The sequence below is a fragment of the Lissotriton vulgaris genome, chromosome 8 (genome assembly GCF_964263255.1).
Source record: "Lissotriton vulgaris chromosome 8, aLisVul1.2, whole genome shotgun sequence".
Classification (NCBI taxonomy): domain Eukaryota; kingdom Metazoa; phylum Chordata; class Amphibia; order Caudata; family Salamandridae; genus Lissotriton; species Lissotriton vulgaris.
The window spans coordinates 1,295,405,318-1,295,477,406 of record NC_141696.1 but is presented as its reverse complement, the minus strand read 5'-3'; positions in this window follow the sequence as shown (position 1 = coordinate 1,295,477,406).

Sequence of the window (72,089 nt, the reverse complement as noted above, 5' to 3'; positions counted from 1 at the left end):
GGCTTTACACACTGACGAAGGCAGCACGCCGAAACGCGTCTGTGTAGCTCCTGCACGAAAATAAAAATGTGGTTACCCGTACCCTCTTGAGTGCTGCGACTTTTTCCTGTGAAGTGGGAGGGAAATCCTGAGCGTAATATATATATATATATATATATATATATATATATATATATATATATATAGGTTTTTTTTAATGTCCCGGAATTCCACCTCACAGGTGGAAAATTACAAGCCAATCCGGCATTTATTTTATAAGTATTAGTTTAATCAAATAGGCAGAAATAACATGTTTCGACCACAAACTGGGCTTTGGTCACATGACCATTTCACTCAGTGGAGTTATTTTAAAGACATATGAGATTCACACACGACGCAACTTTAATAGACATGAAAGTAACATACAGATAATTATGGGTCGATCACAATTATAATTTCATTGTGTTTCAAGCAACATTATGTTTTATCTTTTTTCAATGTTCACAGAGTTGATCTGCCAGTATTACGGCAATTAGACATGATTACGAGAAATGTTGATCAGTGGCACAAGCATAAAATGGTCTGGATAACCAGATTCACATTACGTGATAACTTCACATTACAGCACATACCTAGTGCATGTCAAATTGTATTCCCACAATCCACCTGCAGATTCAAAGATAAATATTCACTGTATATTGCTGGCTCAATGTACTGGCCAATAGTAAGTATATGAATTCAGTTTTATCAATGACGGTATAGTACTTTTATAACAAACTTGGTGCAACCTTAGTCATGTTTATGATACCCACCTGGAACGTATTTACTAGTTGTATGCATGTTAACTTCAGGACTTATATATACATAAAAATACATATATACATACATACATATATATATATCACCACACACCCCTTCAGGACGAAGAAGTAGAGGCCATGCGAGGATTTCTTGGGGAGACACTTTAATGAATAGCAAATGTGGCATAATGCATTTTGGCATACATTCGCCTTTCTCAGATGCCGCTGCTCTTCGGATCTCACCTTAACACCGCCCTACAAATGTCCTCCACTCTTCGCATTGGTGGGATTGCTCACCTCCCCAAATCGTGTGTCCATCCACTAGATGCGGTATGGTGACAAACTACATCTCCCAGAGTTCATCTTAACTGGGATAGTGTTGCATGGGGAATTTCTTTCAAAATTGTGCCCGTTTCGGCTGGAGCTGTGCAGGACAAGGCTCGGTGATAGCAAGTCCCGGTATATGATGTCCCAGTGTCTCCTCGGGTCCCCGCATACGTTCGCGCCCCCAGATTAAGAGTCCACAATCCACTTGCAGATTCAGAGATAAATATTCACTGTATTTTGCTGGCTCAATGTACTGGTCGATAGTAAGTATGTGAACTCAATTTCCTCAAGGAAGGTATAGTACCTTTATAACAATCCTGGTGCAATCTTAGTCATTTTTATGATACCCATGTTTTTACTAGCTGTATGCATGTTAACGTCAGGTCTTATATACACACACACACACACACACATATATATATATATATATATATATATATATATATATATATATATGCTCACTGATAAAACCATCGGTTTCACACACGTTATAGTTAGGAATTCGCATTTTAAAAACCTTTGAAATTCACTGAAAAAACCATAGTCATCCATTTATACACTTACTTACCCATTTTTTCTTCCATCGACCTTTAGATATACATATATAAAAAATATTTATTTTTCAGAAAGACACACATCCACTGGATGATGTCATCAGTGATGTCTTTTGAGATGTCATCAGTGATGTCACTGACCATGTCATGAGTGATGTAATATGTGACGTCATCAGCAGTGCATTGCGGGCGCGCGAGTTTTAGTTAGCTCAACTAACTATAACGGGGGAATTTCAAAGGTTTTGTATGAGTAAAATGACCAGCTAACTTTAACGTGTGTGAAACCTATGTTTTTTTCAGTGAATTTGCAAGGTTTTTTAAATGCTAATTCCTAACTATTTTGTTGAATAGAAATAGGACAACCCAATAGTCCCCAAGGAACTGGGTGAATTAAATCAAATAGAAAAAGGCTCCTTGAGGAATTATTTGTTCAAATCTCATTTACTCACTATTAAGTCTTATATAAGTACTTTGTTCAAGAAGAGGACATGAGAAGCATGGTATCTTTCAAAAAACTTTTTTTATACTACTTAGAACATGATCTCTTTAGTTTTTTAAGGTTAACGAAGTACAAATGATGGGCAACATAAACAACACTACAAATTCAATCTGTTTCATGTAGTGTAACACACCGTTGGTACAATATGTGATATACAAATATATACATAGAGTGCTCCTGTACATGTAGTCGGCTAATCCATAGATTTACTATATACAAATCCTTGTTTGGACAGGTATAAACCAAACGGTGTATATGCGTCGACGTTTCGGTCTCTGTTGTATTTATTTCACCAAGACCATCCTCAGGACTAAGCGTTGCACACGAAATCTACAAAAACATATACAATATATACAGTCAATATAATAGAACCAGCTCCTAATGTCCAATATTTGATCGTCTGCTTACACTAAAAAACCATCACCACACCCATAGTGACCAAGAACCTTACAGGGTATATATACATATCTACAACCCTTCACTCCTTAGCACCTCATGTCAAAAAGCCTCTGTACTCACTAGACAGGAAGTCTTCCAAAGTCTTAATCCACTATTGCTTCTTTAGGTAAATGAAACCACTCCTGGATAAACAATGCATAAATTCCAAATGTAAAAGAATGCATAAATTCCAAATGTAAAAGAAGTCCTAGCCCTGACACCTTCAAATAACACAGTGTGCTCAGTAAAGACACTCTAATATAGCTTACCTCCACAATAATTCCCCTTGACAATCGGGAGTAAGTTTAAATGATCAGGTGTACCGGGACACACCTCGGTTTTCTGACCGTCTGCCAGACCATATAAACTATAAAAGATAAAAGCAAATAAACTCGAATCACTAAACCGTTCTACAACTTCTATAACTTCTGGTCCAATTCTCTAGTTTAGGACGGTGTCTAGAGCAGGGAACTTACTTAGTCGGCTTCCAAGACGCGACCGTAACAATCAGGTCTCCGTCGGTGTCAGGAGAACGGCTCGAGAGCGTCAATAATGAGCTCTCGCGTTTACGCGCATGCGCACAATATAACAACAACTACATTGAGCATGGCGGCCATCTTAACAGGGAGTCACAAGTATAATGCAACCCCGTTATAAAGGAATAGACTCATCCTAAATTGTGAAATATATAACGTTATGTGCAGGAAATATACAGCTCAAAGTCCGGGAACAATGTCAGAAAATCCTATGTACAACAGTTTAAAATTAACAAGGTGAATATCAAGACCAGGTCCGGTCTAAGAATACCCACTACTCGCTCAAATCTCAGTGTTACTTCAATTTACAACAGATATAATCAACTGAACAGACATCAAAACCTTAAAGGGTTGCCAAATTATGCCACTCTACACATTGGTTCAAACCAGATTCCACTGTCTTTCCAATCCAAATCCATTTGTTCTCTTTTAGTGTAAGTAGACGATCCACATTGGTCCTCCTTTTAGAACCTTTGACCACCTCAATTACAAACCATTGCATGTCTTTGGGGCCATGGGACTGTTGTATGTAATGTTCTACTAATGGGGCTGTTACTACTTTACACCTAATGCGGGATTGATGTTGGATTATCCTTTTCCTCACTTCTTGGGTAGTCTTGCCTATGTACAGCAGTTTGCATGGGCATTCTATACCGTAGATGACGTTTTTTGTGAGGCAATTGGAATGGTGTTTGAATACGATTTGTTTTCCATTTACTACACATAGTTTAGTAGGTGTGGTGGTATCACATGCGGCACATTGTCCGCATGGATAGTGTCCCACAACAGGTGGAAGCCCCCATTGATTATATAGAGTGACAGGTTTGGGCTCCCTGTAGGTCTTAACCAAATGGTCCCGGAGGTTTCTTGCTCGTTTAAACGCAAACCTAGGAGGATTTAATTGGGGCTCAACTTTTTGTATCAGATGCCAATTTTTCAAAATAATTCTCTTTATCTGATTAGATTCCGTGCCAAAAGTGGTGACACAAGCAATGGTGTTATCAGTTTCCTCCTTCCTCTTATTTTCCTCAAGTAATGCCGTACGGTCATAATACCACGCACGTTTAAGTGCTCGTTTGACTAGTCTATATGGATACTGTCTCGCACTCAATTTCTGTTGGAGAATCTTGGCTTCCCTGAAATAATCCTCCCTTCTGGTACAATTGCGTTTAATTCGCAAGAATTGTCCAAAAGGGAGGTTATCTCTCAGATTTCTCGGGTGGTGGCTTGAATATTTAAGCAAGGTGTTACGTGCTGTAGGCTTAGTGTATAGATCTACTATCAAGAAACCATTGTCATGTTTGATATTAAGATCCAAAAAGTTTATGGATTGATTATTGTATTCAATTGTGAAACGTAGGTTTGGATTCTGTTCATTGAGCCATGCATGAAAAGATAAGAGATGATCTTCTGGGCCTTCCCAGATTAAACAAACATCGTCTATATATCTTAGATATTTTTTAACTTGTTTGTCAAAAGGGTTGTTATTAAAAATTACTTTCTCTTCAAAATCTGCTACGTATAGATTTGCTATATCAGGGGCGAAAATCGCCCCCATAGCCACCCCTTTACGTTGACCATAGAAATCTTCATTGAATATGAAGTAATTCCTTTCTAATGCTATCTTAGCACACTTGGTCACAAATTCCACTGGTACCTGCATGGGACGGGCTTGATTCTGCAGTACTTTATCAATGATATGTAAGGCTTCGTTTTGTGGTATATTGGAGTATAAACTCTCAATATCCATTGTCACTAAGATGTTATTATCCGGGTCAAACGTTTCTCCTTCCAACGCATTAATCACACTAATGCTATCTTTAGTGTATGATTTGGTTTGTGCCACAAAGGGTTTTATGAAATAGTCTACATACTCCGCAAGGGGTTGCAATATAGATCCACAACCCGCCACAATAGGTCTCCCCGGGGGTTGTTCTGCACTCTTATGTATCTTTGGGAGTGTATAAAATGCTGGGATGGTATAGTCTTTTTTATTCAGGTAGTCGAATTCTTTTTGACTTAACCACATACCATCCAGACCCTCTTTGGTGGTAGTCAATATATCTGTTCTTATTCTTTCAGTGGGGTCACCCCTCAGTTTGGTGTAGTATAGGGTATTGTTCAGTTGTGACAAGGCTTCTCTGTCATAATCCAGTTTATCCTGCACTATTATACTCCCTCCCTTATCGGCAGGTTTGATGTAGATGTCGTCACGTTTGGCTAGGGTATCAAGTGTTAAATGTTGCTCTCTAGTGAAGTTATATTTTACGTATTTTCTTTTCCCTTTGAATAATTGATCCAATTCAATGAGCACTACATTTTCAAAGGTCAGTAGTTCTTTGGGCATAAGATTGTTACTTGGATAAAATGTAGAGGGACAACGAAGACCTGTGACATTATAGGGCAAAATTTGTGAGGGACTTTTGTTGAAATAGTGTCTAAGTCGGAGTGTTCTGAAAAATCTATGGATTTCCATTTGGGTGTTAAAATGGTCATTACGACTTGTAGGGACAAAGGACAGTCCATAGCTTAAGAGTTCTAGTTCTTGTCTGCTTAACTCATGTTTAGATAGATTAAAGATGGGAACTACTTCCAACGAGGGATTGTTAGTCATGGTATCAGGTAGAGTGTCTATTTCATTTACCATTCGTAATAATTGTTCCTCGTTTGACGAAATCCTGGGGTGTATTGATTCCTGTACCAACCCCTCCGGGCTGTGCGAGTTCGTCCCCGTGGTGGTGTTTGGCCTCTCGGTAAAAAATGACCCCGTCCCTGACCTCTTCCAAACCCCTGATTGTGGTTGTGTCCTCGATTGCTGCCCTCGTCAGAACTAGAAGATGTGGTATCAGAGAAAGTAATCTGTTTTTGTGCCCAGTTGGATTGTCCCTGGCCCTGTTGGAAGAAGTCTTTTTTCAAGTAAGGATAAGTACGTTCCTTAGAGTAATACTTCAAATCCTTCTGTAGTTTGTCAGTTTTCTTTAATATGTTGGTTTTAAGGAAATCGGCTATTTGTGTTTCTAGTTTTTTGAGATATTCTTCAGCATCAGTAGTAGTTTGATCTTCTCTGATCTGTTTCTCTAAGTCTGATATCTCTTGTTTCAATTTCTCAATATGTTTAAAAGCCGTTTCTATCCCTAGAACCATCCAACTACGCGAACACTTATTGGATACGAAACTAAATCCTATTTTGAAATCTTCATCGTCTATGAATATTGCAGGGATGTTTCGTACTTGTAGGCCAAAGGGAATAATATTATTGTTCAGACAATCTGTGAGGAATTTAGCATGTAGCTCTGTCCTAATTAGTTTTTTGCGCAACCTCTCCAAATTATTACGAGTTGTTGTTTGTTGTACACTGTGCGAGCTGTGATTGGTATTCTGAGGTCCTAGTAATGACGGCCCACTCGCTACTTTGGCTATATATTCATCACTATACGTGATTGTTTCTTGTTCTGACATTTATATTTCAATATTTTGTTTGCTAAGGATATTGTGGTATGAGACACCTAACCCTAAATTAGGAACACAATATTTTACAGCATGTTATACATACAATGAGTACAATACATACATACAAATATATATACAAAAAATTTTTATATGCAAAAAATTGTTAGTGCAAACAAATATCTATTTACATGGGCAGACAATCTAACTATATGAATAGAAACAACCACTTGCAAAAAGGGTCCTTGCAGACGCGTCTGCGCTAATACATTGAATAGAAATAGGACAACCCAATAGTCCCCAAGGAACTGGGTGAATTAAATCAAATAGAAAAAGGCTCCTTGAGGAATTATTTGTTCAAATCTCATTTACTCACTATTAAGTCTTATATAAGTACTTTGTTCAAGAAGAGGACATGAGAAGCATGGTATCTTTCAAAAAACTTTTTTTATACTACTTAGAACATGATCTCTTTAGTTTTTTAAGGTTAACGAAGTACAAATGATGGGCAACATAAACAACACTACAAATTCAATCTGTTTCATGTAGTGTAACACACCGTTGGTACAATATGTGATATACAAATATATACATAGAGTGCTCCTGTACATGTAGTCGGCTAATCCATAGATTTACTATATACAAATCCTTGTTTGGACAGGTATAAACCAAACGGTGTATATGCGTCGACGTTTCGGTCTCTGTTGTATTTATTTCACCAAGACCATCCTCAGGACTAAGCGTTGCACACGAAATCTACAAAAACATATACAATATATACAGTCAATATAATAGAACCAGCTCCTAATGTCCAATATTTGATCGTCTGCTTACACTAAAAAACCATCACCACACCCATAGTGACCAAGAACCTTACAGGGTATATATACATATCTACAACCCTTCACTCCTTAGCACCTCATGTCAAAAAGCCTCTGTACTCACTAGACAGGAAGTCTTCCAAAGTCTTAATCCACTATTGCTTCTTTAGGTAAATGAAACCACTCCTGGATAAACAATGCATAAATTCCAAATGTAAAAGAATGCATAAATTCCAAATGTAAAAGAAGTCCTAGCCCTGACACCTTCAAATAACACAGTGTGCTCAGTAAAGACACTCTAATATAGCTTACCTCCACAATAATTCCCCTTGACAATCGGGAGTAAGTTTAAATGATCAGGTGTACCGGGACACACCTCGGTTTTCTGACCGTCTGCCAGACCATATAAACTATAAAAGATAAAAGCAAATAAACTCGAATCACTAAACCGTTCTACAACTTCTATAACTTCTGGTCCAATTCTCTAGTTTAGGACGGTGTCTAGAGCAGGGAACTTACTTAGTCGGCTTCCAAGACGCGACCGTAACAATCAGGTCTCCGTCGGTGTCAGGAGAACGGCTCGAGAGCGTCAATAATGAGCTCTCGCGTTTACGCGCATGCGCACAATATAACAACAACTACATTGAGCATGGCGGCCATCTTAACAGGGAGTCACAAGTATAATGCAACCCCGTTATAAAGGAATAGACTCATCCTAAATTGTGAAATATATAACGTTATGTGCAGGAAATATACAGCTCAAAGTCCGGGAACAATGTCAGAAAATCCTATGTACAACAGTTTAAAATTAACAAGGTGAATATCAAGACCAGGTCCGGTCTAAGAATACCCACTACTCGCTCAAATATCAGTGTTACTTCAATTTACAACAGATATAATCAACTGAACAGACATCAAAACCTTAAAGGGTTGCCAAATTATGCCACTCTACACATTGGTTCAAACCAGATTCCACTGTCTTTCCAATCCAAATCCATTTGTTCTCTTTTAGTGTAAGTAGACGATCCACATTGGTCCTCCTTTTAGAACCTTTGACCACCTCAATTACAAACCATTGCATGTCTTTGGGGCCATGGGACTGTTGTATGTAATGTTCTACTAATGGGGCTGTTACTACTTTACACCTAATGCGGGATTGATGTTGGATTATCCTTTTCCTCACTTCTTGGGTAGTCTTGCCTATGTACAGCAGTTTGCATGGGCATTCTATACCGTAGATGACGTTTTTTGTGAGGCAATTGGAATGGTGTTTGAATACGATTTGTTTTCCAGAAATCTGAGAGATAACCTCCCTTTTGGACAATTCTTGCGAATTAAACGCAATTGTACCAGAAGGGAGGATTATTTCAGGGAAGCCAAGATTCTCCAACAGAAATTGAGTGCGAGACAGTATCCATATAGACTAGTCAAACGAGCACTTAAACGTGCGTGGTATTATGACCGTACGGCATTACTTGAGGAAAATAAGAGGAAGGAGGAAACTGATAACACCATTGCTTGTGTCACCACTTTTGGCACGGAATCTAATCAGATAAAGAGAATTATTTTGAAAAATTGGCATCTGATACAAAAAGTTGAGCCCCAATTAAATCCTCCTAGGTTTGCGTTTAAACGAGCAAGAAACCTCCGGGACCATTTGGTTAAGACCTACAGGGAGCCCAAACCTGTCACTCTATATAATCAATGGGGGCTTCCACCTGTTGTGGGACACTATCCATGCGGACAATGTGCCGCATGTGATACCACCACACCTACTAAACTATGTGTAGTAAATGGAAAACAAATCGTATTCAAACACCATTCCAATTGCCTCACAAAAAACGTCATCTACGGTATAGAATGCCCATGCAAACTGCTGTACATAGGCAAGACTACCCAAGAAGTGAGGAAAAGGATAATCCAACATCAATCCCGCATTAGGTGTAAAGTAGTAACAGCCCCATTAGTAGAACATTACATACAACAGTCCCATGGCCCCAAAGACATGCAATGGTTTGTAATTGAGGTGGTCAAAGGTTCTAAAAGGAGGACCAATGTGGATCGTCTACTTACACTAAAAGAGAACAAATGGATTTGGATTGGAAAGACAGTGGAATCTGGTTTGAACCAATGTGTAGAGTGGCATAATTTGGCAACCCTTTAAGGTTTTGATGTCTGTTCAGTTGATTATATCTGTTGTAAATTGAAGTAACACTGAGATTTGAGCGAGTAGTGGGTATTCTTAGACCGGACCTGGTCTTGATATTCACCTTGTTAATTTTAAACTGTTGTACATAGGATTTTCTGACATTGTTCCCGGACTTTGAGCTGTATATTTCCTGCACATAACGTTATATATTTCACAATTTAGGATGAGTCTATTCCTTTATAACGGGGTTGCATTATACTTGTGACTCCCTGTTAAGATGGCCGCCATGCTCAATGTAGTTGTTGTTATATTGTGCGCATGCGCGTAAACGCGAGAGCTCATTATTGACGCTCTCGAGCCGTTCTCCTGACACCGACGGAGACCTGATTGTTACGGTCGCGTCTTGGAAGCCGACTAAGTAAGTTCCCTGCTCTAGACACCGTCCTAAACTAGAGAATTGGACCAGAAGTTATAGAAGTTGTAGAACGGTTTAGTGATTCGAGTTTATTTGCTTTTATCTTTTATAGTTTATATGGTCTGGCAGACGGTCAGAAAACCGAGGTGTGTCCCGGTACACCTGATCATTTAAACTTACTCCCGATTGTCAAGGGGAATTATTGTGGAGGTAAGCTATATTAGAGTGTCTTTACCGAGCACACTGTGTTATTTGAAGGTGTCAGGGCTAGGACTTCTTTTACATTTGGAATTTATGCATTCTTTTACATTTGGAATTTATGCATTGTTTATCCAGGAGTGGTTTCATTTACCTAAAGAAGCAATAGTGGATTAAGACTTTGGAAGACTTCCTGTCTAGTGAGTACAGAGGCTTTTTGACATGAGGTGCTAAGGAGTGAAGGGTTGTAGATATGTATATATACCCTGTAAGGTTCTTGGTCACTATGGGTGTGGTGATGGTTTTTTAGTGTAAGCAGACGATCAAATATTGGACATTAGGAGCTGGTTCTATTATATTGACTGTATATATTGTATATGTTTTTGTAGATTTCGTGTGCAACGCTTAGTCCTGAGGATGGTTTGGTGAAATAAATACAACAGAGACCGAAACGTCGACGCATATACACCGTTTGGTTTATACCTGTCCAAACAAGGATTTGTATATAGTAAATCTATGGATTAGCCGACTACATGTACAGGAGCACTCTATGTATATATTTGTATATCACATATTGTACCAACGGTGTGTTACACTACATGAAACAGATTGAATTTGTAGTGTTGTTTATGTTGCCCATCATTTGTACTTCGTTAACCTTAAAAAACTAAAGAGATCATGTTCTAAGTAGTATAAAAAAAGTTTTTTGAAAGATACCATGCTTCTCATGTCCTCTTCTTGAACAAAGTACTTATATAAGACTTAATAGTGAGTAAATGAAATTCCTAACTATAACATGGCTAAAACCTATGGTTTTTTCAGTGAATTTCAAAGGTTTTTTAAATGGTAATTCCTAACTATAACGTGGCTGAAACCTATGTTTTTTTCAATGAATTTCAATGGTTTTGTAAATGATAATTTTTAAATGTAATAATTGTTATATTTTTTATACTGATTTACTACATTATTATAAATTATTTATTTTTAGATATAATACTTTTTAAATTACATTACATATTTTTAATAGAAATTGAAAAAAAAATGTTTGTACACCTCTCTGCAATGCAGCCCCCTGGTGTGTTTGCAGAGGAGGAACTAATTCCCCTTGCATACTGGGGTCCCTGGGGGCCAACTAGCCCACCTGGAACCTCCAGTATGCGCCAGGAGGCTGCATTGCAGAAAGGTGTAATGAGGCCACACCCTTTTTTACACCTCTCTGCAACGCAGCCCCCGGGCGTGTTTGCAGAGGGGGAACTAATTCCCCTTGCATACTAGGGGTCCTTGGGGCAAACTAGCCCACCTGGAACCTCCAGTATGCCCCAGGGGGTGCATTGCAGAGAGGTGTAACGAGGCCACACCTTTTTTATACCTCTCTGCAACGCAGCCCCCTGGCGAGTTCGCAGAGGGGGAACTAATTACCCTTGCATACTGGGGGTCCCTGTGGGCCAACTAGCCCACCTGGAACCTCCAGTATGTGCCAGTGGGCTGCATTGCATAGAGGTGTAATGAGGCCACACCCTTTTTTACACCTCTCTGCAACGCAGCCCCCGGGCGTGTTTGCAGAGGGGGAACTAATTACCCTTGCATACTGGGGGTCCGTGGGGGCCAACTAGCCCACCTGGAACCTCCAGTATGCGCCAGGGGGCTGCATTGGAGAGAGGTGTAATGAGGCCGCACCCTTTTTTACACCTCTCTGCAACGCAGCCCCCGGGCACGTTTGCAGAGGGGGAACTAATTCCCCTTGCATACTGGGGGTCCCTGGGGGCCAACTAGCCCACCTGGAACCTCCAGTATGCGCCAGGGGGCTGCATTGCAGAGAGGTGTAATGAGGCTATGCCTCTTTTTACACCTCTCTGCAACGCAGCCCCCTGGTGCGTTTGCAGAGGGGGAACTAATTCCCCTTGCATACTGGGGGTCCCTGGGGGACAACTAGCCCACCAGGAGCCTCCAGTATGCGCCAGGGGGCTGCGTTGTTTATCCCCGGGGGCGGTGGTCCAAGGGGCATTGTGGGGGGATTGGGCACACCCCACATTTCTTTATCACTATGCCCCCGCGATTTGGTAACCCGGGGGGTAATTTGAAACAAAACATACCGGGTTTTTAAAAAATATATTTTGGGCCTTGGGGGGTCCTTGTGGGACCACCTGGGCAGGCCTAGGGGGTCCGGGTATTTCTGCCCAGCCCCCTTTTTGTATTCTACACGTTTGTTTTTCTGCTTTCTTGTGCCTCAGTCTACTGAGCACAAGATGGCTGCCAACACTTCCTGGTTTGGAGTGTTGACAGCCAATGAGCATGCAGCTTTCTCGGAAAGGTACGTGCACGGTACGCGTACCGTACCCGTACGTACGCGGACCCGTGCACGCACTGTACGCGCACCCCACAATTTTCCCCAAAAAAAATATTTTTGGGGGTCTTGGGGGTCCTTGTGGGACCCCCAGAGAAGGCCTAGGGGGTCAGGGAGCTTCTACCCTGCCCCCTTTTTGAGTTCTACATGTTTGTTTTTCTGCTTTCTTGTGCCTCAGTCTACCGAGGCACAAGATGGCTGCCAACAATTTCTGTTTTGGAGTGTTGACAGACATTGGCAGCCAATCAGCATGCACCTCGCGCACGTGAAGGTCCGCGCACGTACGCGGACCCGTACGCGTACGGTGCACGTTTATAAATATATATATTTTGTTTCTTTTGATTTTCTCAGGAACTACTGGAGGGATTTACACCAATTAAGTAAAAGGGCGATCTGCGAACCGAACTCTACCTCTCTGCCAAATTTGGTGTAATTCCGTTCAGCCGTTCGGGCTGTAGCCGTGTCTAATCGTCCTATGGAAAATAACATGGGGAAAACACGTTTTGGGACCCCCCTTTTTTCTCAGCCCCCACTTGACGAATCCCCCCAAAACTTTCAGGGAAGGAGCGGGCCATCTTCTTTGAGAAATTCGCGAAGATATATCAACCAGCGCCAACGTTATTCCCAATAGAATGTTGCGGATTTCCTATGGAAACAAGGTCCTAACTATAACTACCTACTGGCGACCGCCAGTAGGTAATATATATATATATATATATACACATACTTTTATATATATATATATATATATATATATATATATATATATATATATATATATATATATATATATCAACTCACAGTACTGTTGCTTCAGCAGCAGTAAATACACGAACTTCTCAAATTGCAAAACAGGTAGCCTTTTAATTTCAGCAAAAATAAATCGGCAAACACTCCACTCTACGCATTTTGGGAAGGATTAAAAAAACATTCATATATGTCCGAACATTGATACCATTTCAGTAGCAAAATTGACATAAAAATACAATATTCACAGGAAGGGCATACCAGGACTGTAAATGCAGACAAAGTCTACCTGAGTTTTGACCCTTGGACTTAGAAGGTTCCAGCATAATCAAGCAAGCAGGCCAGCTAAAAAACTGAACGGCCCCTTGCTTGTTGGTTTGTTTTATATCAGGACTGGTGCCTCAAACATTGAGTGAAGATAGGCATCTTCTGTCTGTGTTTTTGTATATATGGTGTAAATGTAAATATGTCTCATTTATAGTGTTCGTAAAATTTGTGTTGTGAATATTGTATTTGTATGTGAATTTTGCTACTGAAATGGTATCAATGTTCGGACATATATGAATGTTTTTTGAAAATGAAGGATTAAGTAAAAATTACTAAATGAAAAGTGTGTCCGCTTAGATCTATTGGATAAGTGGTACTGGATTAGGTTCTTACAAACAACCTACCTGGCCATTTGTTTTGCTGTTTCAATTTAGAGTGGTCTAGGCCAGTTTGTATATAGACCCAATCCTTTTTTGTTTTCCCTGTTCACTTGACAGAGCAGGAAAATTCAGAAAGCTGCAAAACAAACAGGCATACTTTATTTACACGTTTTACACATTAGCTAAAGTAACCATGAGGAAGAAAATAAAGTGCCCTAGACAATCTATCTTTAGGCAGCCTTTTAGTTTTAAAGACACCTTTTGTTTTAAACTCTGCAAACAAGTGTATTTTATTAAAATGCATGACAGTTTTACCTTAGTAGATCAGATTGGCACTGCATTGAGAGGCGTTTATTAGCAGTGATAGTTTTCAAACGTGATCTTGGAAAGATTCAGCCGCCCCCATTCTGAAAACAATGCCATCAGTGAACCAAGAAGGAAGTCATTTGTCAGGTGCACCCTGTGTGTAGCCTTAGTTGTTATATAATTGGAACATCTTTTAAGTTTAATAAAACACAAGAAGGTTTTGTACCGTATATATCCTATTCCTGAACTCATGTATTTTAAGGAGCTCTCATAATTGTTAATAAAGAAACAGGAGGCAAAGTGAAATTACTAAATTGCCTTGGATCACACAATTTTGTCAAGTGGGGAAGCCAGGACTGATACCAGGTTGTCTGGTTTCACATTTTGCAATTCAGTCACCAGATGAGTAACTCTTTCCCTCTCATGTTTTACATTATAAGTTAAAACTTTAACTTAATTCTTGATGCATCAGCATAGAGCATAGGTGGCAGACAGAAGTTTCAGGAAGGCACGGTTTGTTGTCCACACCATGCATCTGCTATGTTTCCCCTTACAGTCACCTTTCATTACCCCAACCCTCCCATTGTTGGCATTGGTGCGGCCCTCTGGCATGCCACAGACAGTACTTTGTGGCCCCTGGGGAAATGTTTGTGAGTACTGATGCTCTAGAAATATGCAGTCTAAACTAGTAGACAGAAGCCAGCATTAGGTATGGCTTGCTGCTCACACCCATAGAAGACCATCCAGCATGCCTAGACCCCACTCTCAGACACTTGGGAGTCGATGGACAACCCCATGTAGCCGTATGGCCCATCCATGCCACTTCATGGCCCTCCCCAACCCCAAATCCTCAAACAGGGCCTGTTGGTAGAAATGGCTCATTTGCCATAGCATTCTTCTCTCAGTAATGACACTGAGTGGGGGTAAACATTGTTTTCCCCAAATACTTTTCCCCGCGGGGAATTACAACGCGGCTGTTAGAACAACCGTGTTGTAACCACGCATAAGATTACTCCGCAAGTCGGAACAACGATTTACGGAGGGGGCGGAAGATGTTGGATTTAAAATCCAGCACCTTTCCCACTGTTGCACATACTGAAGTTGGAATAGTAAATTATACTATTCCAACATCCAGCGCCCACCCTCCGCAAGTCATGGTGACAACTTGCAGGGTAATGGTATGCGTGGTTACAACGCAGCCGTTGTAACAACCGCGTTGTAAATCCCAGCGGGGAAAATATTCCTGAGTAGGTAGGTTTGAAACAGCATGCTGCTTGCCATAAAGCGCTTGAGCGCTTCGTCGGGGATAGTATGCGGCGCCATATAAATGGAAATAATACATGTAACGTTAGTGTAGTGGTGAGAGGAGGTGGGGCATGGGCAACTAATGTGAAGGGTAACTCTAAACGTTTCAGAGGGCCGCCGTCTCAGCAAGTTAAAAGTGTGCCCTGTGACCTTGGTGAATATAGCACGCTCTTGTTAGGGCTCGTGCAGTGTGCCTGGGCAATGACAGTGTCCGGTTTGCTTCTGTTCGCTCGACAGAGCCCACTTGTCGTCGCCCTTTGCCGGACTGAAAATTCAAAGCCTGACATTCATGATAAATTGTTCCACTTACCTGTAATGGCTCAATACTACCTCTGCGCATGCGCAGCGATGCGGCGCAACGTGCGTGAAAGGGCAATCAATTCACTGGCGCAAAGGGACACATTTATACCCTTGTATAAACCCTACCGCGTGCAAGTCTGTTCACCAAGCAGTTTAAATTTAGAACTATAGCTTCTCGCTTGGGAAGCTGCCGCGCATCTTTTAGGACGAGCAGCCGCAGCAGACAGAAAGTACTCGGTGACTTTGTCATAAACTTTCCTACCACGGAGAACTTTAATGAATTAATAAAGAGGGCTTGTGGTTTGGGAGGCCATGGAGGACAAGGCTGCAAAAACCACAGCAAATAAATCAATTGGCAGACTCTGTAGAATTGTAAACAACAAGATGAGCAGCCATTGCTTGACGTTTCAATGTCATGATCTAATCGGACCCTTACGCTGCACGCTGCAGCAATTTCCACAAAGGAGGATTTTGAGCCTTCCAGACAGACAGAGGTTTTTGGGTGTGGCGAAGAGGCCCTGATTTCAACTAAGGCGAATCCCGTTACATGTGAAATTGGGATTGTAAATTAGGAGCATGCACCTATGCACTCATTGCACGCATCGCATGCTATTTGCCCATGCACACATTGCATACCACATGCTGGTTGCCCACACGTTGCGAGCACATGATACTTGAGGTGTAGGAAATGTGGAACATAGTGCTTCAAGAAACTGTAAAATGATAGAAATGGTCGACGTCATCCAGCATATTAATCTGTTAGCTGCAACTTTTACTGATGCAAATCTCATTACAAACATGTGAATCTACTTTCATTCATTAATGTAAGGCCAGTGCTTTAAGTGGACTGAAAACGTTGCTGGTTCTTTAAAGAGGGTATAGCCAAGACGTATAACTAAGAAACATTTATGAGAGGCATGGCTTTCCATACCTAAGTGTGTGTCCTAATATACCTGGCCTAGAATCACATCTTGTGCTCTTTAGGAACCCCCCACCCCCCTGTAAGCCTTGGTTCTCTAGCCTCTTAAAAACGCAGAAACAGAAATGTAAAAGGCTAGAACGGAAATGGAGACATGATTAGTGCCCCATGGCTAGAATCATTGTTAAAAAGGCACAAAAGATTTATTATGCCGCCATTGCTCAAGCTAAAAGCCTCTACTATGCTGCGGTTATAGCCCAATCTTGCAATAACTGCAAAGAAATCTTTAATATTGTTCAAAGCTTTCTATCTCCTAAAGCAGAGATCAGCAGCCACACGCCTTTTCTTTCTAGGTGTGAGGAACTCTCTAGTTTCTTTATTAATAAGGTTTGGGCTCGTCAATCCAACTTTGGCGACGGGGATAGCCATATAGTAGCTATGGTTGCTTCCCGACTGTCGTCTCCTTCCACCCTTGTTAAATTTACAGCCATTGAACCTATTTTGGTGGGGGCTCTTTTGCTGTTCTTAATACCCTCAAATTTGGTTAGCCCTCTGATCCGTGCCCTGCTAAACTGCTTGCCGGCTCCTCTGTAGTGATTAATCTGGTGATGAACTCGCTGATTAACACATTGTGAGCATCAGCCACACTCCCCCCCTCTTGGAAGCAGGCAATTATTGTCCCTTTACTTACAAAACGTCACTGGATCCCAATCTTCGCTCCAACTATCGCCCTATTTCAGTTCTTCCGGCTGTGGCTAAGCTTTGTAAAAAATTGATCAGCAAACAGCTCTCTGACTTTGTGGAACAACATGATCTTCTACACCCGGCACAATCAAGTTTCAGAGCCTCTTAAAGCATCTGCGTTGGTGGAAATTTAGATGCAGGGGGCAGGACGGTTCTGGTCCTCCTGGACCTCTCGGCAGCGTTTGATACTCTGCTGCTCACCCTGCTCCTGTTCCGTCTTCAGGATATTGGCATTACAGTTCTGCATGGAAGTGGCTGAAATCCTTCCTTGAGGGAAGAACTCAGCAAGTCTGAATCCCTCCTTTCACGGCCAACACCCAGAACCTGACGACCAGGGTTCCGCAAGGGTCAGTCTTGAGTCCTCTGTTGTTGAACATCTATGTGTCTCCCCTCATTTGGATGGCAGAAGACTTTGTTGCTTAAGTCATCGCATATGCTGATGACACTCAGCTTCTTTTTACTTGGAAGAAAAATGAGTCATCCTCTTATGTCAAAACATATCTGACAGCAGGGTTCTGTTGGCTGATTGCGGCCCAGCTAAAATGTAATGAGGATAAAACCATGATTCTTTTCTTTGAGAACGTTCACTCTCAGTTTTGGCACTCCTTCTGGCCAGATGAGTCTCCTCGGCCTACACCAAGGGGTCAACCTGCTTAGGGATCTGATTCGACTAAACGCTGAGCTTTTGCCCTTAGATCAACAAGTTGAATGGAATGTGCTTTGGCATCTTGAAAGCACAAAAACAAATTCTGCCAATACTTCCTCTTTCTGCAAGGGAAATGGTTACTCGAGCACTCATTACCTCACACATTGATTATTCTAATGTATAATATATTAGTCTGCCCGGCTATCTTCTGGATAAGTTTCAGGTAGTTCAACGCTGCGGCCAGAACCCTTCGTAACCTCCTTAAGAGGGTTAGAGTCAGACAGCACATACGTAGCCTGCACTTGTTACTATTACAAGTATGCGTGAAATTTAAGTCCCTGGTAATGGCACACGCTGCCCTCCATGGGCTCAGCCCAGTGTACCTGAGAAAGTGTTTTCATTTCTATGTTCCTTCTAGGCAGCTCCACTCTTCCACACTGCTGATGGCCAGCCTAAAAAGGGTAGGTGGCAGCTCCCTTTCATACACAGCTGCAGTGGCCTAGATCCAACTCCATCCTGACTTACGCCGCCTTCAGGACCCTAAGATCTTTAGGAAGAGACTTAAGACATTCCCTTTTAATTAAGTTGTTTTCCTATCTTTCTTTTCTTCATACTGGGCACTTGCCAGGACACTCTTCTGAGTAGCTGTGCACGTTACAAAAATGCTACAAAATAACGTAACAGGTCCTAGCCATAGTCATTCTCCTGGTCCTGATCTTGTCCTGTTAGTCCCTGTCTACATGGTCTACCTCTTGGTCCTCTCCTCCTTCTGCCTGACCCTCGATCTCCTGGTCCTTGTCACATTGGTGGTGGTTCTGGTCCTTGTCCTATTAGTCCTGGTTATCCCAATGATCTTCCTCCTCATCCTGGTTCTCCTCCTGGTCCCATCATCCTGTTCTTGGTCCTTCTGATCATCCTGGCAGTCCTTTCCTCCCTGTTAGGTTAATCCTGCTCAACTTCTAGTCATACATCTCCTGGTCCTATGATACTGGTCATAACAAAATGTTTTCCTTTCTGTGTTCTTTTATATATCTGCGACAACTGTCCTACGATTTACACTGAACCCCCATAGACTCCTGGGGGTTCAGTGTAAATCGTAAGACAGTTAGGAAAACATTTTGTTATTACTTTTTAGTCCCGGTCCTTTCTCAATCAATCAGGAGTTTGTTAAAGCGCGACTACTCACCCGTAAGGGTCTCAAGGCGCTAGGGTTGGGGGGGGGGGGTGGTGGTTTGCAGGTTCCATTCAATCAAGGAGGGGGTCTGTCGAAGAGCCCGGTTTGAGGTTTCTTGCGAAGATGGGGAGCGATGTTGTCTGTCTGAGGTGGAGCGGAAGGGCGTTCCATGCTTTGGCCGCGAGGAAGGAGAAGGAGCGGCCTCCAGATCTGGTTTTGCTGGTGCGGGGGACTGTGAGAAGTTGGCCTGATATGCAGTGCTCACTATTCTAGTGATCACTATGTATCAGTCCAAACAACCCTTATTGATGATTGGTTGTAAGTCAACCGTAGACCAGCTATCCTAGTAGCATGGACAAGAGCAGTCTTTAGGCTAGACTCTAGAGGGTGTGTTAAGCCAGCTGTTATACCATCACATATACCCCTTGAACACCAAGTGAAAGGACACCACACAAGTTGTTATGAAAATAAAAGTATATTTATTTAGAACACAACAGCCCTGGTCTCTTTATGAGGACAGGTAAGTACTACTCTAATAGGCTTTAGGATCGCTAGGACTGGACTACTGAACCTTCAGATTACTAGCAGGAGGCCTAGGGAGATCGGGTACAGAGTGTGCACTCTTACGCGGGATGCGGGACAAAGTCTATGGGTGCTAGATTTCGTAAAGTTAGTGTTATCGGACGAATCCGACTAGGTAGAGCTGAAACGAAAAAGGATCTGGACCCTTGAATAGTTAAGCTATGCTGGAGCACCGAAATGCTGAGATTACCTAGCCCAGGGGCTGCGGCTGCATAGGTCTGAAAAGACGTTGGGAATCCTTCTTGCAGTCTATGGAGCCTGAAAGAAGAAGTTGCTGGCAGGCGACCAGTGATGAAGTTCGATGGGATCCAAGCCTGGATCGATGATGGAGGATACCTGTAAGCAGAGGGGACCAAGTTCTGAATCACTAGCCAGTGATTAGATGGGCACCAGGATGGCACCGGATAAAGTCACCTCGACAACGGTGAGTGGGCGACACTGGGCTCTGCAGTCTCTCGGACCAGGAGGCGTTGTCGGCGACCAGGATGGAGGTGCGAGCTTTCCCACGAAGGTATCTGCTGTCGACGTCGCTGGACCCAGGATTGGGGCAACAAGTCTTGGCAAATGCAAGCCCACGCGGTGGACTTAAAATGGCGTCTGGAGTGGACCAGGAGGTTCCGGGGTGCTCCTCTGTTGGAGGGGAGCAAGGGCCAGTCTGGAGCAACCAGACCAGCGGTGTTGTCGTCGTGGTGCGTCGTCAAGAGGGCTACAAGCCAGCAGGCAAGTAGCCGGACAACGCGGTGAGCAGCAAAGAGCAGAAGGGACCCACGCAGATCTGGAGGATGCTGGGGGGGCTGGACTTCGGTGCTGGAGCTGCTCAGGGTTAGGGCTTCTCACACCCCAAAGCACTCACTCGAGGATCCCTCAGCGGTCGTGCTGGATAAGCGTCGTGCAGTTCTGAAGATGGCCGGTCCCTCGAGGTCTTGTCACACCCGCGGATCTCAGCTGGGCTGACGATGTAGGTAGAGGTCAGAGGTGCCAGGGAAGCCGGGTCTCGTCGAGCTGGGCAGTCTTGATCCGGAGGAGAGACTTACAGCAAACCGCGATGCGCTTGGATGGTGCCTGCTGTGCAGGGTGGCTACTCCTTAGCCACAAGGGAGAGTCTTCTGAAAGGTTCAAGAGTTCTTTTGTGGAAAGTCATCAAGATTCGGAATTATCTAATTTGGAAGGGGGCCCACTCCTATCTTTATACTAAGAAAAGGGGCTGGCACGCGACTAGGTCCTGCCCATGGGTGGGACCAGGAAGGGGGGTGGTTACACCCCTCTCCCATGCCAGACTTTCCCCAGCTCAGGGGCTGGTGTGCCCCTGGAACTGGTTCTAGCCGGCAGATGCGTAGTGAGAACCGGGGTGCCACTTGCAGTCACCTTCCTCTAAAGCCCTGCCTACCCAGGATACACAAAACCCTGTCTGGGATGGTGCTAGCACCGCTCCTGACAGGAAACCCTTTGTCCAAGCTCTCCTCGCTGGAAGGACTCCCAGCAGCAGGAGGTCAGACTTGTGTCTGTGGTGGCAGCATCCATTTTGTGATGCTGAGGCTCGAGTTAACTTTAACTGGGGTTCACAGTTACATACATGTCGTGTCCCTCTAGAAGGGTGGAATGCTAACCCCGTCGCCAGAATTGCCGAGGGGTTAGTATTCCAATTCGTATGACACCTTACTCGACATGTTTTGATAAAACGATACCAGAGTTGGCATATAACCGCGAGGATTATAATGCACTTAAGAGTATATGGTATGCGTTATCATGGAACAGCTATTAGGACTTGGTTCCGCAAGCTGCAAACGGGCTCAGCTCATGTCAGAGCACCATCTCACATGATTCCAAGCACTCTGCCTTCAGGATTGTTAAGGCCTGCCATAGGTGTGACTGATAGGAATCTATGTGTCCATTTTAGGGTTAGATATAGGTATACTATATCTAAAGCAAGGGGTGATTACACCACCTTGCCCCAGCTGTCGTGCAGCCAGTTGTGTCAGATTTAGATGGCCAGCCAGGGGTGGCATAATACATGCTGCAGCCCTTGGTAGGCCCTGGGTACACCTATGCCCTGAGTTACAGGGTCTGATAAGGTGGCCCAGTACCAATTGGTAAATGCATCAGGGGCTCTGCCAGGCTAGGCCTGACTACCTCTGGGGCAGTTCCTTCACGAGGGGTAGAGTCAGTTCCCTGAGGAGGCTGGCTCTCACCTAGTGTCTGGGAGGGGGAAGACTTTTCTCCCTCCTCAATGCTCTCAGTTTGGGTGGAGTGATCCATTGTTTCAGGCTTCACAACCCCACTATCTGTCTGAGTAGAGGCTGAGACCATTTCAACCTTGCCAACCTTTTCAGGAGGGCACTCAGTCTGTGTGTGGGCTGTGACTGTCACAGCCCTCCTATCCTGTTCTGGAAAGTCTATCTGAGCCTGGGCAGTTGCTACCACTGCCCTTCCAACCTTTTCAGGGAGGACTGGGACTTGGACTGGGGCTGTAGCTATTACTGCCCCACTAACCTTTCTGGGTAGGCCTATCATCCTGGAGTGGGTTTATTGCTCCACCTCAGCCCATGCTGAGAGTTCCAGGTCATTCCCCAGTAAGCACTCTACAGGTAGGTTGTCTGTCACTGCCACTCTCATGGGCCCTGTGACATTACCCCAACTGAGCTCGACTATTGCCATGGGATGCCTTCTTTTCACTCCATGAATATCTGTCACCTGATAACTAAAACCAGGGGTCAGTTGAGCAGAGGGGACCAGATGGTCAATCACCATGGTGATGCTGGCCCCTGTGTCTCTGAATGCCTCAACTTTCTGACCATTGATAAGGGGCTCTTGTCTATACTTTCCCAAAGTGTGGGAACCAGTAGTGAAGTTGGCAAACCCCATGCCAGTCTCACAGACAAGAGTTGTGTTAGGGGATCTGGCTAGGCCATGATCCACCTGGTTTCCCAAGGTAATGCCCACCACATTCTTGGGGGCACTCCCACCACCTGGGGGATTACCACTAGTGGTAACAGGAGGTCTGGGAGTAGTACCTGGGGGTATGTTTTCCTTATTGTTGTTGGCCTTTGGGCAACTGCTGTCACTTTTGTAATGGCCTACCTGTTTGCAGGTATGACAATAAGGTTTCTTTTGGGTGTTGGGAGACGTTTGGTACGCACCCTTTTCAGAGGATTTTTGGGGCCCTGTGGTTTGATCAGAAGATTTATTCCCACCCTTCTCTTGAGGCTTGGTTGATTCCTTCTTTTGGTCACCACCCTGGTTTTTAGGCCTAATCCTGGTTCTGACCCATTTGTCTTCCCTCTTACCCAATTCTTGTGGAGAGGTCAGATCAGAGTCTACCAGGTGCTGGTGTAATAACTGGTTCTGACAATTACTTAAGATTTGCTCTCTCATAATTAGATTGTACAATCCTTTAAAATCAGTAACCTTACTTCCCAGTAGCCAGCCTTCAAAAGCCTTAGTGGCACAATCAACAAAGTCAGCCCAATCCTGAGACTGAGTCTTCTGGGTGTCTCTAAACATCAACCTGTACTGTTCAGTTGTTAAGCCAAACCCATCAACCAGTGTATTCTTCAGGACTTGGTAATTGTTAGCATCCTCAGCTCTAGTAGTGAGGAGCTTATCTCTTCCTTTGCCTTCAAAGGAGAGCCACAAGACAGCTGCCCACTGACTCTGGGGGACGCACTGGACAGTGCAGGCCCTCTCCAAAGTAGTTATCCATTTGTGGATATCATCCCCTTGTTTAAAGGGGGGCACTATCTTACTCAGGTGTCTAGTGTCTAAACTCCTGTCCTTTTCTCTAGGTAAAATGCTGCCACCAGTGGGATCTAGCCCACACAATGTTTGCTCTCTAGCAAGGGCAAGTCTCTCTTTGGCCAGGGCAAGTTCTTCCCTTTCAATCCTCAGATTGCCTTCAAAGGAGAGCCACAAGACAGCTGCCCACTGACTCTGGGGGATGCACTGGACAGTGCAGGCCCTCCCCAAAGCAGTCATCCATTTGTGGATGTCATCCCATTGTTTAAAGGGGGGCACTATTTTACTCAGGTGTCTAGTATCAAAACTCCTGTCCTTATCTCTAGGGATAATGCTGCCACCAGTGGGGTCTGCCCCACTCAATTACTGCTCTCTGGCAAAGGCAAGTCTTTCTTTGGCAAGGGCAAGTTCTTCCCTCTCAATCCTGAGATTGACTTCCCTCATCTTAGCTTCATGCCCTCTTCTCTGAGGGGATGCCATCCCTCTGTGAGAAGAGGTCTGAGAGCCATTGGTTCGAATGGATCTGTTAGAGCCTCTGGATAGAGACCTAACTCGTCCACTCCCAATGTTAAGCCTGCCTGAGAGTGGGCCTGGGGGTCCCCTAAATCCATTCTCGTGCCTGCTTAAGTTGGTCCTGGTGAGTCTACTGACTTCTACCTGACCCTTGTCTGCCTCATCCCCTGACACTTCCTGATCCTCCTCCTCACTAACTATTCCATTGAGTTGGAGGTCAGGGTCCCCAAGGGTTCCCTCTAAGGGGGGCGTGCTCCCATCTGGATGAGAAGGGTCTGTGTTAGCAGTCCTTCTGGCATCATAAGTCTCTAGGAGACCAATCAGAAAGGGAATGGTAGGGTTAGAACCCTGTTTTAGCTTCCTGGATGTACAGATTTGTCTCATCTCCTGGAAGCTAAGAGCAGCATATTGTGAAGTGACCTGTGGAGGGTCCACTGACACAAGGGGGGCTTCTGAGTTCCCTCCTTTGTCCGACATGCTTCTAGTGGGGTGTAAGTGATGCACCTACCTACACTATGTGTTTGCCTACTGATCCCTTGCTAAGAGTTGTAGTCAGGGTGTGCTAGGCCCTGTTGAACTACAACAGCTGGTTCAGTAGAACTCAGAGTATTCTAAGCTAAGTTATATGTACCTTGGTACTTATGTGATCTTTCAAATGATATTCTTAGGATACGTGTGGAAAAACAACAGCAAGCTCAAATCCCAACCGCTGCTCACCAATGTGAGAATTTGGCCTGATATGCAGTGCTCACTATTCTAGTGATCACTATGTATCAGTCCAAACAACCCTTATTGATGATTGGTTGTAAGTCAACCGTAGACCAGCTATCCTAGTAGCATGGACAAGAGCAGTCTTTAGGCTAGACTCTAGAGGGCGTGTTAAGCCAGCTGTTATACCATCACATATACCCCTTGAACACCAAGTGAAAGGACACCACACAAGTTGTTATGAAAATAAAAGTATATTCATTTAGAACACAACAGCCCTGGTCTCTTTATGAGGACAGGGCGCTTAAGCACAATACAAAGCTCTTAGGAAAATACTGAAAGTCGCACAATTTACACAAATGCCCGAGGGGCACGAAAAACCATATACTCTAAAAGCGGAATGAGAAATTACTAGCAGGTAAGTACTACTCTAATAGGCTTTAGGATCGCTAGGACTGGACTACTGAACCTTCATATTACTAGCAGGAGGCCTAGGGAGATCGGGTGCAGAGTGTGCACTCTCACGCAGGATGCGGGACAAAGTCTATGGGTGCTAGATTTAGTAAAGTTAGTGTTATCGGACGAATCCGACTAGGTAGAGCTGAAACGAAAAAGGATCTGGACCCTTGGATAGTTAAGCTATGCTGGAGCACCGAAATGCTGAGATTACCTAGCCCAGGGGCTGCGGCTGCATAGGTCTGAAAAGACGTCGGGAATCCTCGTTGCAGTCTATGGAGCCTGAAAGAAGAAGTTGCTGGCAGGCGACCAGTGATGAAGTTCGATGGGATCCAAGCCTGGATCGATGATGAAGGATACCTGTAAGCAGAGGGGACCAAGTTCTGAATCACTAGCCAGTGATTAGATGGGCACCAGGATGGCACCGGACGAAGTCACCTCGACCAGGTGAGTGGGCGACGCTGGGCTCTGCAGTATCTCGGACCAGGAGGCGTTGTCGGCGACCAGGATGGAGGCGCGAGCTGTCCCACGAAGGTATCTGCTGTCGACGTCGCTGGACCCAGGATTGGGGCAACAAGTCTTGGCAAATGCAAGCCCACGCGGTGGACTTAAAATGGCGTCTGGAGTGGACTAGGAGGGTCCGGGGTGCTCCTCTGTTGGAGGGGAGCAAGGGCCAGTCTGGCGCAACCAGACCAGCGGTGTTGTCGTCGTGGTGCGTCGTCAAGAGGGCTATAAGCCAGCAGGCAAGTAGCCGGACAACGCGGTGAGCAGCAAAGAGCAGAAGGGCCCCACGCAGATCTGGAGGATGCTGGGGGGGCTGGACTTCAGTGCTGGAGCTGCTCAGGGTTAGGGCTTCTCAAACCCCAAAGCACTCACTCGAGCATCCCTCGGCGGTCGTGCTGGATAAGCGTCATGCAGTTCTGAAGATGGCCGGTCCCTCGAGGTCTCGTCACACCCACAGATCTCAGCTGGGCTGACGATGTAGGTAGAGGTCAGAGGTGCCAGGGAAGGCGGGTCTCGTCGAGCTGGGCAGTCTTGATCCGGAGGAGAGACTTACAGCAAACCGCGATGCGCTTGGATGGTGCCTGCTGTGCAGGGTGGCTACTCCTTAGCCACAAGGGAGAGTCTTCTGAAAGGTTCAAGAGTTCTTTCGTGGAAAGTCATCAAGATTCGGAATTATCTAATTTGGAAGGGGGCCCGCTCCTATCTTTATACTAAGAAAAGGGTCTGGCACGCGACTAGGTCCTGCCCATGGGTGGGACCAGGAAGGGGGTGGTTACACCCCTCTCCCATGACGGACTTTCCCCAGCTCAGTGGCTGGTGTGCCCCTGGAACTGGTTCTAGCCGGCAGATGCGTAGTGAGCACCGGGGTGCCACTTGCAGTCACCTTCCTCTAAAGCCCTGCCTACCCAGGATACACAAAACCCTGTCTGGGATGGTGCTAGCACCGCCCCTGACAGGAAACCCTTTGTCCAAGCTCTCCTCGCTGGAAGGACTCCCAGCAGCAGGAGGTCAGACTTGTGTCTGTGGTGGCAGCATCCATTTTGTGATGCTGAGGCTCGAATTAACTTTAACCGGGGTTCACAGTTACATACATGTCGTGTCCTTCTAGAAGGGTGGAATGCTAACCCCGTCGCCAGAATTGGTGAGGGGTTAGTATTCCAATTCGTATGACACCTTACTCGACATGTTTTGATAAAGCGACACCAGAGTTGGCATATAACCGCGAGGATTATAATGCACTTAAGAGTATATGGCATGCGTTATCATGGAACAGCTATTAGGACTTGGTTCCGCAAGCTGCAAACGGGCTCAGCTCATGCCAGAGCACCATCTCACATGATTCCAAGCACTCTGCCTTAAGGATTGTTAAGGCCTGCCATAGGAGTGACTGATAGGAATCTATGTGTCCATTTTAGGGTTAGGTATAGGTATACTATATCTAAAGCAAGGGGTGATTACACCACCTTGCCCCAGCTGTCGTGCAGCCAGTTGTGTCAGATTTAGATGGCCAGCCAGGGGTGGCATAATACATGCTGCAGCCCCTGGTAGGCCCTGGGTACACCTATGCCCTGAGTTACAGGGTCTGATAAGGTGGCCCAGTACCAATTGGTAAATGCACCTAAGGTACATGGAATCCATTTTACAGAGAGAGCAGTAGGCCTGGGGTCCTGATTCGCAGGGTCCCAGGCCAACTATGTCAAAAACCAGCTAAAACACAGGGCAAAAAGTTGGGGGCAACCATAGTCAGGATCTACCTTCCTACTGGGACCACGGCGTAGGAAAGCTGGGCTGATTGTAGGGTCCTTTGGGGTGTGTGGAATTTGAGTCGGCTGTTCAGGTATGCTGGTCCGGTGCCGTGGAGGGCCTTGTGTGCGTGGGTGAGCATCTTAAAGGTGATTCTCGCCTCGACGGGGAGCCAGTGGAGTGTGCGCAGGTGCTGGGAGATGTGGCAGTGTTTTGGAAGGTTGAGGACCAGTCTTGCGGCGGCGTTCTTGATGTTCTGTAGCTTGCGGATGAGGTTTTTGTTTATTCTGGTGTAGAGTGCGTTGCCGTAGTCGAGGCTGCTGGTGACCAGGGCGTGAGTGACTGTCTTTTGGTGTTCGAGGGGGATCCATTTGAAGGTCTTACGAAGGAGGCGGAGGGTGTGGAAGCAGGAAGATGAGACAGAGTTGATCTGGCGGTCCATTTTGAGCTCGAAGTCCAGGATGATTCCCAGGTTGCTTCGTGGTCTGTGGGGGTTGGCGGGTTTCCGAGGGCGGTGGGCCACCAGGTGTCGCTCCAGGCGTCGGGGTTTGGGCCCATGATGAGTACTTCTGTTTTGTTGGTGTTTAGTTGTAGGCGGCAGTTTTTCATCCATTTGGCGACGGCTTCCATGCCTTCTCGAAAGTTGCGTCTGGCGGTGTTGTACTCGTTGGATAGGGAGAGGATGAGCTGGGTGTCGTCTGCGTATGGCACGATGTTGAGTCCGTAGGTTCTGACGATGGGGGCAAGTGGAGCCATGTAGACGGTGAAGAGCGTCGGGCTGAGGGAGGAGCCCTGGGGGACTCCGCAGGTGGTAGGTGTGGGGTCCGAGAGGAAAGGGGGGAGTCTGATCCGCTGCATCCTGCCGGAGAGGAAGGAGCAGATCCAGTCGAGGGCCTTGTCGTGGATTCCAGCATCGTAGAGTCTGCGTATTAGGGTGCGGTGGGAGACTGTGTCGAACACCACTGATAGGTCAAGGAGGATGAGGGCTACTGTTTCTCCTTTGTCCAGTAAGGTGTGGATGTCGTCTGTTGCGGTGAGGAGGGCGGTTTCCGTACTGTGTTTTTTTCTGAAGCCGGATTGGGAGGCGTCGAGGATGTTGTGTTCTTCAATGAAAGTGGCGAGTTGGCTGTTGATGGCTTTCTTGATGACTTTCGCTGGGAACGGGAGCAGGGAGATGGGTCTGTAGTTTTTTAGGTCGGTGGGGTCCGCTGAGGGTTTCTTTAGGAGGGGGTTGACCTCGGCGTGTTTCCAGTCGTCGGGGAACGAGGCGGTCGCCAGGGAGCGGTTGATGGTTTGGCGGAGCATGGGTGCGATGGTATTGGCGGCTCAGTTGAAGATGTGGTGGGGGCAGGGGTCCGTGGGGGCCCCTGAGTGGATTGACTTCATTGTCTTCAGTGTGTCTTCGGTGGTGAGGGCTGTCCAGTCATCAATCGCTGGTTTCCGGGTGTCGGGGGTGGTTGGTGAGGGTTCAGTGTGTTGGTTGTCTTCGTCGAAGTTGTTGTAGATGCTCTTGATTTTGTGGTGGAAAAAGATGCTGAGTTTGTCGCAGAGGTCTTGTGAGGGAGGGATGTCGGTAGACTCGCTGGTGGGTTGGGCGAACTCCTTGATGATGCTGAAGAGTTCCTTGCTGTTGTGTGCGTGGGTGGAGATTCTGTCTTCAATCGCTTTTTTCCTCGTTTCTCTGATGAGTTGATGGTGGGCGTTGGTGGCGGCTCTGAAGTTGTTGTGGGCTTCTGTGGATTTGGTGGTTCTCCAGGCCTTTTCGAGGCGGCGGTGGTAAACCATCTGGCTTTCTTGTCACGGATATTGTTGTTTTTCTTGAGGGGGGCTATGGTGTTGGTGCTGTCCGAGATCCATCTATGCAGGGTTCGGGCTGCGGTGTTGGGGTCGTCGTTTTCCTCGATGGTTGGGGTGGAGTTGTTGAGTGAGGAGGTGAGCTGGTCATCGGTGATTTTGGTCCAGTTTCTTTGTGGAAGCAGGTGCTGGTGTCTGTGGACGGTGGGTGTTCTGAAGGTAAAGTGGACGCAACGATGGTCGGTCCGTGGGAGTTCAGTGGTGTGGCTGAAGGTGATGGAGTTTCCTGTAGTGAAGAGGGGGTCGAGGGTGTGTCCTGCTGAGTGCATGGGCTCGTTCACGATCTGGCGGAGTCCAATGTTGTGGAGGTTGTCCAGGAGGCATGTGGTGTTGGGGTCCAGTTGATTGTCGAGGTGGAAGTTGAGGTCTCCCAGCAGGGTGTAGTTGGTGGATGCGATGGCCTGCGGGGAGATAATGTCCGTGATGGAGTTGGCGAAGGGTCCGCAGGGTCCAGGGGGTTGGTAGATGAGGGTTCCTCGGAGGGCGGCGGTGGGGCTGGCCAGTATCTTGAAGTGAAGGTGTTCCATCAGTTCTGTGGACTCGCCAGGGAGTGTGCTGGATTTGTGGACGATGGCGATTCCTCCTCCTGGGTGGGTGGGCCGGTCCTTCCTGGAGATCTTGTATCCTTGGGGGATGGCGATGGCGATGTCCGGTCCCGAGGTGGTGTTGGTCCAGGTTTCGGTGAAGAATGCTACGTCTGGGGTGGTGCTGTCGAGGAGGTCCCAGATTTCTGTGGCGTGTTTGTGGAGGGATCGGACGTTGAGGAGGATGCATTGCAGGGTCTTTGGTTCGGTTGTGTTCTTGTGGGCGGGTTGTGCTGGATCCGTGTTCTTGGCGGTGCTGCAGGTGTGCCGGCAGCGGTGACAGCTGAAGGGTCCATGGGTGTCGGCTGGTGATGCTAGCTTGCTGTTGTTGTTGAAGCCTGGGTTGAGTGCGTGGAGTGCTGCTGGGTCTTAGCGTTGGCAGGGCGGAGGTCCAGGGTTCCTGGTGCTGGTCGCGGACGGGTCGCAGATGGGCACAGACGTGCTTGCATTTGACGCGCCTTCGGTGCACCAGCAGCGCGCCCGCAGCCAGTGGCCGCCATTAAGTAGGGGTCGGGGAGGGCTGGACAGCTGGGAGGCGGGAGCGGGGAGAGGAGCTGGATTGGGCCGGTCGCGCTGGGGGGGAAGGGGCCGCGGGGGCAGCAGCGGCGGGGAAAGGTAAAGGGAGGAAAGAAGGGATAAAGAAAAAAGGGAAAATAAGCTGAAATAAGGCACAAAAGAGCTGGTTTACCAGGGTAACTCTTTTGTTTTTAACCCTATGATACTGGTCTACATGATGTTGGGCCTCCTGGTTCAGGGCTTCTAGGATTTCTTGGTCCTCATACTCTGGTCCTGGTTCTCTTGATCTTAGGTTTCTGGGTGGTTCCAATTTTCACCCTCCAGGTTTTCCTGATCTTAATTCTTCTCCACTTTGCCTTTCTAGTCATACTCCTCCTTCTCGTTTATATTTCATTCCCCAGCACTTGGACGTCTAAGGGCAGCAGTCGCGCTTAATAAAACCCCTTATCATTTCATTTCATTTCATTTCGTTTGATCCTCTTCCTTCTCCTTTTTAGGTCTCGGCCATCTTGAAGATAGCCGTCGTCTCAGGCACTCCTGTGATGCGGACGTTATTACGTCTGGATCGAGCTTCCAGGTCATCGTTCTACACCCTGATCAAAGTCAATACCTTGTCCATTTGCAGCAGCTGCTCCTTTGCCTCAACCTGAAAGTCGTGTGCGTCAGAGGCGAGATTTTCGAGCTGATCCAGCCTGTTTTTATTCTTGTCCACGTGTGTTCGAACTTGGTCTAATTGTGAGGTGAGAACATCAAGCTTGGTACCTATGTTCTTTAAGCTAGACCTCATCTCCATCAAAAGGGCATGCATATCTTCTGCCTGGTCCTCTGCATTGGTTGCAGGCATTTTGTCTCCCTTACCCTCTGTGCCAGAATCTGTCTGCCTCTTAGTTTCAAAGGTCAGCTTAGATTTTTTGGTATTGTGCTCGTCCATGCAGATAGGCGACTGAGGTGCTGGACGCGATCAGGTGGAGAAACTGTCTTCTAAGTTTTACAAATTTAGTATGGTGGCAGACGCACCTAGTGTCCCCAGCCGCAGTTCACAGGCTGGCACCGACTGTGAGGCGGTGGGCCCAGTTGTAAAGGATCGCCCGCAGTGGCGCCAAACCTCAAGGATGCGTAGCTTCCTATATGACCACTATAGCTTGCCTGCATCCCCTCACCCAAGCCTCAGGAACAGTTAGCTAGTCTGCAGCAGAAAATTGCATGGGAGGTTTCCGTTTTGCAGAGAAGCTGTTATGTATTGCCACAAATCAGCCAGACTAAGGAACTCTAGGGTCTTCTGTGCTCCTCCTTTTCTCACCGCCTCCCCTGAGGCCTGTAGATAGTAGCATCTGTATCAAAGCCAATCTAGCTCACCTAGACACTGTTGGCCTTTTGCACTCTCCTCAGTGAAATTGTTTGGGCACCAGAAAATAATATTGCAGAACTACAGCGCTGAGACTGAATGTTCACCACCACACCACCAAACCCATGCCCAAAAAAGTCAATTTCCGGGCAGGAGGTCATTAAGTGGCTCACCTTCAACTATGTCCTTGTGGGGCAGTGCGCGGGTACCCTGACGTCGTAAGTAAGTGTCCGTAGCCACCCACCAAGCACTTTCAGCCCTGCACCATGATCAGCAGCACAAATCCCTCTTATGGCAGCGTCCCACTATGTATATACGGCTCCTCACACCTGTTCCATCCAGGCTGGGTCCCGCGATCGTCCACGCCGAAACCAGGGCCATAGAGCAGATGGCTGCGCTTCTCTCCATCCTCAAGATGGCGGCCGCCGTCGGCTTGGGCCCCCGAGCCCAGTGGTAGGTGCGACAGCCAGTGTTCCGCCTCCGGGCAGAGCAATTTGCCCAGTCGATTAAGGCAGCCACCAGCTTCGCTGACAAGCTGCAATCACTCTGGCCGCCAGTGTCCCGGGCCGGCATTGGCGTGTACAGGCCCTGTGTCTCAGCCGTCTCCGCAGCAGGCCCAGAACACGCCACCAGCGCCGGAGGATATCCAGAGCTTTCTCTGCACCGTAGATGGTATTACTGTGTGCCTTGTGCCTCAGGGTGCACCGATCTCTGGATAGTGTGCGTCTCTGGCCTACTAAAGGGCGGCTTTTAAGCAGATATCATCTTGGCCTGCAGAACACACTCAAAGAGCAGCCATCTTGCTGCTCGGTGAGACCTGCCCCCATTTTCCTTATCTAAGTCTATTTCTTAGTCCTCATCCTGATCCTCTTCTATGTTCTAGTCCTCTTTCATTTACAGTCCTATTCTTAATCTCTACTTAGTCCTACTCATTGCCCTCTTCATAGTACTAGTCAACAGCCATGTCGTATTCCCAGATCCCCTCCTAGTTCTTATGAATAGTTTCTTCCTTGTCCTCTCCATGGTCCTTTTCCTCATGCCAGTCTTTTTTCTATTGCTGATCTTTATCCTCTTCCTAGTCCTTGTCCGTAAATTGGTCTTCTTCCTGGTGCTTGTTTTCTTCCAGTCCTAGTCCTCTTCCTAAACCAAGTATTTATTCTAATACTGTACCTAGTCCTTTGTCTTGACCTAGTCATCTTTCTAATCTACTTATTAGTTCTAGCTCTCTTCCTTGCTCTAGTCCTTTTCTGTCAGTCAAAAACAATCAATCAAAACACTTGTATAGCGCGCTACTCACCCGGGAGGGTCTCAAGGCGCTTGGGGGAGGGGGTCCGCTACTGCTCGAACAGCCAGGTCTTGAGTTGTCTCCTGAAGGCGAGATGGTCCTGGGTCAGTCGGAGGTGGATGGGTTCCATGTCTTGGCCGCCAGGTAGGAGAAGGATCTGCCTCCGGCGGTGGCTCTTCGGATGCGTGGTACGGCGGCGAGGGCGAGGCTGGTGGATCGTAGCTGGCGGGTGGGCGTGTAGAAGGTCAGTCGGTCGTTGAGGTACTTGGGGCCCAGGTCGTGGAGAGACTTGTGTGCGTGGGTGAGTAGCCTGAACGGGATCCTCTTGTTGATGGGGAGCCAGTGCAGGTCCCTCAGGAGGCCGGAGATGTAGCTACGTCGGGGGATGTTCAGGATGAGTCGGGCGGAGGCGTTCTGGATGCGTTGGAGTCTCCTCTGTAGCTTGGCTGTGGTTCCGTTGTAGAGGGAGTTTCTGTAGTCCAGTCGGTTGGTGAAGAGTGCCTGGGTGACCGTCTTCCTGTTTTCGGTCGGGATCCAGCGGAAGATCTTGCGGAGCATGCGTAGAGAGTTGAAACACGATGAGGAGACGGCGTTGACTTGTCTGGTCATCGAGAAGGAAGAGTCCAGGATGAAGTCCAGGTTGCGTGCGTGGTCTGTTCGTTTGGGAGCGGTGCCCAGGGCGGGAGGCCACTAGGAGTCGTCCCAGGCGGAGGGCGATGGTCCCAGGATGAGGACTTCCGTCTTGTCCGAGTTCAGTTTCAGGCGGCTGTTCTTCATCCACTCGGCGACGCCTTTCATTCCTTCGTGTAGGCTGGTTCTGGCGGTGTCGGGGTCCCTGGTGAGGGAGAGGATCAGCTGGGTGTCGTCGGCGTAGGAGATGATGTTGAGGTTGTGTTGGCGTGCGATGGCTGCAAGTGGTTTCATGTAGACGTTGAAGAGGGTGGGGCTGAGTGATGATCCTTGTGGTACGCCACAGATGACTTCGGTGGCCTTGGATCGAAACGGGGGGAGGCGAACTCTCTGTTTTCTCCCGTCGAGGAACGAGATGATACACTCCAGTGCCTTCTCTTGGATGCCGATGTTGCTGAGGCGTTGAACTAGGGTGCGGTGGCAGACCGTGTCGAACGCTGCGGAGAGGTCCAGGAGGACGAGTACCGCTGTTTCCCCGTTGTCGAGCAGGGCTCGGATGTTGTTGGTGGCTGCGATCAGTGCGGTCTCGGTGCCGTGGTTGGCTCTGAAACCGGATTGCGAGGGGTCGAGGGATCCGTTCGTCTCGAGGAAGGCGGTCAGCTGTCTGTTGACGATCTTCTCGATGACTTTCGCAGGAAAAGGGAGGTGGAGATGGGGCGGAAGTTTTTGAGGTCGGTGGGGTCCGCTGTTGGTTTCTTCAGTAGGGCGCTGAGCTCGGCATGCTTCCAGCTCTCCGGGAAGGTGGCGGTGTTGAAGGAGGTGTTGATGATGTTCCGGAGTTGGGGTGCGATGGTGGAGCCGGCCTTGTTGAAGACGTGGTGGGGGCAGGGGTCGGTCGGAGAGCCGGAGTGGATGGTGTTCATCGTGCGGGCTGTGTCTTCGGTGGTCACCGTGGTCCAGGTGTGGAGGGTGGCGGTGGGGGGTGTTGGTTCGACGGTTGGGTGCGTGGATGGTGCGCCAAAGCTGTTGTGGATGTCGGCGATCTTGCGGTGGAAGAACGAGGCGAGAGAGTCGCAGAGATCTGTTGAAGGAGTGATGTCGTTGTTGCCGGTGCAGGGGTTGGAGAACTCCATGACGATGCTGAAGAGTTCCTTGCTGTCGTAGGCGTTGTTGTCCAGTCGTTCCTTCAGTGATTTCTTCTTGGTGGTGTGGATGAGCTGGTGGTGCTTGCGGGTGGCTTGTTTGAGGGCGGTCCTGTTGTCTGTGGTCTGGTCGAGGAGCCAGGCTTTCTCGAGGGTGCGGCAGTTCTTCTTGGAGTCCTTGAGTTCGCTGGTGAACCAGGAGGCCTTCTTGCTTCTGGGTCTGCTGGGAGGGTTCTTCATCGGTGCGAGGTCATCGGCGCAGGCGGTCAGCCACTGCGTGAAGTTGTGGGCTGCTTCGTTGGGGTCCGTTGTGCTGGCAGGTGGGTTCTGGCTGAGGGAGGTGGTGAGCTGGTCAGCGGTGATCTTGCTCCAGCTCCTGTGAGGAACCTGTTGCGGGTGGTGGTGGGCCGTGGTTCTTCTGAAGCTGAAGTGGACGCAGGTGTGGTAGGTCCAGTGGAGTCCGGTGGCGTGGCTGAAGGTGATGTGCTTGCTGGAAGAGGAGACGGGATCAAGCGTGTGGCCGGCGTAGTGGGTGGGGGTGTTGACCAGTTTCTTGAGTCCGAGGTTGGCGAGGTTTTCTAGCATGGCGGCGGTGTTGCGGTCCTTGTTGTTCTCCAGGTGGAAGTTGAGGTCCCCTAGGAGGATGTAGTCGGTGGAGGGGAGGGCGTGCAGGCTGATGAAGTCTGTGGTGTCTTCACTGAATTGGGTGCGTGGTCCCGGGGGTCTGTAGATGAGGGTGCCTCTGAGGGTTGTCTTTGGGTCGGTGTGTATCTGGAAGTGGAGGTGCTCTGCGGTGGCGAAGGTGTCGTTGGAATCGGTCGAGATGCGGATGGTGTTCTTGTGGACGATGGCGATGCCTCCTCCGGTCTGGTTGATGCGGTCCCTCCTGATGATCTTGTACTCGTCCGGGATGGCAATGGCGATGTCGGGGGCTGAGGAGGTGTTCATCCATGTTTCCGTGAGGAAGGCGATGTCTGGTGATGTTGTGTCGAGGAGATTCCAGAGTTCCACGGCGTGTCTGTGGACGGAGCGGGTGTTGAGCAGGATACACTTGAGGTGGTTGCTGCTGGTGTCTGGCTTGGCGGGTGCGGTGCAGGTTCGGAGGCAGGTGAACTTGCAGGTTCTGCAGGTGAAGGGTCCGTGGATGCGTTTTGGGGTGGCCCGGCAGCAGGCGGGGTTCCGGCCAGCATTGAGTGTGTTGAGGGCGGCGGCGTCGTAGGTCTGTCGGGTCGTCTTGCTTTGGCGAGGACCAGGGGTCTTGGCGCTGGGCCCGGTCCAGGCGCGGACAGGCGCAGACGGGCTTGCCTTTGGCACGCCTTCGGCGCACAATCGGCACGCCCGCTGTGCGTCAACGCTGCACGTGGGCGTGGGCGTCATAAGAAGGACGCCGGGAGGGCGGGTCAGCTGGGTGGCGGGAGCGGGGCGGCGAATGGGCTGTCGGGGGGCGGGGCGGCAGGGAGGCAGCGGCGGGAAAAGACTGTGTCAAGCGGGCAGCTCAGCGGCGGCTGGGTCGCTCGTGACAGGCTGCAAACAGGCAGAAAACAGGAGGAAGGCAGCGGCAGCAGTGGTGACGCGTGGGTGGTGACCTCGCATGAAGCAGGCTCAGCGGTCACTCTATCAGGCCCTACCTACATTTCCATAGGAACGACATGCAAGACGAGAGGTCCCAACTTCCCTTGTTACACACCGTACCCAACAGAGTCAAAGTAACAATAGTAAACTAGGGGGAGAAGGGAAAACAAGGAGGGAAGAAGAAAGGGTCCCACGACGGTTCCCACTCAAGGACAGTACCAGGAAGCCAGGAGAAACCCCTAACAAAATAGACCGAATATAGGAGTATGTGAAGAAATGCAGTATTGAAGCAACAGCATAGAGGTAATGTGTATCACTCTAAACTACCTGAGTCAGTCCCTTCTTCCACTATGTATTGACAGGCACTCTGGGTGGGATCTGTGGTTTTTGTCTACAGAGAATGAAAGGAAGGGCGTCAATCGCTCAGGAAAAGGCTCAGAGAAGCAGCGCGTTTCAGAGGCTTATTAGCGCGGTTCACTAGCGCATTGGTTAGCTTGTTCTACGAGGCATTTAATTTTATAATACTTTTTTCACTGGTGGGACTTAATTTCTCACTGCATATCTTTTTAACCTTCTATGGCCACTTACTTGCACTCTAATAGTATCCTCACCGCTCTTTAGCGGGTTGCTTGCCACAGCTACGTTTACTACCGCTATCTTGGGGATGGTTGGGACGTTTTGTGGGTGCCATCTTGGGGCTGCGTTCTAGCTGTCAGGCGGATCCCGACGATGCCTACTTAAGACGTTCGTTTCTTTCAGGCTGGTCCTGTACAAGGTAAAACTGCAATCGCTCAGGAAAAGGCTCAGAGAAGCAGCGCGTTTCAGAGGCTTATTAGCGCGGTTCACTAGCACGTTGGTTAGCTTGTTCTGCAAGGCATTTAATTTTATAATACTTTTTTAACTGGTGGGACTTAATTTCTCACTGCATATCTTTTTTCTATGGCCACTTACTTGCACTCTAATAGTATCCTCACCGCTCTTTAGCGGGTCGCTTGCCACAGCTACATTTACTACCGCCATCTTGGGGATAGTTGGGACGTTTTGTGGGCGCCATCTTGGGGCAGCGTTCTAGCTGTCAGGCGGATCCCGACGACGCCTACTTAAACCTGCCACAAGCTAGCAAGCAGCGGGTGCGCCGTGGGCGCGCCGGAGCCTCGCCAGAGGCGAGCCCATCTACACCCATCCACGACCAACCGGGACCAGGGGCCACAACCCCTGGCCAATCTATCAGGTACTGTAGAACCGCTTTATTGAAGTACAATCAGGCTGAACTACTTCCTACCCAGGGATGTATCGCCTTGTTACGCCAGGAAGGGCTACTTAAGTCCTCGTGGCCTAGGGAGGGAAGGGGAAATAAGACCTTAGATACTACCCTGAATTATGGCGTTTTAAATACTCGTTCTTTACAGAGGCATAATTGAGAAATTTTTTCGCTGCTGCAGGATGGTGGGATTGACATCCTTGGGATCACAGACACGTGGCTCGAGGATTCTTCTACCCCAGAGGTGGTGGCCTCTCTTCCACCGAATTACAATGCTATCTGGCTCAATCGCACGGGCACAAAGAGAGGAGGTGGGGTTGCGTTTCTTTACAATAGTTGCTGGAGGGCAGAAAGAGTATGTGCTGAAAGTTTTGGTGGAGCAGAGGTCCTAGGAGTGAAATTTGAGATGGGTACTATTTGTCTAGTCATCTTATTGTTGTACCGTCCTCCCTGGGCTAAACCTCATTCTTGGATCTCCTTCTTGAGGTTGTCCATTACCTCAGATCCCGTTATGAGAATCTGATGTTAATGGGAGATTTTAACTACCATTGGGAGAGCTCCCCTAAGGAAGGACAAGCAACCCATCTAGAAGAGGCTTTAATGGCCTTAGGCATGATCCAATTGGTGATCGGTCCTACCCATGATAAAGGCCATACCTTAGATCTGGTATGGACAACAGAGTCTGCCCCAGGATATGTTACTCCTATGCCATTTGTTTGGTCCGATCACTATTTGATTAGGGGCCAGAGGAAGGCCCACAGGGGCGGGGATAGACCTAGAGCGGCGTGGAAAATGGTAAGGAGATGGAAGAATATAGATGAGGAAAAGCTGGCTGGTCATCTATGTAATTCCACTGCTTTAGACATAGAAAATGAGACCATCGAGGTTGGTAGTCAAAAGCTATTTGACAAACGGAAGAAAGCTATTGACGCCGTTGCTCCGGCAAAAAAGGTGAAATGGGTTGATAAAGGGAGGGGGGCACCCTGATTTGACAACACCCTGAGAACTAAGAAACAGGCTCTCCGGAAAGTGGAGAGAGCCTGGAGGAGGGATTACAATACTAATGCTCAGAGCCTATACGTGCAGGAGCTTGCACTTTATAAAAAGGCTATTCTGGCTCGCAAAGCAGAATATTTTGAGACCTGAATTGCGACAGCTCGAGACCCGCAAAAAGAAATCTTTAAGGTACTATCAGAACTAAGGAACAATAAAGAGCAGAAGCCGGAGTTTTCTCAGGAAGACTGCCAGAACTTCCAGTTTTTTTTTACTAGGAAAACTGAAGATCTTCGGGGTGAAATATCCCGCACCCCAATTCTTGACTGTCCACTACAAATTATGCCAGACACCAATGAGGCTCACTCCTCCCTAAACACTTTACCCTTGATTACTAAGGAGCCGTTAGCTAGTTTGGTGGAGAGAGTGAAATCTGGCTCTCAGGTGGACCCTTGCCCTTCCAGCGTTTTTAAGCTTGCTATGTCGGGGATTGAGGAGGACGTCCTTACCCTTCTAAATAGGTCTTTGGAGACGGGGCAGGTTCCAACTTCCTTCAAAGAGGCCCGGCTGATCCCGCTTCTTAAGAAGCCAGGGGCCGATGTTAAAAATTTAAAGAACTATAGGCCCATCTCCCAACGACCCTTTCTGGCTAAGGTGGTTGAGCAGCATGTTCTGACGTATCTGTCCAAACATCTGGAGACTAACGACCTTTTAGAGCGAAATCAGGCTGGTTTTCGAAAACATCATAGCACGGAGCTGGTGATGTTTTCCATTTTGGATGAACTAAGATGCGGAGCTGACAAGAAGATCCCCGGGGCCCTGGTGCTCTTAGATCTCTCCGCCGCGTTTGACACGGTGTGTCATGATTTACTGTTGAAGCGTCTGAGAGATCTGGGCATCGGGGGGCCGCTCTAGGCTGGTTAACTTCATTCCTGCAGGGAAGATCGCAGAGGGTTCAGTTGTCAGACCTGGTATCTTCAGCAGCGGCCATAACCTGTAGAGTTCCGCAGGGCTCTGCTCTTTCACCGCTCCTTTTTAACATATACTTGCAGCCACTGATCTCAGCTCTTAATCAGATGGATTGTCAGATTTACAACTACGCTGATGACACACAGATTATCATTCAAATTGAGGACTCATCTGGAGCCCAAGCCAGGCTGCATAACATTCTAAAGTTCACGAGTAACTGGATGTCCACCAACTCCTTGAAGATCAATCCAGAGAAGACCGAAGTGTTGCCCATTACCGTCTCGGGCAACCCGTGGAATGATCGCTTCTGGCCCAGGGAGCTGGGTAGGACTCCAGTACCAGCAGGGGTGGTGAAAAGCGTGGGCATCCACATTGATGGTAACCTATCTATGAAGAATCAAGTGTCGTCTGTGGTGGGCACATGCGTTGGCCTCCTTAGGCAGCTGCGTAAAATTTCCCAACTGCTGTCCTTTTCTACTTTAAGGACTGTGGTGTCCGCTATGATTTTAGGACGTCTGGACTATGGGAATGCCCTCTATGTCGGGCTTCCCCAGCAACAACTCTCAAGACTGCAAATAGTCATGAATGATGCAGCCAGATTGATTTTTGAAAAACCAAGGAGCACGCATGCCTCTCCTCCCCTGTGTCAATTACATTGGTTCATGAAACACAGGAGTCCGCTGCACTCCAAAGGTGTATAAAGGTATTTTACTAGGTACTTCAAGGAAAGTTAAATCTTTTAGGGTGATCAGGATGCAGCCCACACTGTCCGGGAGGGGCAGAAGATATATAACACATATAGGACCTTGTAGGCACAAGGTGGATAGCCTGAGCACTCCTATGTGCTAAAAAAAAGCAAATGTATCCAAAGTTGTAGAACTGATCAAAGTTTTAATCACTTTGTGTCATCATGTAAACAGTTTGTCAATTCAAAAGGTCTCCATGTAGAGAAAACGAAAACAAAATTTTTTACACAACAATTTCCAAAAGTTCCAAAGATAGATTCATGGCGTCATATCAGTAATCCAAGTCCCCAATGCATTTCGAGCAGGGTGCTCTTCGTCAGGGGGTTAAAGTCGTACTGTGGAAAAGTGGGAAAAAAGGGGTAGGTAAGTCAGGAGTCGAGTGTTTTGGAAAAGATAAGATAATAGAATCCAAGGTTGAAACCGGTCCTAGATAAAGTTAAAATGACGGATTGAAGCACAGAGTCCAAGGTTTACAGATTTCCCATAGTGGAGAAGGTGAGAAAATATAGAACATTCACCCGACGTGCGTGGTGCGCAAATGGTTTAGAAATTAGTGAAGCCGGTCAATAGAGATAAAGTTCAAGTGAAAGTGTGAAACCAGATATGGAAGTCGTGACATGTTAAAAAACAAAGGAATAATGCACAAAGTGAAACTTAATGACATGTGTGAAATAGCGTTGTGCCATGCTGAAAAGGCGAAGTCATAATCACCGAAGAAGCTGTGTTATCAAAAAGCAACTGAAAAGTATTGGTGTGAATAGTAACTTACCAGATATGTGAGGTGAACGGAACGTTATGGATAGAAAACACCGTGAACCGCCATCGGAAAGATGCGGAAGTGTAACAAGTAGCACAGTGCATGCGTCTATTTCTTCTAGCGTGTGATAGTAAAAAACGGACTATCCCCATAGAGTAGGAGAAATGGAGGAAGAGGTAGAAAGGGTACGGAGGAAAAACTTGTTCATGATGTGTACAACGGAGTGGGGCGAAAAGAATAAATGGTGCAAATAGGGTGTCAAGAAAAGGTATGGAAATTATAAAGACGGATTTAAAAGAAAAGACAAAATAAAAGTGAAAAAAACGAGAATATGAGAAAAATGATATAAAGGTAATTTAAAAATAAGGAAAAGCCAAAAATGCAGAAGAAATATTGAGTAGGGAAGAAATATAGAGTGAAGGACAGGTAAAGAGAAAGATGTACAGGATGAATAAGTATATTCAAAATTCAATACAGAATTGGGTACATTCAGTATGCAGGCACAAAATACGGATAAACCAACAGTGAGTCAAATACACAATGCAAGTTAGAGGAAGCTGCTAAATTCCAAACGCTCATTGAGTCCTTTCGGTAAAGTAGTGCCAAGTTTGAAAATCCAAAACAGTTCTCGTTGAAGCAAGTATTTTTTGGGGTCAATTCCCTCAGGTTTCTGAACAACCTCTAAAATGAGGAAACGAATTTGACTGTTGTTGTGATTTTGCTGGGTAAAGTGAGCAGACACACAAGATTTTAAGTTTTTGTTTCTAATGTTGCTCCTGTGCTCGTTGAGTCTGGTTTTTATTTTGCGTTCAGTTTTCCCTACGTAGGGAAATCCGCAGGGACACTTCAAAAGATACACCACATTAGTTGTGTCACATGTCGCGTTTACTTTAAGGAAGATTTGCTTGCCAGAACTGGGATGGTTCATGCTGTTTCCTGGAATAATGTTATGACAGTTTTGGCAATTGTCACAAGGAATGGTTCCTTTGTAGATGGTAGATTCGATGGTTCGTGATTTTATCAGTGACCGTAAATTCCTAGAACGCTGGTAAGCAAAGATAGGCATTTCGTTGAACAGATTGTTGAAGCCAGGTTCCAATTGGAGTATTTGCCAGTGAGTTTTAATGCTTTTTTTGATTAGGTAACTTTTGGTTGAGAATTTGGAGACAAATACATTGGGTTGTATATCGGAACTTTTTTTGGGTTTGGGTTTCAATAATGTGGAACGGTCAATGGAGGTCACTCTTGTGTGAGCTGATGAAATGATTTGTTTCGGGTACCCTCTTTTCGAAAATTTGTCCATAATGATAGTACAGTCCTCTGCAAATGAATGATCGGTGGAGGCGATTCTTTTTGCTCGTAACAGTTGTGAGTAGGGCAGATGTTTTTTAAACTAGGTTGGTGGAAGCTTGAGTAGTGGAGGTAATTGTTCCGATCAGTGGGTTTGGTGTATATGGATGTTTCCAGTTTGTGGTCTTTGATGGTAATGTTTACATCCAAGAAAGCTATTTTGGTGCGGTTGAAATGGTGAGTGAATTGGATTCTTTCATTGAGGCTGTTAAGGTGGCTGATGGCAAATGTGAGTTGTTGTTCAGTACCAGTCCATATTAAAAAAATGTCGTCAATGTAACAGTAGTAGATTTTGAGGTGGTTTTTCCAATGTGGGACAGCCAGTATATGGTCAGTTTCGAAGTCCTGCATGAAGAGGTTTGCGTATGATGGGGCAGCACAATTGCCCATGGCTACCAGAAAGTTGAATGAAAAATTTGTTTTGATACTTGAAATAACTGTGTAACAGAGTAAATTCGATGAGTTCCATAAGAAAGACCTGTAATTCAGAAGATTTGTTGGTTTTGAGTAATGCCGCTTCTGCGGCCTGAATGCCAAGGTTGTCTGGAATCAGAAGCTAACATCTTAGAAGTTGCTCTAAACACTGATTTACTCTTTCAGTCTGATCATTGGTTTGAGGGCGAAGGCCAGATGAATATCTGACATCAATTTGCAATAACACACCCAGCCTCTTCCAAAAGTTAAAGATGAATTGAGATCCACTGGCCAACACCATAACAGAAGGAAGGCCGGACTACATGCTGTACAAACAAGGAAGCCAGTTGCTTGGAAGTATGGAGTGCCTTCAAGGGAATAAAATGGGCCATCTTGGTTAATAGATCCACAACTGCAAAGAAAGCTTTTTTTCCTTGTGAGGTTTTTGGCAGTTTACAGTCCTATTCTTAATCTCTACCTAGTCCTACTCATTGCCCTCTTCATAGTACTAGTCAACAGCCATGTCCTATTCCCAGATCCCCTCCTAGTTCTTATGAATAGTTTCTTCCTTGTCCTCTCCATGGTCCTGTTCCTCATGCCAGTCTTTTTTCTATTGCTGATCTTTATCCTCTTCCTAGTTCTTGTCCGTAAATTGGTCTTCTTCCTGGTGCTTGTTTTCTTCCAGTCCTAGTCCTCTTCCTAAACCAAGTATTTATTCTAATACTGTACCTAGTCCTTTGTCTTGACCTAGTCATCTTTCTAATCTACTTATTAGTTCTAGCTCTCTTCCTTGCTCTAGTCCTTTTCTGTCAGTCAAAAACAATCAATCAAAACACTTGTATAGCGCGCTACTCACCCGGGAGGGTCTCAAGGCGCTTGGGGGAGGGGGTCCGCTACTGCTCGAACAGCCAGGTCTTGAGTTGTCTCCTGAAGGCGAGATGGTCCTGGGTCAGTCGGAGGTGGATGGGTTCCATGTCTTGGCCGCCAGGTAGGAGAAGGATCTGCCTCCGGCGGTGGCTCTTCGGATGCGTGGTACGGCGGCGAGGGCGAGGCTGGTGGATCGTAGCTGGCGGGTGGGCGTGTAGAAGGTCAGTCGGTCGTTGAGGTACTTGGGGCCCAGGTCATGGAGAGACTTGTGTGCGTGGGTGAGGAGCCTGAACGTGATCCTCTTGTTGATGGGGAGCCAGTGCAGGTCCCTCAGGAGGCCGGAGATGTAGCTACGTCGGGGAATGTTCAGGATGAGTCGGGCGGAGGCGTTCTGGATGCGTTGGAGTCTCCTCTGTAGCTTGGCTGTGGTTCCGGTGTAGAGGGAGTTTCTGTAGTCCAGTCGGTTGGTGAAGAGTGCCTGGGTGACCGTCTTCCTGTTTTCGGTCGGGATCCAGCGGAAGATCTTGCGGAGCATGCGTAGGGAGTTGAAACACGATGAGGAGACGGCGTTGACTTGTCTGGTCATCGAGAAGGAAGAGTCCAGGATGAAGCCCAGGTTGCGTGCGTGGTCTGTTGGTTTGGGAGCGGTGCCCAGGGCGGGAGGCCACTAGGAGTCGTCCCAGGTGGAGGGCGATGGTCCCAGGATGAGGACTTCCGTCTTGTCCGAGTTCAGTTTCAGGCGGCTGTTCTTCATCCACTCGGCGACGCCTTTCATTCCTTCGTGTAGGCTGGTTCTGGCGGTGTCGGGGTCCCTGGTGAGGGAGAGGATCAGCTGGGTGTCGTCGGCGTAGGAGATGATGTTGAGGTTGTGTTGGCGTGCGATGGCTGCAAGTGGTTTCATGTAGACGTTAAAGAGGGTGGGGCTGAGTGATGATCCTTGTGGTACGCCACAGATGACTTCGGTGGCCTTGGATCAAAACGGGGGGAGGCGAACTCTCTGTTTTCTCCCGTCGAGGAACGAGATGATCCACTCCAGTGCCTTCTCTTGGATGCCGATGTTGCTGAGGCGTTGAACTAGGGTGCGGTGGCAGACTGTGTCGAACGCTGCGGAGAGGTCCAGGAGGACGAGTACCGCTGTTTCCCCGTTGTCGAGCAGGGCTCGGATGTTGTTGGTGGCTGCGATCAGTGCGGTCTCGGTGCTGTGGTTGGCTCTGAAACCGGATTGCGAGGGGTCGAGGGATCCGTTCGTCTCGAGGAAGGCGGTCAGCTGTCTGTTGACGATCTTCTCGATGACTTTCGCAGGAAAAGGGAGGAGCGAGATGGGGCGGAAGTTTTTGAGGTCGGTGGGGTCCGCTGTTGGTTTCTTCAGTAGGGCGCTGAGCTCGGTATGCTTCCAGCTCTCCGGGAAGGTGGCGGTGTTGAAGGAGGTGTTGATGATGTTCCGGAGTTGGGGTGCGATGGTGGAGTCGGCCTTGTTGAAGACGTGGTGGGGGCAGGGGTCGGTCGGAGAGCCGGAGTGGATGGTGTTCATCGTGCGGGCTGTGTCTTCGGTGGTCACCGTGGTCCAGGTGTGGAGGGTGGCGGTGGGGGGCGTTGGTTCGACGGTTGGGTGCGTGGATGGTGCGCCAAAGCTGTTGTGGATGTCGGCGATCTTGCGGTGGAAGAACGAGGCGAGAGAGTCGCAGAGATCTGTTGAAGGATTGATGTCGTTGTTGCCGGTGCAGGGGTTGGAGAACTCCATGACGATGCTGAAGAGTTCCTTGCTGTCGTAGGCGTTGTTGTCCAGTCGTTCCTTCAGTGATTTCTTCTTGGTGGTGTGGATGAGCTGGTGGTGCTTGCGGGTGGCTTGTTTGAGGGCGGTCCTGTTGTCTGGTCGAGGAGCCAGGCTTTCTCGAGGGTGCGGCAGTTCTTCTTGGAGCCCTTGAGTTCGCTGGTGAACCAGGAGGCCTTCTTGCTTCTGGGTCTGCTGGGAGGGTTCTTCATCGGTGCGAGGTCATCGGTGCAGGCGGTCAGCCACTGCGTGAAGTTGTGGGCTGCTTCGTTGGGGTCCGTTGTGCTGGCAGGTGGGTTCTGGCTGAGGGAGGTGGTGAGCTGGTCAGCGGTGATCTTGCTCCAGCTCCTGTGAGGAACCTGTTGCGGGTGGTGGTGGGCCGTGGTTCTTCTGAAGCTGAAGTGGACGCAGGTGTGGTCGGTCCAGTGGAGTCCGGTGGCGTGGCTGAAGGTGATGTGCTTGCTGGAAGAGGAGACGGGATCAAGCGTGTGGCCGGCGTAGTGGGTGGGGGTGTTGACCAGTTTCTTGAGTCCGAGGTTGGCGAGGTTTTCTAGCATGGCGGCGGTGTTGCGGTCCTTGTTGTTCTCCAGGTGGAAGTTGAGGTCCCCTAGGAGGATGTAGTCGGTGGAGGGGAGGGCGTGCAGGCTGATGAAGTCTGTGGTGTCTTCACTGAATTGGGTGCGTGGTCCCGGGGGTCTGTAGATGAGGGTGCCTCTGAGGGTTGTCTTTGGGTCGGTGTGTATCTGGAAGTGGAGGTGCTCTGCGGTGGCGAAGGTGTCGTTGGAATCGGTCGAGATGCGGATGGTGTTCTTGTGGACGATGGCGATGCCTCCTCCGGTCTGGTTGATGCGGTCCCTCCTGATGATCTTGTACTTGTCCGGGATGGCAATGGCGATGTCGGGGGCTGAGGAGGTGTTCATCCATGTTTCCGTGAGGAAGGCGATGTCTGGTGATGTTGTGTCGAGGAGATTCCAGAGTTCCACGGCGTGTCTGTGGACGGAGCGGGTGTTGAGCAGGATACACTTGAGGTGGTTGCTGCTGGTGTCTGGCTTGGCGGGTGCGGTGCAGGTTCGGAGGCAGGTGAACTTGCAGGTTCTGCAGGTGAAGGGTCCGTGGATGCGTTTTGGGGTGGCCCGGCAGCAGGCGGGGTTCCGGCCAGCATTGAGTGTGTTGAGGGCGGCGTCGTCGTAGGTCTGTCGGGTCGTCTTGCTTTGGCGAGGACCAGGGGTCTTGGCGCTGGGCCCGGTCCAGGCGCGGACAGGCGCAGACGGGCTTGCCTTTGGCACGCCTCCGGCGCACAATCGGCACGCCCGCTGTGCGTCAACGCTGCACGTGGGCGTGGGCGTCATAAGAAGGACGCCGGGAGGGCGGGTCAGCTGGGTGGCGGGAGCGGGGCGGCGAATGGGCTGTCAGGGGGCGGGGCGGCAGGGAGGCAGCGGCGGGAAAAGACTGTGTCAAGCGGGCGGCTCAGCGGCGGCTGGGTCGCTCGTGACAGGCTGCAAACAGGCAGAAAACAGGAGGAAGGCAGCGGCAGCAGTGGTGACGCGTGGGTGGTGACCTCGCATGAAGCAGGCTCAGCGGTCACTCTATCAGGCCCTACCTACATTTCCATAGGAACGACATGCAAGACGAGAGGTCCCAACTTCCCTTGTTACACACCGTACCCAACAGAGTCAAAGTAACAATAGTAAACTAGGGGAAGAAGGGAAAACAAGGAGGGAAGAAGAAAGTGTCCCACGACGGTTCCCACTCAAGGACAGTACCAGGAAGCCAGGAGAAACCCCTAACAAAATAGACCGAATATAGGAGTATGTGAAGAAATGCATTATTGAAGCAACAGCATAGAGGTAATGTGTATCACTCTAAACTACCTGAGTCAGTCCCTTCTTCCACTATGTATTGACAGGCACTCTGGGTGGGATCTGTGGTTTTTGTCTACAGAGAATGAAAGGAAGGGCGTCAATCGCTCAGGAAAAGGCTCAGAGAAGCAGCGCGTTTCAGAGGCTTATTAGCGCGGTTCACTAGCGCATTGGTTAGCTTGTTCTACGAGGCATTTAATTTTATAATACTTTTTTCACTGGTGGGACTTAATTTCTCACTGCATATCTTTTTAACCTTCTATGGCCACTTACTTGCACTCTAATAGTATCCTCACCGCTCTTTAGCGGGTCGCTTGCCACAGCTACGTTTACTACCGCTATCTTGGGGATGGTTGGGACGTTTTGTGGGTGCCATCTTGGGGCTGCGTTCTAGCTGTCAGGCGGATCCCGACGACGCCTACTTAAGACGTTCGTTTCTTTCAGGCTGGTCCTGTACAAGGTAAAACTGCAATCGCTCAGGAAAAGGCTCAGAGAAGCAGCGCGTTTCAGAGGCTTATTAGCGCGGTTCACTAGCACGTTGGTTAGCTTGTTCTGCAAGGCATTTAATTTTATAATACTTTTTTAACTGGTGGGACTTAATTTCTCACTGCATATCTTTTTTCTATGGCCACTTACTTGCACTCTAATAGTATCCTCACCGCTCTTTAGCGGGTCGCTTGCCACAGCTACGTTTACTACCGCCATCTTGGGGATAGTTGGGACGTTTTGTGGGCGCCATCTTGGGGCAGCGTTCTAGCTGTCAGGCGGATCCCGACGACGCCTACTTAAACCTGCCACATGCTAGCAAGCAGCGGGTGCGCCGTGGGCGCGCCGGAGCCTCGCCAGAGGCGAGCCCATCTACACCCATCCACGACCAACCGGGACCAGGGGCCACAACCCCTGGCCAATCTATCAGGTACTGTAGAACCGCTTTATTGAAGTACAATCAGGCTGAACTACTTCCTACCCAGGGATGTATCACCTTGTTACGCCAGGAAGGGCTACTTAAGTCCTCGTGGCCTAGGGAGGGAAGGGGAAATAAGACCTTAGATACTACCCTGAATTATGGCGTTTTAAATACTCGTTCTTTACAGAGGCATAATTGAGAAATTTTTTCGCTGCTGCAGGATGGTGGGATTGACATCCTTGGGATCACAGACACGTGGCTCGAGGATTCTTCTACCCCAGAGGTGGTGGCCTCTCTTCCACCGAATTACAATGCTATCTGGCTCAATCGCACGGGCACAAAGAGAGGAGGTGGGGTTGCGTTTCTTTACAATAGTTGCTGGAGGGCAGAAAGAGTATGTGCTGAAAGTTTTGGTGGAGCAGAGGTCCTAGGAGTGAAATTTGAGATGGGTACTATTTGTCTAGTCATCTTATTGTTGTACCGTCCTCCCTGGGCTAAACCAACATTCTAGGATCTCCTTCTTGAGGTTGTCCATTACCTCAGATCCCGTTATGAGAATCTGATGTTAATGGGAGATTTTAACTACCATTGGGAGAGCTCCCCTAAGGAAGGACAAGCAACCCATCTAGAAGAGGCTTTAATGGCCTTAGGCATGATCCAATTGGTGATCGGTCCTACCCATGATAAAGGCCATACCTTAGATCTGGTATGGACAACAGAGTCTGCCCCAGGATATGTTACTCCTATGCCATTTGTTTGGTCCGATCACTATTTGATTAGGGGCCAGAGGAAGGCCCACAGGGGCGGGGATAGACCTAGAGCGGCGTGGAAAATGGTAAGGAGATGGAAGAATATAGATGAGGAAAAGCTGGCTGGTCATCTATGTAATTCCACTGCTTTAGACATAGAAAATGAGACCATCGAGGTTGGTAGTCAAAAGCTATTTGACAAACGGAAGAAAGCTATTGACGCCGTTGCTCCGGCAAAAAAGGTGAAATGGGTTGATAAAGGGAGGGGGGCACCCTGATTTGACAACACCCTGAGAACTAAGAAACAGGCTCTCTGGAAAGTGGAGAGAGCCTGGAGGAGGGATTACAATACTAATGCTCAGAGCCTATACGTGCAGGAGCTTGCACTTTATAAAAAGGCTATTCTGGCTCGCAAAGCAGAATATTTTGAGACCTGAATTGCGACAGCTCGAGACCCGCAAAAAGAAATCTTTAAGGTACTATCGGAACTAAGGAACAATAAAGAGCAGAAGCCGGAGTTTTCTCAGGAAGACTGCCAGAACTTCCAGGTTTTTTTTACTAGGAAAACTGAAGATCTTCGGGGTGAAATATCCCGCACCCCAATTCTTGACTGTCCACTACAAATTATGCCAGACACCAATGAGGCTCACTCCTCCCTAAACACTTTACCCTTGATTACTAAGGAGACGTTAGCTAGTTTGGTGGAGAGAGTGAAATCTGGCTCTCAGGTGGACCCTTGCCCTTCCAGCGTTTTTAAGCTTGCTATGTCGGGGATTGAGGAGGACGTCCTTACCCTTCTAAATAGGTCTTTGGAGACGGGGCAGGTTCCAACTTCCTTCAAAGAGGCCCGGCTGATCCCGCTTCTTAAGAAGCCAGGGGCCGATGTTAAAAATTTAAAGAACTATAGGCCCATCTCCCAATTACCCTTTCTGGCTAAGGTGGTTGAGCAGCATGTTCTGACGTATCTGTCCAAACATCTGGAGACTAACGACCTTTTAGAGCGAAATCAGGCTGGTTTTCGAAAACATCATAGCACGGAGCTGGTGATGTTTTCCATTTTGGATGAACTAAGATGCGGAGCTGACAAGAAGATCCCCGGGGCCCTGGTGCTCTTAGATCTCTCTGCCGCGTTTGACACGGTGTGTCATAATTTACTGTTGAAGCGTCTGAGAGATCTGGGCATCGGGGGGCCGCTCTAGGCTGGTTAACTTCATTCCTGTAGGGAAGATCGCAGAGGGTTCAGTTGTCAGACCTGGTATCTTCAGCAGCGGCCATAACCTGTAGAGTTCCGCAGGGCTCTGCTCTTTCACCGCTTCTTTTTAACATATACTTGCAGCCACTGATCTCAGCTCTTAATCAGATGGATTGTCAGATTTACAACTACGCTGATGACACACAGATTATCATTCAAATTGAGGACTCATCTGGAGCCCAAGCCAGGCTGCATAACATTCTAAAGTTCACGAGTAACTGGATGTCCACCAACTCCTTGAAGATCAATCCAGAGAAGACCGAAGTGTTGCCCATTACCGTCTCGGGCAACCCGTGGAATGATCGCTTCTGGCCCAGGGAGCTGGGTAGGACTCCAGTACCAGCAGGGGTGGTGAAAAGCGTGGGCATCCACATTGATGGTAACCTATCTATGAAGAATCAAGTGTCGTCTGTGGTGGGCACATGCGTTGGCCTCCTTAGGCAGCTGCGTAAAATTTCCCAACTGCTGTCCTTTTCTACTTTAAGGACTGTGGTGTCCGCTATGATTTTAGGACGTCTGGACTATGGGAATGCCCTCTATGTCGGGCTTCCCCAGCAACAACTCTCAAGACTGCAAATAGTCATGAATGATGCAGCCAGATTGATTTTTGAAAAACCAAGGAGCACGCATGCCTCTCCTCTCCTGTGTAAATTACATTGGTTCATGAAACACAGGAGTCCGCTGCACTCCAAAGGTGTATAAAGGTATTTTACTAGGTACTTCAAGGAAAGTTAAATCTTTTAGGGTGATCAGGATGCAGCCCACACTGTCCGGGAGGGGCAGAAGATATATAACACATATAGGACCTTGTAGGCACAAGGTGGATAGCCTGAGCACTCCTATGTGCTAAAAAAAAGCAAATGTATCCAAAGTTGTAGAACTGATCAAAGTTTTAATCACTTTGTGTCATCATGTAAACAGTTTGTCAATTCAAAAGGTCTCCATGTAGAGAAAACGAAAACAAAATTTTTTACACAACAATTTCCAAAAGTTCCAAAGATAGATTCATGGCGTCATATCAGTAATCCAAGTCCCCAATGCATTTCGAGCAGGGTGCTCTTCGTCAGGGGGTTAAAGTCGTACTGTGGAAAAGTGGGAAAAAAGGGGTAGGTAAGTCAGGAGTCGAGTGTTTTGGAAAAGATAAGATAATAGAATCCAAGGTTGAAACCGGTCCTAGATAAAGTTAAAATGACGGATTGAAGCACAGAGTCCAAGGTTTACAGATTTCCCATAGTGGAGAAGGTGAGAAAATATAGAACATTCACCCGACGTGCGTGGTGCGCAAATGGTTTAGAAATTAGTGAAGCCGGTCAATAGAGATAAAGTTCAAGTGAAAGTGTGAAACCAGATATGGAAGCCGTGACATGTTAAAAAACAAAGGAATAATGCACAAAGTGAAACTTAATGACATGTGTGAAATAGCGTTGTGTCATGCTGAAAAGGCGAAGTCATAATCACCGAAGAAGCTGTGTTATCAAAAAGCAACTGAAAAGTATTGGTGTGAATAGTAACTTACCAGATATGTGAGGTGAACGGAACGTTATGGATAGAAAACACCGTGAACCGCCATCGGAAAGATGCGGAAGTGTAACAAGTAGCACAGTGCATGCGTCTATTTCTTCTAGCGTGTGATAGTAAAAAACGGACTATCCCCATAGAGTAGGAGAAATGGAGGAAGAGGTAGAAAGAGTACGGAGGAAAAACTTGTTCATGATGTGTACAACGGAGTGGGGCGAAAAGAATAAATGGTGCAAATAGGGTGTCAAGAAAAGGTATGGAAATTATAAAGACGGATTTAAAAGAAAAGACAAAATAAAAGTGAAAAAACCGAGAATATGAGAAAAATGATATAAAGGTAATTTAAAAATAAGGAAAAGCCAAAAATGCAGAAGAAATATTGAGTAGGGAAGAAATATAGAGTGAAGGACAGGTAAAGAGAAAGATGTACAGGATGAATAAGTATATTCAAAATTCAATACAGAATTGGGTACATTCAGTATGCAGGCACAAAATACGGATAAACCAACAGTGAGTCAAATACACAATGCAAGTTAGAGGAAGCTGCTAAATTCCAAACGCTCATTGAGTCCTTTCGGTAAAGTAGTGCCAAGTTTGAAAATCCAAAACAGTTCTCGTTGAAGCAAGTATTTTTTGGGGTCAATTCCCTCAGGTTTCTGAACAACCTCTAAAATGAGGAAACAAATTTGACTGTTGTTGTGATTTTGCTGGGTAAAGTGAGCAGACACACAAGATTTTAAGTTTTTGTTTCTAATGTTGCTCCTGTGCTCGTTGAGTCTGGTTTTTATTTTGCGTTCAGTTTTCCCTACGTAGGGAAATCCGCAGGGACACTTCAAAAGATACACCACATTAGTTGTGTCACATGTCGCGTTTACTTTAAGGAAGATTTGCTTGCCAGAACTGGGATGGTTCATGCTGTTTCCTGGAATAATGTTATGACAGTTTTGGCAATTGTCACAAGGAATGGTTCCTTTGTAGATGGTAGATTCGATGGTTCGTGATTTTATCAGTGACCGTAAATTCCTAGAACGCTGGTAAGCAAAGATAGGCATTTCGTTGAACAGGTTGTTGAAGCCAGGTTCCAATTGGAGTATTTGCCAGTGAGTTTAATGCTTTTTTTGATTAGGTAACTTTTGGTTGAGAATTTGGAGACAAATACATTGGGTTGTATATCGGAACTTTTTTTGGGTTTGGGTTTCAATAATGTGGAACGGTCAATGGAGGTCACTCTTGTGTGAGCTGATGAAATGATTTGTTTCGGGTACCCTCTTTTCGAAAATTTGTCCATAATGATAGTACTGTCCTGTGCAAATGAATGATCGGTGGAGGCGATTCTTTTTGCTCGTAACAGTTGTGAGTAGGGCAGATGTTTTTTAAACTAGGTTGGTGGAAGCTTGAGTAGTGGAGGTAATTGTTCCGATCAGTGGGTTTGGTGTATATGGATGTTTCCAGTTTGTGGTCTTTGATGGTAATGTTTACATCCAAGAAAGCTATTTTGGTGCGGTTGAAATGGTGAGTGAATTGGATTCTTTCATTGATGCTGTTAAGGTGGCTGATGGCAAATGTGAGTTGTTGTTCAGTACCAGTCCATATTAAAAAAATGTCGTCAATGTAACAGTAGTAGATTTTGAGGTGGTTTTTCCAATGTGGGACAGCCAGTATATGGTCAGTTTCGAAGTCCTGCATAAAGAGGTTTGCGTATGATGGGGCAGCACAATTGCCCATGGCTACCAGAAAGTTGAATGAAAAATTTGTTTTGATACTTGAAATAACTGTGTAACAGAGTAAATTCGATGAGTTCCATAAGAAAGACCTGTAATTCAGAAGATTTGTTGGTTTTGAGTAATGCCGCTTCTGCAGCCTGAATGCCAAGGTTGTCTGGAATGCAGAAGCTAACATCTTAGAAGTTGCTCTAAACACTGATTTACTCTTTCAGTCTGACCATTGGTTTGAGGGCGAAGGCCAGATGAATATCTGACATCAATTTGCAATAACACACCCAGCCTCTTCCAAAAGTTAAAGATGAATTGAGATCCACTGGCCAACACCATAACAGAAGGAAGGCCGGACTACATGCTGTACAAACAAGGAAGCCAGTTGCTTGGAAGTATGGAGTGCCTTCAAGGGAATAAAATGGGCCATCTTGGTTAATAGATCCACAACTGCAAAGAAAGCTTTTTTTCCTTGTGAGGTTTTTGGCAGTTTGTAAAAAAATAAGTAGAAAATCCAAGTAATCCAAAGTAAAATCCAAGATTTATTAAACTGCAGCACAGTACTTCCACTCTCCAAGTTGTCAGTCCCAGTTAATACATTTTAGTTCATAACAATTCTAAATGGAATCCAACAGACAATGTGCATGAGCAGATAAGAATAGACATTCTATTTAAAAGGGAAATATGTACAAAAATGGAATTATAAATTAAAAGGGAAATATCTATGGATAAGAATATAACACATTTTCCCCCTTAAAGAAATTAAGAGACAATTCTAACATTTTCTACTACAAAGCAAAACAATGTTGAGTACAAAAGGAAACTAAGATACACATTTAGATACTCTTCTGACATTCCATCTTTTCCCATCCTGTGTAACCACACTATTGTAATAAACCTTCACAACTTTCATAGGTTTGCCAAATTGTGTCTCCCCTTTGGTTATATAACCTGGTTTACGAATCCTGACAACATCTCCTACTATGAAAGCAGGTTGCTTAACCTTCATCCTGGTATCATAATCACATTTGTATTTTTCTTGTTTTCGTTCCACTTTCTCAGCCACATATTTGACACTCAGATCAATCCTTTGATGGTCAACATTCTTTTTAAACCACCAAGGACACAAACAAGATACAGGATCTCTACCCTTTAGTATGCGAAAAGGAGAAACTTCTGTTGTGGCATGAGGTGTTATACGATATAACCACAATTTTTCTCTCAATTTTTCTTTCCACATTCCTCCTGACTTCCGAGCCCATATTATATCCTGTTTGAGCACCCTGTTATATCTCTCCACTAGTCCATTTCCTTGTGGTTCATATAGAGCAGTAGTGCAATGTTTTATACCATAAGTGTTCAAAAACTCTGACATCTCTGAGGATTTGAACTGTACACCGTTATCAGATACAATGCTTTCAGGAAAACCTTCTCTTGAAAAAATCTCTCTCAAAAATAAAATAACACTATCAGTGTTAGGATGAGGTACCAGTTTGACCTCAGGCCACTTGGAGTGATAATCCACTGCAACAATAGCAAATCTACACTCCTGTGGTAAAAAATTAAATGGACCAGCAATATCAATCCCTAACTTTTGCCATGGATGATCTGGCCACTTCACTGGAATCAAAGGTGCAGGATCACACTTGCATGTCTTATCACTTTCAATGCACTCTGGACATTCTCTAACAAACTTATCTACCAACCTATCAACTCCAGGCCACCAGAAGTTAGATCTAATCAGTCTTTTCATGGATGACATGCCCATGTGACACTCATGGCTCATTTGCAAAATAACATTTCTAACATTCAAAGGTGGAATACACTTTCCAGCTCTGAATAAAAGATTACCTTCAATGCCCAATTCATCAGCAATATTGTAGAAAGGCATAATTTCAGCAGGAAGTCGCTCCTTAGAAGGCCAGCCCAAATTTACATAATCTCTCACTTTACACAATATATCATCTTCATTCATGCTTTTCATCCACAAATCTTCTGAAATAACATTGTATTTTCCTGATAACAGTTCAGAAATGCTAGTTACAACTTCAGTATCTTCATCATCTCCAGTACAAGGATATGGCAACCTTGACAAACAATCTGCAGTTACATTAAGTTTTCCTGGTACATACTCTATATCAAAGCTATATTCCTGCAAACGTGACATCAATCTAGCAATACGAGCTGTAGCATTTAAACCTCCTCCAGGTGAAAGAATACTCACCAACGGTTTATGATCAGTACGTATCAAAAACCTTGCATCCCAAATATAATTCCGGAAATGCTCAACACCCCATACGCATCCCAACAATTCATTTTCTATGACAGCATACCGTCTTTCAGTTTGATTCAAAGATCTTGATGCAAAAGCAACATTCCAATCCTCCTTGCCTGAACGTTGTGAAAGCACACAACCCAAACCATAAAGACTTGCGTCTACAGTCAAAATGCAAAGTTTATTCAAGCAAAAAGGTCTTAGAGTAGGAGCTGACACCATATCAAGTTTAACACTCTCGAAAGCATTTTGCTGTTTAGGTCCCCACAAAAATTCTACATCTTTCCTTGTTAACTCTCTTAACGGCTCCATCTTGGTTGTAAAACGTACAATAAACTTACTGTAATATTCACAAAGTCCTAGAAACGATAACAACTTGTCTTTACAATCTGGTGCAGGAGCTTTTAGAATCGCATCAACCAATGATCTTTTTGGAGCAACACCATTTCCAGAAATGGTGTGTCCCAAATACTCTATAGTTTTTTGAAATAACTTGCACTTTTTACTCTTAATAGTAAGACCAAACTTATTTAACATCTTACACACATTCCTCAAATGCTCCATGTGCGCCTCATCACATTTAGAGAATACCAAGATATCATCTTGAAAACACTTCACGTATTCACTCATGTCCTTAAAAATATGATACATAGACCTCTGAAAAACAGAGGCTGCCGACGCCAAACCGAACGGCATCCGTTTAAACTGAAACAAACCCTGTGGTGTGATAAAAGCTGTGAGATGACGTGATTCTTCTGCTAACACCACCTGATGATACGCAGATCTTAAGTCCAAAGTGGAAAATATAACACCTCCCCCTAGCATGCTCACCACTTCGTTGATATTGGGCAGGGGATGACAATCTACCACTATGTTTGCATTAAGTGCTCTCAAATCTATGCATAGTCTCAAAGATTTGTCTGGTTTGCGTGCCAAAACCACTGGCGAAACCCACTCGGACGATTCTATCTTCTCTATGACATCATTTTTCAACATGTCATTGAGTGCATCACTTAACTCTTCTCTAACATTCAGTGGTACAGGTCTAAGTTTTTGTACAACTGGCATAGCTCGTTGTTTAAGCTTAATGACATGAGTGAAACCACTTAGTCTACCTAACTTATCTGAAAAAACACCAGGAAACTCGTCCGAAAGTGTCTTCCAAACATTACTCTCTTCTACAGACTTGACTCTTTTCTCTAACACATCACAATCATGTGACACCATGACGGGATCTTTGTTGCGTGGATTCAATGTAATGTGAAGTTTGAATTGATCCCGCCACCCCAAAACATTCACTCCCTTTACAACAACATACAGTTTGATATATGCAGATTGGTCCTTAAAATAAATCATGGAAGCAATATACCCTATGAAATCAATACTAGAACCATTAAAGCCTTTCGCCATAACATCAGGAGGGCACAAATCGCTCTTAGAAATTTTAGACTTGTACATTTCATCAAAATACTTCTCAGTTATGATGGTCCAAGGAGACCCAGAATCAGCCATCAACTCTAATTCTACGCCCTTAAACCTAACAACACATTTAGGGGATTCTAAAACATCCTCCTCAAGCAAACTTAAACTTATTAGAGACACAATCATCCCACTTACTTTATTAGATTCGTCAGACGCAACATGTTCACATCTAACTGAACTTAAATCAAAATCTGTCTCATCGCTCACACAAGAAATTTCTTTTTTCTTGAAATAACTACTTTTGTCCCCACTTTTCTTTTTATCCTCTCTACAAGAGTTAGAAAAGTGACCAACTTTACCACATTTGTTGCACTCTTTGCCCAAAGCAGGACAAAATTTGAAAGAAGCTACATGATTGTAACTCCCACACCTAAAACACACAATGCGGTTACGTGATCCATACTTATAATTTTGGGGACCTCTTGCAACATTGTTCATCGCACATACTTCTTCAGTTAATTTATCATTCTTACTATTTTTATTGCTTGTTTCTTCGATGGTTTTCATCCATTTGTTAGACTGCTCAAAAACTTTAGCAGTAGAAATGCATTCCAACAAAGTTGGATTGCCTACAATCCACAACTGTTCTTGTGTTTTCTTGCACTTAACATTCACAATTATCTGATCCCTAAGCATCTCATCTGTCATAGTACCAAAATTACATGGCACAACTAAAGCCCTCAGACCTGTCAAAAAATCATCAAACGATTCATTTTCCTTTTGGGCTCTGGTATAGAACTTGTAACGATTTAAAGCTATACTAGTTGTAGGTTTAAAACGCGTTTCTACACGAAGCATAGCTTCATCAAACACACCAGCGTCACCAGGAACAGGTGGTAAATTTCTAAAAATGGCTTGCCCTTCGGAACCCAGACAATGGAGAAAAATAATTTTTTTTCTTTCATTTCCCATCCTTTCCCCATCAATAGCTTTCAAATAAGTCAAAAACTCCTCCTTCCATCTGTTCCATGGAATGGGAGGGTCACCTTTACTTTGCAGAAATTTTGAGGGAGGATCAAACTGCATTGCTAACAAGTATAAACAATTAGCCCAAAAATGAAGAAAAGAGAAGAGAAAAAAAATGAAACAAAACAATGTGAAACAATACACCAAATCACTATATGTAAATCTGAGATTAGTTCTTGAGTACACAAGCTGTGTACATCAGCGATATTCCACGTGAGATTGAAGACATAGGCACTAATTTCCAAGCGTTGTATAAGTCTTGCCTATATTTCGGTAAGAATCTCCAAGCGTAGTTGTCTTTATGGAATAAGAATGAACAAACGTTCATAAAAGTCTTTAAATCTTGGAGAATATAAATACCTTCAGTCAAATATCCGTTGCGTAGAGACTCTTATTCCCTTAAAAACGCAACACCAGAACCTTCAAAATAGCACGCAATGCTCGGCAGCGCTTGCACGATTGCAGATGTAAACAAATATGGCCGCTGTTACGTTACGCGTTACGTCATGCGTTGCGTTCAATGCGTGTGACTTCAATACGCATCAGGATTGTGCTTGGCATCTGTATCCATGGTTACAGCTCGCTCCAACACGGCGGCGCATGGAAACTCAGCTGCACGGTTTCGTTCGCGTGTTATCAGTAGAAGATTTCAAAGGTAAACACAATCAAAACGAAGGTTATTTTTGTCTAAAATACGTGAAATTTTCCAGCAAAGACTCACAAAAAACGTAGTTTCAGTGAAATCCAGTGTCCTTCACCATGCGGTCCCAAAAATAACGTTACTGCAGAATCAGTAGGAGTAACAAATAATGTCAAGGAAAATAGAGTTTCAAATCTTCTAGTTCTTGAGCAAATGCGTGTTAATGGTCAATCTCCAAGATCCTTAAGCTTCAGGAAAGTAAATCCTTTTTAAACAAATACAATTCTTCCAAAATAGTGTAACATCCAAAAATTTCTTCAAAGTCAGGTGTACCACACCTGTGCTGCTGTAGAAGTAGTAGGTACTGGTCACCCTCGTCGCCAATTTTGTAAAAAATAAGTAGAAAATCCAAGTAATCCAAAGTAAAATCCACTCTCCAAGTTGTCAGTCCCAGTTAATACATTTCAGTTCATAACAATTCTAAATGGAATCCAACAGACAATGTGCATGAGCAGATAAGAATAGACATTCTATTTAAAAGGGAAATATGTACAAAAATGGAATTATAAATTAAAAGGGAAATATCTATGGATAAGAATATAACACAGGTCAACAATGAAATTCATAGAAACAGTATGCCATGGACCCGTAGGAATAGGTAACAGGTTTAGTAATCCTACAGGAGCCTGATGGGATGCTTTTCCTTGGGCATATTTATGTCATGTTTGGATACAATGCTTGGTATTGTTTGCCATAATAGGCCACCATAAGTGACGTCGTAGAAGTTCTAGTGTTGTTTTTATATCCTGGATGCCCAAAGAGGAGATGAGCATGACACCCCTCTATGCTTATTGTTGCTAATGTTGTGTAGGTACCACCAAACAGTAATGTATCTAAACTTTCTTTAGAGAATTCAACAACAAACAAAAAAAAAGGAAAAAACAGATCTCCAAGGACGGGAGTCCTTGGAGATTCTGCATTCCACGCTGTTACAATAAATAATGAATGACCGGTTATTGTTCTTTTTTCTTTTATCTTTTGCAACTTCGAGTTTGTGATGCAGATGCATATTCAGGGAGCTGGAGGCAGGGTCCATGATGGCTGACGAAGGGGGATGCCAGGAATATGCTAGAAGACCGAGAAGAGAAGTCAAGAAACCGCGGTCAGGAGACACATCGACATCAGGAGAGGAACACCATGATCCCACCGGAGTACCAGAAAGACTGCAGGTGAGTGACCAGGAAGTGGCAGATATGACCCCGAAATACTAGAACGCAAATCGTTCTGGCACATGATTGGAGGACTTTTATACTCCTCTACCGTAGCCCAAGCACTTGACATGGCGGGATCGGCACCTGCAAGCATTACATTTTCCTAATCATAATTGTCCCCGTAGGACTAGGTCAAGACAAAGGACAAAGTATTAGGCTCATTCTTTTTTATTTTACAAAACCAAAGTCCTGCTTTGGGATTTTGCTTTAATAAAACAACAAAAAAGTTTGCCGAATTGCCATGTGAAAAATAGCATCAGCTCAGCCAACTTTCAGCGCCTTTAGAGGAGCCGCAAGGGAGGTGCTTTCTCAAATGCACAGAGATCTCTGTCAGACAGTTGGAGATCTCCAAATGAGGTGGGTGGTAGTCCACCAGGGCAGTGGATGTTATTACCTCTCTTCCCTTGGCAAATGGCAAGCCGCCCACCAAAGTCTAAATGGTCTGATGGCTCAGATAATGCAGCCACTGAAGGAATCTGTGTTTGATCTCCTTCACATATTCAAATTCCTGTGGGTCTACTCAGCCTTTCATCCTTTCAAGGTGAACAAAATGAGTGTCATTGTGCAGGGTCACAATAAACATCTGTTTTTTTAGTGCCAAGATACCCTTCTGGGTGAATGTGCACTTTAGAAACAGGGTTTAGATATACCTGAATCTGGTCCTATTAGTCTAACCCTCTTCCTAGTTCTATTTCTAGTCCCTTTGCCTGCAGCCCTTGTACTTCTTTCCCATAGTCTGATCTTGCAGTTACATGTATTCAGTGTGCGCAAAAATGTCAAGATATTAAAATTATCCTGGAATAGTTGTGCAGTGCTTGCCATTCTTCATTAGGGTGCTCATCCTAATTCCTACAAAAGGAAGTAAAAGTTTAATGGTAGAAGTCAGTCCATGGCAAATGTGATATTGCAGAATTTATTATGTTTATTTAATGGACTTGATTGAGGAAAACTCAGACCTTGGTGTTAAACAGTGCTCTATATATTTCCCCAAGATGTCAATGTTGTGTGTCTTTTGCATAACTCGCTCTTCCAAAGTGTACATATACCCTTAGGAAGGGCTATGCCCACTGTACTCTTCTTGAGGACCTCTGTTGGTAGTATAGTCCAACTGCAGCTTTCCACCTCCCCCTGGACTTGCCTTCAACCAGTCTTCTGACTGGTCATGGCCATTGTGGAGCCAGCGCCTCGAAGAACCTGCCTTGCCTCTCTCCCTCATGCTCCCTCTCCCTCACCTTGGTCTCACTCTTACTGTGACGTTTTGCGCCTTTTTTAGTTATTCCTTGTGCCTTCGCTCTCACTTTTAATGTCTTTTCTCTTTGTGTCTTCTCTCTTTATGTCGTTTCTCTTAGTGACTCTTCTCTCTTCGTGCCCTTTCCTCTCACACATGGTGCAGTTTTTCTGTGCATATTCTCTCATTCTTTTTGCCTCTTTCTGCCTTTTCTCTCACTATTTTCTCACTCCTACTATGACTTTTCTGTGCGATTTCTCTAGATCTATTTGCCTGTTTGTGCCATTCCTCTCACTTTTTTCACAATATCTGTGACTGTTCTCTGCCGTTGTTCTCACTCTTTTGCTTCTTTGTGCCATTTCTCTCACTCAGTAATTTTTCTGTGCTGTTTCTCTTGTTCTTGTTGCCTCTTTGTGCCATTTCTCTCACTCTTTTCTCATTCTGTGCGACTTTTCATTGTCATTTCTCTTGCTCTTTTGACTCTCTATGCTTTCTCTCTGTCTTTTCTCACACTCTCTGTGACTTTTCTTACCACCTTTCTCGCTCTTTTCACTTCTTTGTGCTATTCCTCATATCCTTGTTCTGACTTTTGTGATCGCCCAGCTCCTCTGCACCCCTTTACTGCCCTCTCTCCACCTCCTCTCTCACCCCCTGCTCATTATGTGCTCCTTTACGAAATTCTCCTTCCCCGCTGATGTGCACCTATTCAGTCCCGCCCACCACTCCCTGCTCTACTTCCCACTCCCAGGACCTATTTAATGGTGGTCGTAATATGGCCGGAGCAGGAACCGCTATCAACTACAAAGACACTTTCATCTTTACTGCTTCAGCCGAAACCGGAACAAACTACATGGAGCATCTTAACTTCAAATTACTAATCACTGCAAATGTCACCCTTGGTAGGACCCTTGTCTACCGCCACCCCCAAGCTCTTGAGCCATCTCGCAAACAGCATCACAGACTACATCCCCCCCACCTCCCCCCAGTTCTTGGCGCTAGTGCTTTCATCCTACTACATGACCTCAAGTTCCATCTTGAACAAAGGGCTGACCCCAACTCAGCTGGCCTTCTTGACAACCTCGAAAACCTGGGACTAACCCAACGTGCCACAACCCACCCACGTCACCAAACACATCCTAGACCCTGTCTTCACACCTTTCGAAAATATTACAATCAACACCACAAGACTCATCACCTGGACGATCCATGCCATAGTCAGTTTTGCAAACGACTTCCCAACCCAAAAGAGCCCCCGCAGAGGTCCCAGCACACCAACACTTGAACAACCTAACTCAGGCAGACTGCCCTACATGAGAACAAACTAGAACCCACACGCATCCTGGCATGTGAAATCAAGAAATCCAACAAGTGAATCACCAACTCTGTTGAAACTCTGGCCCCTATGACACAAAGCAACACAGCAACCACAGAACACAAACCAGCTGGTATGCAGAAGACCTCAAGATGACCAATCAACACTGTAAACATTTAGAACGGAAATGGAGAACCAGCAAAGGGGAAGTGGAAAAAGATGCTTCAAAGCAGCCCAGAGGAGGTACCACCAGCTCATCTGAGAAACCAAGAAGGCCTTAAACAAACTAATAAAGGCCAGCTCCAACACCAGCAAAGAAATCTTTGTGATCTTCACCACACCCTTAGTTCTCACCGAAAACATGAACCCACCACTAGATCTGTGCAACAACGTCTCAAACTTCTACAACAAAATCACAACCATGTATAGCAACTTCCTCCTGCAACTGGACCCCCGGGCCCTTTCCAGAAATCTCCAAGTGACAAAGAAAGTCAACTCAACCATCAACCACATGGGACCACATTAGTACAGAGGGAATCATAGCTATCAAGAAGACGATTCTCTCCGGTGCCTCGGCGGACTCCTGCACCCAACATGTCTTCGACAAAGGAGCAATCCCTATTAGTGAGGCCCTCACTTCTATTCTCAACACCTCCAGCAGTACAGCCACTTTCCCAGAACCAGGGAAAGATGCAGCCATCAATGCCGTCCTAAAGAAACCCGCAGCTGACCTGACCAAACTCTCCAATTACTGGCCAATAACCCTCCTTTCCCACCCATCCAATGCCCTAGAAAAAGTAATCAATAAGCACCTTTCTGACCACCTCACCAAACACCGCATCTTAACACCAAACAATCAGGATTCAGACCCAACCACAGCACGGAAACTGCCCTTACAACAGCAACAGATGAAATCTGGATGATCCTTCTTGGGGTAAAAGTACACCCCTCATCATCCTTCTAGACCTATCAGCAGCCTTCACCACCATCTCCTATCCTAATACAACAACTCTATGAAGGAGGTATCAAGGGACTTGCCTCAAATGGGTCTGCTCTTCCATCACTGGAAGAAACCAAACCACATGCCCTCCTACTCCTCTGATGCATGAGTTCCTATTTGCAAAGTCCAGCCACCTTCAGAGCAAAGCACTTCAACATCTACATGACCCGGCTGGCGGACATCATAAAAGCTGACAACATAAACATCCCCACTTACACCAGCAACATGCAGCTGATATTGTCCTTCTTAGATAAAACACCAAACACCAGAAAAATTATCACCCAAGCCTTCATCACTAGCAGACTAGACTCCGGAAACACCCTGTATGCAGATTACTAAAAAACTGACAAGAAGAATGCAGACTGTCCAAAACGCAGCAGCCAGACTACTCCTCAACCTTCCACACTGTGTCCACATCACACCAGATCTTAGGGTATTTAATTGACTCCCGATACATAGGCACACACACTTTAAACTCCCCACCCACACCTACAAAGCTCTCTACAACACTGGCACTGCCTACATGAACAGTCACATTAACTTCCACAACCTTCCAGACACCTCCGCCCTGCCAGTCTCTCACTGGCACACTCCCCATACATACACAAAAGCAGAGCTATGAAAACACAAATAATATAGAGTAGAATAACATCTCCATTGCACTCTTCTGTGAGGGCTGCCAATGGTATTATAATGAAACTTCAGCTTTCCTACCTCCCTATATTCTTCTCGCAGGAAAGAGGTTCGCAGTACAGAGCAACATGCTTTTCATTTGCATTGTCCTTTCCTGTTAGGACAACTTTAGACTTCACAGTGACAGTTCTTCTATCCAGCACTTGTCTAAGGCTGTTTAAAATGTGGACCTAAATAAATGCTAGTGCTGTATGCATTTTCTCAAGATGTCAACTTTGTCAGTGCTTACTCATGCCTTTGTTTTGTATGGTGCAAGTAAGGTTTCACATTTACACAGAATAAATATGGAAGTTGCATAACTCACTCTTTCGAAGCCTATGTGTGAATAGTGTAAGAAAGCCATATTTATTTTCTTTTTGGTCTGGTATTGCTATTCTTTGAAAAAAAATGTTTTATTAGTTTGCAGATGAGAATTCCATCACGGCCAACATGGCCCTGGTGTCACAAGACTTGTACAAGAAAATATACAGTGAACAAATAAAAAAGGAAAAACAGAAATAAAAAAAAGGGGGGAGGGGAGTAAAATATTTTTTCACCCACATACGGGACCCCCACCCTTATGGCGGGCGGTCCCTTGTTACGACAGGATGGCGGGTGGACAAAGTCTGCCCTCCATCCTAATGTGCCCCTAAGTCTGCAGATGACCGAATCAAACAGAAAATTTGGGCTACAGTGCAGATTAAAATAAATGCTTTCTATATACAATCCATGAATGAGCTAAATAATTAAATGTGTGATAAAAGAGTCTACTTTTCAGATATAAAAGAGTTCCTCCTGCATTCCACAAAAAGCAATAGTACACATCTAGGAAAACCATGAGAATGAAATGCTACTATGGGTTGATCCAAGATATGATTAACAATATCTCAAGCCAAGGGTGGAAGAAGGCTGACTTGAAGTCCCTTTCTATGAGTATAGTGAATGTATTGAATACTATATGTTTTCCAAAATGGGGCAAGCACGATTACACATGAAACCTAATAATGGTGCAATCACCATTACACGTATCTCCGCCATGGCCGGTCCCAAGCCCAGATGCGAAAAAAGGAGGGTTATGCGTGGGGCTACCAACACTACCATTTAAAAAAGCCCTAGCTACAGAATTGTCAACCAAAAGACATCTCAGCCTTGGGAAGAGAGGAATCTCCTTCACGGACAGCTATGACGCCTTGTGGTGAAAGCCAGAGATCCTTGGAAGCTGTAAAGTCAATCCGCTTGCATTTGACCAAGATCATTACCATTGGGACATGGAACATGAGGACCAGGTACAAAACTGGCAAAACAGCCCAAGGGACAGCGCAGATGAAAAAAATTCAACCTTGCCTTGCTTGGCATCAGTGAGACCAGATGGACATACAGAAAAGACTGGCTCCAGGAGGAATGCTGCTGTATTCTTGACGAAAAATAGTACCCCCCATATACTCAGAGAAGCACTGATGCTAATGCCAGCAGCCACCAGAGCTCTGATTGGATGGGAAGCCCACTGTCCTAGAATCATCACAGTGATCTACCACACACAGAAAAAGAGGATCAACATGAATGTTATCCAGTGCTATGCACCTACAAATGACAGCAAAGAAGAGGAAAATTAACAATTTTACAACAGACTCTAGTCCATCTTGGAGAAATGCATTGAGAGAGACATCACCGTACTGATGAGAGGCCTCAATGCCAAGACTAGAAGCGACAACACTGGGTGTGAAGAAGTCATGGGCAACCATGGTAACACCAACGAGAATGGTGACTGGCTTGCAGATTTCTTTCCCCTGAACAGTCTGGTGATAAGCCTTGGGTATTCCCACACAAAAGAATACACAAGGCAAAATGGGTTTTCGCCAGACCATTGAACAGAGAATCAGATCAACCATGTTTGCATCGTCAAGAAGTTCCAGAGGTCCCAGCAGGATGTGAGAGTGATGAGAGGAGCTGAAATGGCGTCAGACCATCACATTGTCATGGCCAGGCTAAAGCTAAAGCCGAAGAAAGCATGGATGGAATTGATAAACCAATGTCAGTGATATAAAACCACCCTCCCCAAAGATGCACCGAAGTGGAATGAATACTCAGTCACCCTCAGTAACAAGTTTCAAGTCTTGCAACAACTAGAGGACAACTGAGACCCAGTCAGTGGGAGATGATCAAAGAAACAGTGACATCAACCTGCCAGGAAGTACTGGGTCACAAGAAACACCAGCTTAAGAATGGATCTCCACTGAGAGTCTCTGCAAAATCCAAGAGAGAAAGGAAAAGAAAGATGCAGTCAACACCAATTGAATAAGAGCAGAAAAAGCAGAAGCTCTAGGCAAAAATCACCAAAACCAACAAGGAAGCAAAGAGAAGCTTAAGCGGAGACAACCCAAGGATTCATCGAAGGTCTTGCCACAGAAGTCCAGGAAGCAGAAAGCCTTGGAAAGTTTAAAGAATGCCACAACATAACAGGGAAACGCTCCGCCAGATACAGCAAGCCAGCGAGACCTGTTAAACACAAAACTGGGAAGACAATTATGGGTAACAAAGACCAAAAACGAAGATGGATGGAGCACTTTGAAGAATTGCTGAACCATCCCATGCCACAATCTCCCCCAGACATATAGCAAGCTGACAATGACTTGCCAATAGACTACAGCAGACCAACCAAAGAAGAAACACAGTAAGTCATCAAACATCTGAGAAATGGGAAGGGAGCAGTACCCAACAACTGAAGGTAGACATTGAAACATCAGTAGATATGCTCCACCCCATGATTGGAAGGATCTGGGACAAGGAACAGGTGGCGTCAAACTGGAAGGAAGGATATCTCATCAAGAGCGCCAAGAAAGGTGACCTGAGTAATTGCACAAACTACAGAGGGATAACCCTTCTATCAACCCCACGCTAAGGGTTCTACATAGTCATCCTAAACAGAATGAAGGAACAAATCAATGTTCAGTTGCTAGATCAGCAAGCTGGATTCCGCAAAGTTAGATCCTGTACAGACTAGATTGCAACACTGCATCATCATAGAGAAGTCGATGGAATGGAACTCCCCCCTGTATCTCAACTTCATCAACTATGAGAAGGTATTCAACAGCGTGGACAGAGAGACCCTTTGGAAACTTCTCTGCTAGTACAGTGAGCCAGATAAACTTGTAAGAATCATCAGGAACTCTTACAAGGGAATGACTTACAAGATAGCTCATGGAGGATAACTCATGGAAGCCTTCCAAGTGAGTCCGCCAGAGTTGTTTGCTCTCGTCTTTACTCTTCCTGCTGGCCATGGACTAGATCATGAAGACATCCACAGCGAGGAAAAGAAATAGGATCTAGTGGACGCTTTGGACGCAGCTCAATGAAATGGACTTTGCAGACGACTTGGCCCTACCCTCCCATACCCACCTGCAGATGCAAGAGAAGACCGGCAAGGTGGCAGTCACATCAGCACAACTTGGCGTCAACATTCAAAGGCCAAAAAAAACAAGATTCTGAAGGCTAACACTGCAGGCGATGCATTGGAAGAGGTTTAGGTACCTGGGCAGTGTCATAGACAAACATTGCGGTATAGATGCTGACGTCAAGGCACGAATCGGCAAAGCAAGCGATACTTTCAGTCAGCTAAAGAAGATCTGGAGTTCCAAGGACCTAACGTTGCAAACCAAGATCAGGCTTTTTAACACATTCATTAAATCAGTCCTTCAGTTTGGAGAAGAAACTTAGAGGACAACAGTGATCACCACCAACAAAGTCCAGACCTTCATCAACACCTGCCTGAGGAAAATTCTCCAAATTCGCTGGCCAAACACCATCATCAACAACTACTTATAGCAGCAGACTTTCCAACTCTCTCCTTATGATGAAGTCATGAAAAGACGCTGGGGCTGGATAGGTCACACCCTCTGTAAGCCTGCATCAAAAACCTCCAGGCAAGTCCTGTCCTGGAAACCTCCAGGTAAAAGGAAAATAGGAAGGCCAAGAAACACCTGGTGTCAAGGCCACAAGGCTGACTGCAAGGAGATGGGTTACACCTTGAGTTAGATTGAACGTAAAGACCAAGACAGAGTTATGTTATGTTATGTTATCCAGATTTATTGAGCGCACAGATGCCCCAGCAAAGGAGCGTCCTGGCGCTGAAGCAGAACAGAGAGCCGGACAGGAGTGAGAAAAAAAACACAACACAACAGAACTAAGGAGCTAGGGGGAAAAGAAAGGTTTTGACAGCCTTCCTGAAAGCGAGGAGCCCATCGATAGCACGTATGTGGGCAGGAAGGGAATTCCATAGCTTGGCGGCAAGAACTCTGAAAGAGCGGCCGCCAATCCTGAATCTCTTAAAGCGAGGCACTATGGCTAGGTGGAGACCAGAGGACCTCAGAGAGCGTGCTGGGACGTAGGGGGAGATGAGATGCTCCAGAATCTGAGGGGATGAGTGTTTGAGGATTTTAAACATCAGAGTAAGAGATTTAAACATTATTCTCTGTGCCACCGGAAGCCAATGGAGATTATGAATGGTTTTTCTGGCTGAACAAAATTTGGGTAGACCAACCAGAGCCCTGGCGGCAGCGTTCTGGACGCGTTGGAGACGGAAAAGTTCAGCCTGATTGACTCCAAGAAAAAGGGAACTAGCATAATCTAGTTTAGACAAAATCATGGCTTGCACAATGAGTTGTCGGGTGGGAGCGTCAAAAAATTTAAAGGTGGATCGAAGCTGATGCAAAATCCCAAAACACGATGCAGCAATCTTTTTAGTGTGGATGGAAAAGCTCAGTTGGGAGTCAAACCAAACCCCAAGATTTTTGACTTCAGTGACGGGGGTAGGGGTAGGACCAAGCTCATGCGGCCACCAGTTATCGCCCCATAAATGAATTTGTTTCCCCACAATGAGCACCTCGGTTTTCTTGGCGTTCAATTGCAGGAAATTGTCATTCATCCAGTGGGCCACGGATATAAGTCCCTCACGGAACTTAGCAGCCTCAAGATCGGAAGCCCCACTAATGGCGACCGCCAGCTGAGTGTCGTCTGCGTAGGACACGATGGATAGGTTCCCACGCATGGCGACAGCAGCTAGCGGTTGTACATAAAGGTTGAATAAAGTGGGGCTGAGAGCCGATCCCTGCGGAACTCCCTGGGCAATCGCATGTGGTTTAGATTCGAAAGGGGGGGTGGTGACCCTGAAGGAGCGATCAGATAAAAAAGATCTGAACCATTCAAGAGCCAGATTGTCCACCCCGGCCTCAACCAGACGTTGGAGTAAAATGTCATGGGAGACAGTGTCGAAGGCGGCACTTAGATCAAGGAGCACCAGTGCCGCCGTATGACCAGAATCCACCAGCATGCGAAGATGTTCAGCCATATACAGGAGCGCAGTCTCGGTGCTGTGACCGGGCCTGAAGCCATTCTGCGAGGGATCTAAAATATTCGCAGAATGGAGATGGTTAACTAAGATGGTGTTGACATGGGCCTCAGTCAGTTTGGCAGCCCACGGGAGAAGGGAAATGGGACGATAATTCTCAGATTTTTGGGGGTCTAGAGCAGGTTTTTTAAAAATGGGAATTACCTGAGCCTGTTTCCAGGCACAGGGAACAGAGCCCGAGGACAGGGACAAATTAATAAGCTTGCAAAGCGGGGGAAGACACAGAGAGGCAGATTCTCTAAATTGTGCGGGCCGCAAAGGATCTTTAGGAGAGCCCGACTTCACTCTAATAACAAGTTTGTTAAACTCCTCCGTAGAAAGCTCCGAAAGATGGGATAGTGTAGTGGTAGTTTTTGGGGTGGCTGTGGTAGCCTGCCGAGATCCTGTAGAGCTGGGGAAAGCTCGATAGATACCTTCCACTTTACTAATAAAGAAGGCAGCTAAGTCCTCGCAGTGGGAGGAAGAACAAATCTCAGCGGCAGAAGTTCTACAAGTGGTGAGCTCTTTAAGTGCCTTAAAGATAAGTTTAACGGGGTTTGTACTGGCACTGAACTCACGAGAAAAGTAGGAGGCCGGGCCCTACAAGTAGCTCTGTGGTACTTCTTGATGGTGGCGAGGTACAGAGCTTTCCTGACCGGGTCGTATGACTTACGCCAGGCTCTTTCGGCTTGTTTGCAGGATTTTTTTAAAAGCCGAAGAGAGTCGTCATACCAGGGACTGGAATGGGAGCGTCGTTGTTTGGTCTGAGTGGCAGGAATAAGCTTGTCCAGCACATTAGTCAGCCAATTGCAATAAAGATCGTAACCAGATACCACGTCGGTGAATGGGGCCAAGGGGACATCGCCCAAAAGCTGATGGAAATCGCTAAGTTTCAGTTTTTTCCAAGGGCGCCTGAGAATGGCAGACGTAGGGGCAACTACAGGGGGACCTTCAAGCGAAAGATGACATTCAATAAGGTAGTGGTCTGTCCAGGCCATAGGTCTGGGGGCAGGACTTTGACCGATGTAAGGGAGGTAAAGAAAGGGTCCAGGATATGACCACCAATGTGTGTGTTATGTTCAACTAATTGAAAAAGTTGGAGGGCCTCCAGGTCGGCACACGTACTACTGGCCGCCGAGGGACAAGGGGAGTCAAAATGAAGATTGAGATCCCCAACTATGCTAAAATTGGCAGTTTTGAGGGCCAGAGAACTTACAACGTCGGGAAGGGCGACCCTAAAGGCAGCGTCGGGGCCCGGGGGCCGGTAAATGAGTAGGCCCGAGAAGGCAAAGTGCGGATTAACAGAAACTGAGAAGTAGGCACTTTCGCATCCCGCAATATCCATGGCCTTCCAGGTACATGGATAGCTGGTTTTAATAGCGGCTGCGATGCCACCCCCTCTAGAGTCACGGTTAAGGGTGTAGATTGTGTACTCCGGAGGGAGTGCTAAGTTGATGGCAACCGAGGCGTCATTATGGAGCCAAGTTTCAGACATGAAAAGAATATCAGGAGCTTCGTCGAGTAAGTCACGAACATCAAGATGGTGCTTCACCAGAGATCTAACATTAAGATGGTAGATCTTAAATAATGTAGGATCTGGTGCCTTACGGGAAACAGAGCAGAGAGTAGAAATCGGGGTGGGTATGGGAAGCGTGAAGGCACAGCCGGGGCACCTAAAAGGGCCACATAGAGGATGGGGAGAAGTCTCAGAGCAGGGGGGGAGAGTTCTGTTTGATGTCCTGTACTCCAGGATGGGTAGTAGGCATAAGTAAGTAGCACCATTATACATCAAACCTAAAAACATACATACATTCTCATTTTATTATTACATTTATAATGCATTCAATATTGCCATATAAAATACAAAATCGAAGCCAGGGCTCTTGGCTTTGCCAATTCTTGTTTTCTGAAGGGGGCTGTGAAAAGAAGTTCTTGTAGTGACTTGTCTCAAAGTTTATTTGCTTTACTGGAGCTCAGCCCCAACATGACCTGATCCATGGAAAGCAATGGTACTTCTCTGTGTGTATTTATTATTCATGTATATATCATCTTATCTGATCACCCACATTATCCTCACCCTCTCCATGTAACCTTTTGCATTCATTGTAACACAAAAATATTTATGTGATATGTTCAGAGTACATATTCTGCATGGTAAGTGTACCTTACTAAACGTAGTACAGCAAGACATGCATTGCAAGCATTCCACTGTTTGTATATCACATTAATTAAACATTTCTTCCAAAGAATAATAATGACCCACGTTCCTTCCAA